This window comes from Callionymus lyra, chromosome 15 (assembly GCF_982586985.1).
Source record: "Callionymus lyra chromosome 15, fCalLyr1.hap1.1, whole genome shotgun sequence".
Taxonomy (NCBI): domain Eukaryota; kingdom Metazoa; phylum Chordata; class Actinopteri; order Syngnathiformes; family Callionymidae; genus Callionymus; species Callionymus lyra.
In genome coordinates, this window is record NC_141832.1 from 4,923,187 (window position 1) to 4,990,042 (window position 66,856).

The 66,856-nt window shown below is 44.3% G+C and overlaps 10 protein-coding genes across 17 annotated transcripts; 6 read left to right on the top strand and 4 right to left on the bottom strand.

The window, feature by feature from the left end:
- Positions 1–17,961: 17,961 nt before the first annotated feature.
- cdipt (CDP-diacylglycerol--inositol 3-phosphatidyltransferase (phosphatidylinositol synthase)) lies at positions 17,962–20,795 on the top strand. Its single transcript, XM_087808440.1, has 6 exons — positions 17,962–18,199; positions 18,434–18,568; positions 18,644–18,797; positions 18,857–18,938; positions 19,933–20,014; positions 20,075–20,795. The coding sequence occupies exons 1-6, from the start codon at positions 18,160–18,162 to the stop codon at positions 20,215–20,217; spliced, it is 636 nt and encodes a 211-aa protein (XP_087664566.1). The 5' UTR covers positions 17,962–18,159; the 3' UTR covers positions 20,218–20,795.
- Positions 20,796–21,241: 446 nt separating this feature from the next.
- Positions 21,242–25,480, top strand: maza (MYC-associated zinc finger protein a (purine-binding transcription factor)). Of its 4 annotated transcripts, none has more exons than XM_087808446.1 (8): positions 21,243–22,063; positions 22,399–22,546; positions 22,782–23,131; positions 23,198–23,454; positions 23,515–23,578; positions 24,339–24,510; positions 24,582–24,955; positions 25,026–25,480. In XM_087808446.1, the coding sequence occupies exons 1-7, from the start codon at positions 22,031–22,033 to the stop codon at positions 24,893–24,895; spliced, it is 1,338 nt and encodes a 445-aa protein (XP_087664572.1). In that variant the 5' UTR covers positions 21,243–22,030; the 3' UTR covers positions 24,896–24,955; positions 25,026–25,480. The 4 variants fall into 4 exon arrangements, with proteins under 4 accessions (XP_087664569.1, XP_087664570.1, XP_087664572.1 ...); XM_087808445.1 differs by having other exon boundaries at positions 21,244–22,063; positions 23,189–23,454; XM_087808443.1 differs by having other exon boundaries at positions 21,242–22,063; positions 22,782–23,454.
- A 1,555-nt stretch (positions 25,481–27,035) lies between these two features.
- nlk1 (nemo-like kinase, type 1) lies at positions 27,036–33,653 on the top strand. The gene is made up of 12 exons (XM_087808441.1): positions 27,036–27,287; positions 28,416–28,871; positions 28,950–29,079; positions 29,141–29,196; positions 29,285–29,391; positions 29,471–29,556; positions 30,618–30,827; positions 30,896–30,997; positions 31,059–31,145; positions 31,210–31,408; positions 31,478–31,571; positions 32,447–33,653. Exons 2-12 carry the CDS (start codon positions 28,564–28,566, stop codon positions 32,493–32,495), a joined length of 1,428 nt encoding a protein of 475 aa, XP_087664567.1. The 5' UTR covers positions 27,036–27,287; positions 28,416–28,563; the 3' UTR covers positions 32,496–33,653.
- A 213-nt stretch (positions 33,654–33,866) lies between these two features.
- Positions 33,867–35,896, top strand: LOC148064567 (ceramide synthase-like). Of its 2 annotated transcripts, XM_087809238.1 has the most exons (6): positions 33,867–33,996; positions 34,188–34,271; positions 34,899–35,109; positions 35,271–35,366; positions 35,438–35,547; positions 35,661–35,896. In XM_087809238.1, the coding sequence occupies exons 1-6, from the start codon at positions 33,881–33,883 to the stop codon at positions 35,863–35,865; spliced, it is 822 nt and encodes a 273-aa protein (XP_087665364.1). In that variant the 5' UTR covers positions 33,867–33,880; the 3' UTR covers positions 35,866–35,896. The 2 variants fall into 2 exon arrangements, with proteins under 2 accessions (XP_087665364.1, XP_087665365.1); XM_087809239.1 differs by lacking the exon at positions 35,661–35,896 and having other exon boundaries at positions 35,438–35,551.
- On the bottom strand, positions 35,890–42,403 carry amdhd2 (amidohydrolase domain containing 2). 3 transcript variants are annotated; one of them, XM_087809237.1, is made up of 11 exons: positions 42,323–42,403; positions 40,101–40,203; positions 39,896–40,032; positions 39,701–39,840; positions 39,596–39,650; positions 39,330–39,542; positions 39,186–39,274; positions 38,987–39,131; positions 37,623–37,808; positions 37,459–37,557; positions 35,890–36,212 (listed from the first exon to the last, which is right to left on the bottom strand). In XM_087809237.1, exons 2-11 carry the CDS (start codon positions 40,175–40,177, stop codon positions 36,139–36,141), a joined length of 1,215 nt encoding a protein of 404 aa, XP_087665363.1. In that variant the 5' UTR covers positions 40,178–40,203; positions 42,323–42,403; the 3' UTR covers positions 35,890–36,138. The 3 variants fall into 3 exon arrangements, with proteins under 3 accessions (XP_087665363.1, XP_087665362.1, XP_087665361.1); XM_087809236.1 differs by lacking the exon at positions 42,323–42,403 and adding an exon at positions 41,980–42,007; XM_087809235.1 differs by lacking the exon at positions 42,323–42,403 and adding an exon at positions 41,921–41,987.
- Positions 42,404–42,487: 84 nt separating this feature from the next.
- Positions 42,488–44,964, top strand: foxj1a (forkhead box J1a). Its single transcript, XM_087809234.1, has 3 exons — positions 42,488–42,549; positions 42,656–43,310; positions 43,871–44,964. The coding sequence occupies exons 2-3, from the start codon at positions 42,762–42,764 to the stop codon at positions 44,690–44,692; spliced, it is 1,371 nt and encodes a 456-aa protein (XP_087665360.1). The 5' UTR covers positions 42,488–42,549; positions 42,656–42,761; the 3' UTR covers positions 44,693–44,964.
- Positions 44,965–52,488: 7,524 nt separating this feature from the next.
- On the top strand, positions 52,489–54,077 carry ubald2 (UBA-like domain containing 2). 2 transcript variants are annotated; one of them, XM_087809882.1, is made up of 3 exons: positions 52,489–52,705; positions 53,366–53,419; positions 53,495–54,077. In XM_087809882.1, exons 1-3 carry the CDS (start codon positions 52,586–52,588, stop codon positions 53,816–53,818), a joined length of 498 nt encoding a protein of 165 aa, XP_087666008.1. In that variant the 5' UTR covers positions 52,489–52,585; the 3' UTR covers positions 53,819–54,077. The 2 variants fall into 2 exon arrangements, with proteins under 2 accessions (XP_087666008.1, XP_087666009.1); XM_087809883.1 differs by having other exon boundaries at positions 52,490–52,705; positions 53,498–54,077.
- LOC148064571 (uncharacterized) lies at positions 54,015–60,831 on the bottom strand. Its single transcript, XM_087809880.1, is given in 14 exon segments — positions 54,015–54,393; positions 54,396–54,460; positions 54,775–54,874; positions 54,932–55,058; positions 55,204–55,305; positions 55,372–55,437; positions 56,184–56,302; positions 56,351–56,515; positions 56,577–56,645; positions 56,705–56,784; positions 56,856–57,092; positions 57,095–57,161; positions 57,233–57,598; positions 60,371–60,831. Coding segments are annotated over 14 exon segments (1,968 nt in total). The 5' UTR covers positions 60,617–60,831; the 3' UTR covers positions 54,015–54,234.
- A 901-nt stretch (positions 60,832–61,732) lies between these two features.
- LOC148064572 (uncharacterized) lies at positions 61,733–62,677 on the bottom strand. The gene is made up of 4 exons (XM_087809498.1): positions 62,360–62,677; positions 62,189–62,299; positions 62,000–62,131; positions 61,733–61,928 (listed from the first exon to the last, which is right to left on the bottom strand). The coding sequence occupies exons 1-4, from the start codon at positions 62,381–62,383 to the stop codon at positions 61,842–61,844; spliced, it is 354 nt and encodes a 117-aa protein (XP_087665624.1). The 5' UTR covers positions 62,384–62,677; the 3' UTR covers positions 61,733–61,841.
- Positions 62,678–63,872: 1,195 nt separating this feature from the next.
- On the bottom strand, positions 63,873–65,516 carry eif1 (eukaryotic translation initiation factor 1). The gene is made up of 4 exons (XM_087808519.1): positions 65,340–65,516; positions 64,561–64,724; positions 64,386–64,487; positions 63,873–64,312 (listed from the first exon to the last, which is right to left on the bottom strand). Exons 1-4 carry the CDS (start codon positions 65,368–65,370, stop codon positions 64,268–64,270), a joined length of 342 nt encoding a protein of 113 aa, XP_087664645.1. The 5' UTR covers positions 65,371–65,516; the 3' UTR covers positions 63,873–64,267.
- Positions 65,517–66,856: the final 1,340 nt, after the last annotated feature.

Consider the following 66,856-nt stretch of genomic DNA (forward strand, 5'->3'; position numbering starts at 1 on the left):
GTGTCGGTGTCGGTGTGTACTTTGTCCTGTCGAAATCTTCGACAGGACGAAGCACAAATAGGACCCTCAGGTATCACAGTGCATATTCGTCTTACCTTGTACGTCCATGAAGCGCGAAGGTCGGTCTCGTTCCAAGCTCTTTCCTCGCCGACCTCGCTGGAGCTGGCGCTGGCTACTCTTTCCAAGTATCCTCCGCTCCTATTAACCTCTATGTGGTTGCGCTCATGACATCGAAAATACCACTTTTTTTCTGAGCAGTCACACTTGGAAATCAATCCGTTTAGTTTCTCAAAGCAACCAGAGTTCACAGTGCATATTCGCTCCGCCTGCTCTCAAACAGGCCCGCGGATCCCGGTTGTATTTTAGGTCACTTTTGTAACAACAATGCAGGCCCCCCCCAAGCCCGCCGCCTGCTCTCAAAGAGGCCCGCGGGTCTTGGTGCTAGTTTAGATGACTTTTGTGAGTTTTCTAACAACAAACCAAGCCCTCCAAGCCCGCCGCCTGCCCTCAAATAGGTCCGCGGGTCCCGGTTCTATTGTTATTTCACTTTTGTGAGTTTTCTAACAACAATACAGGCCCCCCCCCACAAGCCTGCCGCCTGGAAAGGCACACTTTAAAAAACTACATTATTAAAAGATCCTTCTTTTTTACCTCTTCAAAACTCAGACGTTAAAATATTATTATTTTTTACCTCTTCAAAACTCCAACATTAAAAGACAGGTGAAGACAATAACAATCAGCAGGACAACACAAGACAGGTGAAGACAATAACAATCAGCAGGAGAACACAAGACAGGTGAAGACAAAAACAATCAGCAGGAGAACACAAGACAGGTGAACACAATAACAATCAGCAGGAGAACACAAGACAGGTGAAGACAATAACAATCAGCAGGAGAACACAAGACAGGTGAAGACAATAACTAATCAGCAGGAGAACACAAGACAGGTGAAGACAATAACTAATCAGCAGGAGAACACAAGACAGGTGAAGACAATAACTAATCAGAAGGAGAACACACGACAGGTGAAGACAATAACAATAAGCAGGAGAACACAAGACAGGTGAAGACAATAACAATCAGCAGGAGAACACAAGACAGGTGAAGACAATAACAATCAGCAGGAGAACACAAGACAGGTGAAGACAATAACAATCAGCAGGAGAACACAAGACAGGTGAAGACAATAACAATCAGCAGGAGAACACAAGACAGGTGAAGACAATAACTAATCAGCAGGAGAACACAAGACAGGTGAAGACAATAACTAATCAGCAGGAGAACACAAGACAGGTGAAGACAATAACAATAAGCAGGAGAACACAAGACAGGTGAAGACAATAACAATCAGCAGGAGAACACAAGACAGGTGAAGATAATAACAATCAGCAGGAGAACACAAGACAGGTGAAGACAATAACTAATCAGCAGGGAACACAAGACAGGTGAAGACAATAACTAATCAGAAGGAGAACACACAACAGGTGAAGACAATAACAATAAGCAGGAGAACACAAGACAGGTGAAGACAATAACAATCAGCAGGAGAACACAAGACAGGTGAAGACAATAACTAATCAGCAGGAGAACACAGGACAGGTGAAGACAATAACAATAAGCAGGAGAACACAAGACAGGTGAAGACAATAGCAATCAGCAGGAGAACACAAGACAGGTGAAGACAATAACTAATCAGCAGGAGAACACACGACAGGTGAAGACAATAAAAATAAGCAGGAGATCACAAGACAGGTGAAGACAATAACAATCAGCAGGAGAACACAAGACAGGTGAAGACAATAACTAATCAGCAGGAGAACACAAGACAGGTGAAGACAATAAAAATCAGCAGGAGAACACAAGACAGGTGAAGACAATAACTAATCAGCAGGAGAACACAAGACAGGTGAAGACAATAGCAATCAGCAGGAGAACACAAGACAAGTGAAGACAATAACTAATCAGCAGGAGAACACACGACAGGTGAAGACAATAAAAATAAGCAGGAGATCACAAGACAGGTGAAGACAATAACAATCAGCAGGAGAACACAAGACAGATGAAGACAATAACTAATCAGCAGGAGAACACAAGACAGGTGAAGACAATAAAAATCAGCAGGAGAACACAAGACAGGTGAAGACAATAACTAATCAGCAGGAGAACACACGACAGGTGAAGACAATAACTAATCAGCAGGAGAACACAAGACAGGTGAAGACAATAACAATGAGCAGGAGAACACAAGACAGGTGAAGACAATAACAATCAGCAGGAGAACACAAGACAGGTAAAGACAATAACAATCAGCAGGAGAACACAAGACAGGTGAAGACAATAACAATCAGCAGGAGAACACAAGACCAGGTGAAGACAATAACTAATCAGCAGGAGAACACAAGACAGGTGAAGACAATAACTAATCAGCAGGAGAACACAAGACAGGTGAAGACAATAACAATCAGCAGGAGAACACAAGACAGGTAAAGACAATAACAATCAGCAGGAGAACACAAGACAGGTGAAGACAATAACAATCAGCAGGAGAACACAAGACCAGGTGAAGACAATAACTAATCAGCAGGAGAACACAAGACAGGTGAAGACAATAACAATCAGCAGGAGAACACAAGACAGGTGAAGACAATAACAATCAGCAGGAGAACACAAGACAGGTGAAGACAATAAAAATAAGCAGGAGATCACAAGACAGGTGAAGACAATAACAATCAGCAGGAGAACACAAGACAGGTGAAGACAATAACTAATCAGCAGGAGAACACAAGACAGGTGAAGACAATAACAATCAGCAGGAGAACACAAGACAGGTGAAGACAATAACTAATCAGCAGGAGAACACACGACAGGTGAAGACAATAACTAATCAGCAGTAGAACACAAGACAGGTGAAGACAATAACAATGAGCAGGAGAACACAAGACAGGTGAAGACAATAACTTATCAGCAGGAGAACACAAGACAGGTGAAGACAATAACAATCAGCAGGAGAACACAAGACAGGTAAAGACAATAAAAATCAGCAGGAGAACACAAGACAGGTGAAGACAATAACAATCAGCAGGAGAACACAAGACCAGGTGAAGACAATAACTAATCAGCAGGAGAACACAAGACAGGTGAAGACAATAACAATCAGCAGGAGAACACAAGACAGGTGAAGACAATAACAATCAGCAGGAGAACACAAGACAGGTGAAGACAATAACTAATCAGCAGGAGAACACAAGACAGGTGAAGACAATAACAATCAGCAGGAGAACACAAGACAGGTGAAGACAATAACAATCAGCAGGAGAACACAAGACAGGTGAAGACAAAAACAATCAGCAGGAGAACACAAGACAGGTGAACACAATAACAATCAGCAGGAGAACACAAGACAGGTGAAGACAATAACAATCAGCAGGAGAACACAAGACAGGTGAAGACAATAACTAATCAGCAGGAGAACACAAGACAGGTGAAGACAATAACTAATCAGCAGGAGAACACAAGACAGGTGAAGACAATAACTAATCAGAAGGAGAACACACGACAGGTGAAGACAATAACAATAAGCAGGAGAACACAAGACAGGTGAAGACAATAACAATCAGCAGGAGAACACAAGACAGGTGAAGACAATAACAATCAGCAGGAGAACACAAGACAGGTGAAGATAATAACAATCAGCAGGAGAACACAAGACAGGTGAAGACAATAACTAATCAGCAGGGAACACAAGACAGGTGAAGACAATAACTAATCAGAAGGAGAACACACGACAGGTGAAGACAATAACAATAAGCAGGAGAACACAAGACAGGTGAAGACAATAACAATCAGCAGGAGAACACAAGACAGGTGAAGACAATAACTAATCAGCAGGAGAACACAGGACAGGTGAAGACAATAACAATAAGCAGGAGAACACAAGACAGGTGAAGACAATAGCAATCAGCAGGAGAACACAAGACAGGTGAAGACAATAACTAATCAGCAGGAGAACACACGACAGGTGAAGACAATAAAAATAAGCAGGAGATCACAAGACAGGTGAAGACAATAACAATCAGCAGGAGAACACAAGACAGGTGAAGACAATAACTAATCAGCAGGAGAACACAAGACAGGTGAAGACAATAAAAATCAGCAGGAGAACACAAGACAGGTGAAGACAATAACTAATCAGCAGGAGAACACACGACAGGTGAAGACAATAACTAATCAGCAGGAGAACACAAGACAGGTGAAGACAATAACAATGAGCAGGAGAACACAAGACAGGTGAAGACAATAACTAATAAGCAGGAGAACACAAGACAGGTGAAGACAATAACAATCAGCAGGAGAACACAAGACAGGTAAAGACAATAAAAATCAGCAGGAGAACACAAGACAGGTGAAGACAATAACAATCAGCAGGAGAACACAAGACAGGTGAAGACAATAACAATCAGCAGGAGAACACAAGACAGGTAAAGACAATAACAATCAGCAGGAGAACACAAGACAGGTGAAGACAATAACAATCAGCAGGAGAACACAAGACCAGGTGAAGACAATGACTAATCAGCAGGAGAACACAAGACAGGTGAAGACAATAACAATCAGCAGGAGAACACAAGACAGGTGAAGACAATAACAATCAGCAGGAGAACACAAGACAGGTGAAGACAATAAAAATAAGCAGGAGATCACAAGACAGGTGAAGACAATAACTAATCAGCAGGAGAACACGGGACAGGTGAAGACAATAACAATAAGCAGGAGAACACAAGACAGGTGAAGACAATAGCAATCAGCAGGAGAACACAAGACAAGTGAAGACAATAACTAATCAGCAGGAGAACACACGACAGGTGAAGACAATAAAAATAAGCAGGAGATCACAAGACAGGTGAAGACAATAACAATCAGCAGGAGAACACAAGACAGGTGAAGACAATAACTAATCAGCAGGAGAACACAAGACAGGTGAAGACAATAAAAATCAGCAGGAGAACACAAGACAGGTGAAGACAATAACTAATCAGCAGGAGAACACACGACAGGTGAAGACAATAACTAATCAGCAGGAGAACACAAGACAGGTGAAGACAATAACAATGAGCAGGAGAACACAAGACAGGTGAAGACAATAACAATCAGCAGGAGAACACAAGACAGGTAAAGACAATAACAATCAGCAGGAGAACACAAGACAGGTGAAGACAATAACAATCAGCAGGAGAACACAAGACCAGGTGAAGACAATAACTAATCAGCAGGAGAACACAAGACAGGTGAAGACAATAACTAATCAGCAGGAGAACACAAGACAGGTGAAGACAATAACAATCAGCAGGAGAACACAAGACAGGTAAAGACAATAACAATCAGCAGGAGAACACAAGACAGGTGAAGACAATAACAATCAGCAGGAGAACACAAGACCAGGTGAAGACAATAACTAATCAGCAGGAGAACACAAGACAGGTGAAGACAATAACAATCAGCAGGAGAACACAAGACAGGTGAAGACAATAACAATCAGCAGGAGAACACAAGACAGGTGAAGACAATAAAAATAAGCAGGAGATCACAAGACAGGTGAAGACAATAACAATCAGCAGGAGAACACAAGACAGGTGAAGACAATAACTAATCAGCAGGAGAACACAAGACAGGTGAAGACAATAACAATCAGCAGGAGAACACAAGACAGGTGAAGACAATAACTAATCAGCAGGAGAACACACGACAGGTGAAGACAATAACTAATCAGCAGGAGAACACAAGACAGGTGAAGACAATAACAATGAGCAGGAGAACACAAGACAGGTGAAGACAATAACTAATCAGCAGGAGAACACAAGACAGGTGAAGACAATAACAATCAGCAGGAGAACACAAGACAGGTAAAGACAATAAAAATCAGCAGGAGAACACAAGACAGGTGAAGACAATAACAATCAGCAGGAGAACACAAGACCAGGTGAAGACAATAACTAATCAGCAGGAGAACACAAGACAGGTGAAGACAATAACAATCAGCAGGAGAACACAAGACAGGTGAAGACAATAACAATCAGCAGGAGAACACAAGACAGGTGAAGACAATAACTAATCAGCAGGAGAACACAAGACAGGTGGAGGCAATAACAATCAGCAGGAGAACACAAGACAGGTGAAGACAATAACTAATCAGCAGGAGAACACAAGACAGGTGAAGACAATAACAATGAGCAGGGGAACACCAGACAGGTGAAGACAATAACTAATCAGCAGGAGAACACAAGACAGGTGAAGACAATAACAATCAGCAGGAGAACACAAGACAGGTGAAGACAATAACTAATCAGCAGGAGAACACAAGACAGGTGAAGACAATAACTAATCAGCAGGAGAACACAAGACCAGGTGAAGACAATAACTAATCAGCAGGAGAACACAAGACAGGTGAAGACAATAACTAATCAGCAGGAGAACACAAGACAGGTGAAGACAATAACTAATCAGTAGGAGAATACAAGACAGGTGAAGACAATAACAATCAGCAGGAGAACACAAGACAGGGGAAGACAATAACTAATCAGCAGGAGAACACAAGACAGGTGAAGACAATAACTAATCAGCAGGAGAACACAAGACAGGTGAAGACAATAACAATCAGCAGGAGAAAACAAGACAGGTGAAGACAATAACTAATCAGCAGGAGAACACAAGACAGGTGAAGACAATAACTAATCAGCAGGAGAAAACAAGACAGGTGAAGACAATAACAATCAGCAGGAAAACACAAGACAGGTGAAGACAATAACTAATCAGCAGGAGAACACAAGACAGGTGAAGACAATAACTAATCAGCAGGAGAATACAAGACAGGTGAAGACAATAACAATCAGCAGGAGAACACAAGACAGGTGAAGACAATAACAATCAGCAGGAGAACACAAGACAGGTGAAGACAATAACTAATCAGCAGGAGAACACAAGACAGGTGAAGACAATAACTAATCAGCAGGAGAACACAAGACAGGTGAAGACAATAACTAATCAGCAGGAGAATACAAGACAGGTGAAGACAATAACAATCAGCAGGAGAACACAAGACAGGTGAAGACAATAACAATCAGCAGGAGAACACAAGACAGGTGAAGACAATAACTAATCAGCAGGAGAACACAAGACAGGTGAAGACAATAACAATGAGCAGGAGAACACAAGACAGGTGAAGACAATAACTAATCAGCAGGAGAACACAAGACAGGTGAAGACAATAACAATCAGCAGGAGAACACAAGACAGGTAAAGACAATAACAATCAGCAGGAGAACACAAGACAGGTGAAGACAATAACAATCAGCAGGAGAACACAAGACCAGGTGAAGACAATAACTAATCAGCAGGAGAACACAAGACAGGTGAAGACAATAACAATCAGCAGGAGAACACAAGACAGGTGAAGACAATAACAATCAGCAGGAGAACACAAGACAGGTGAAGACAATAAAAATAAGCAGGAGATCACAAGACAGGTGAAGACAATAACAATCAGCAGGAGAACACAAGACAGGTGAAGACAATAACTAATCAGCAGGAGAACACACGACAGGTGAAGACAATAACTAATCAGCAGGAGAACACAAGACAGGTGAAGACAATAACAATGAGCAGGAGAACACAAGACAGGTGAAGACAATAACTAATCAGCAGGAGAACACAAGACAGGTGAAGACAATAACAATCAGCAGGAGAACACAAGACAGGTAAAGACAATAACAATCAGCAGGAGAACACAAGACAGGTGAAGACAATAACAATCAGCAGGAGAACACAAGACCAGGTGAAGACAATAACTAATCAGCAGGAGAACACAAGACAGGTGAAGACAATAACAATCAGCAGGAGAACACAAGACAGGTGAAGACAATAACAATCAGCAGGAGAACACAAGACAGGTGAAGACAATAACTAATCAGCAGGAGAACACAAGACAGGTGAAGACAATAACTAATCAGCAGGAGAACACAAGACAGGTGAAGACAATAACTAATCAGCAGGAGAACACAAGACAGGTGGAGGCAAAAACAATCAGCAGGAGAACACAAGACAGGTGAAGACAATAACTAATCAGCAGGAGAACACAAGACAGGTGAAGACAATAACAATGAGCAGGGGAACACCAGACAGGTGAAGACAATAACTAATCAGCAGGAGAACACAAGACAGGTGAAGACAATAACAATCAGCAGGAGAACACAAGACAGGTGAAGACAATAACTAATCAGCAGGAGAACACAAGACAGGTGAAGACAATAACTAATCAGCAGGAGAACACAAGACCAGGTGAAGACAATAACTAATCAGCAGGAGAACACAAGACAGGTGAAGACAATAACTAATCAGCAGGAGAACACAAGACAGGTGAAGACAATAACTAATCAGTAGGAGAATACAAGACAGGTGAAGACAATAACAATCAGCAGGAGAACACAAGACAGGGGAAGACAATAACTAATCAGCAGGAGAACACAAGACAGGTGAAGACAATAACTAATCAGCAGGAGAACACAAGACAGGTGAAGACAATAACAATCAGCAGGAGAATACAAGACAGGTGAAGACAATAACAATCAGCAGGAGAACACAAGACAGGGGAAGACAATAACTAATCAGAAGGAGAACACAGGACAGGTGAAGACAATAACAATCAGCAGGAGAACACAAGACAGGTGAAGACAATAACAATCAGCACGAGAACACAAGACAGGTGAAGACAATAACTCATCAGCAGGAGAACACACGACAGGTGAAGACAGAAACTAATCAGCAAGAGAACACGAGACCAGGTGAAGACAATAACTAATCAGCAGGAGAACACAAGACAGGTGAACACAATAACAATCAGCAGGAGAACACAAGACAGGTGAAGACAATAACAATCAGCAGGAGAACACAAGACAGGTGAAGACAATAACTAATCAGCAGGAGAACACAAGACAGGTGGAGGCAATAACAATCAGCAGGAGAACACAAGACAGGTGAAGACAATAACTAATCAGCAGGAGAACACAAGACAGGTGAAGACAATAACAATGAGCAGGGGAACACCAGACAGGTGAAGACAATAACTAATCAGCAGGAGAACACAAGACAGGTGAAGACAATAACAATCAGCAGGAGAACACAAGACAGGTGAAGACAATAACTAATCAGCAGGAGAACATAAGACAGGGGAAGACAATAACTAATCAGCAGGAGAACACAAGACAGGTGAAGACAATAACTAATCAGCAGGAGAACACAAGACAGGTGAAGACAATAACAATCAGCAGGAGAAAACAAGACAGGTGAAGACAATAACTAATCAGCAGGAGAACACAAGACAGGTGAAGACAATAACAATCAGCAGGAAAACACAAGACAGGTGAAGACAATAACTAATCAGCAGGAGAACACAAGACAGGTGAAGACAATAACTAATCAGCAGGAGAATACAAGACCGGTGAAGACAATAACAATCAGCAGGAGAACACAAGACAGGTGAAGACAATAACAATCAGCAGCAGAACACAAGACAGGTGAAGACAATAACAATCAGCAGGAGAAAACAAGACAGGTGAAGACAATAACTAATCAGCAGGAGAACACAAGACAGGTGAAGACAATAACTAATCAGCAGGAGAATACAAGACAGGTGAAGACAATAACAATCAGCAGGAAAACACAAGACAGGTGAAGACAATAACTAATCAGCAGGAGAACACAAGGCAGGTGAAGACAATAACTAATCAGCAGGAGAACACAAGACAGGTGAAGACAATAACAATCAGCAGGAGAAAACAAGACAGGTGAAGACAATAACTAATCAGCAGGAGAACACAAGACAGGTGAAGACAATAACAATCAGCAGGAGAAAACAAGACAGGTGAAGACAATAACTAATCAGCAGGAGAACACAAGACAGGTGAAGACAATAACTAATCAGCAGGAGAATACAAGACAGGTGAAGACAATAACAATCAGCAGGAAAACACAAGACAGGTGAAGACAATAACTAATCAGCAGGAGAACACAAGACAGGTGAAGACAATAACTAATCAGCAGGAGAATACAAGACAGGTGAAGACAATAACAATCAGCAGGAGAACACAAGACAGGTGAAGACAATAACAATCAGCAGGAGAACACAAGACAGGTGAAGACAATAACAATCAGCAGGAAAACACAAGACAGGTGAAGACAATAACTAATCAGCAGGAGAACACAAGACAGGTGAAAACAATAACTAATCAGCAGGAGAATACAAGACAGGTGAAGACAATAACAATCAGCAGGAGAACACAAGACAGGTGAAGACAATAACAATCAGCAGGAGAACACAAGACAGGTGAAGACAATAACTAATCAGCAGGAGAACACAAGACAGGTGAAGCCAATAACTAATCAGCAGGAGAACACAAGACAGGTGAAGACAATTACTAATCAGCAGGAGAATACAAGACAGGTGAAGACAATAACAATCAGCAGGAGAACACAAGACAGGTGAAGACAATAACAATCAGCAGGAGAACACAAGACAGGTGAAGACAATAACTAATCAGCAGGAGAACACAAGACAGGTGAAGACAATAACTAATCAGCAGGAGAACACAAGACAGGTGAAGACAATAACTAATCAGCAGGGGAACACAAGACAGGTGAAGACAATAACTAATCAGAAGGAGAACACAGGACAGGTGAAGACAATAACAATCAGCAGGAGAACACAAGACAGGTGAAGACAATAACAATCAGCACGAGAACACAAGACAGGTGAAGACAATAACTAATCAGCAGGAGAACACACGACAGGTGAAGACAGTAACTAATCAGCAGGAGAACACAAGACCAGGTGAAGACAATAACTAATCAGCAGGAGAACACAAGACAGGTGAAGACAATAACAATCAGCAGTAGAACACAAGACAGGTGAAGACAATAACAATCAGCATGAGAACACAAGACAGGTGAAGACAATAACTAATCAGCATGAGAACACAAGACAGGTGGAGGCAATAACAATCAGCAGGAGAACACAAGACAGGTGAAGACAATAACTAATCAGCAGGAGAACACAAGACAGGTGAAGACAATAACAATGAGCAGGGGAACACCAGACAGGTGAAGACAATAACTAATCAGCAGGAGAACACAAGACAGGTGAAGACAATAACAATCAGCAGGAGAACACAAGACAGGTGAAGACAATAACTAATCAGCAGGAGAACATAAGACAGGGGAAGACAATAACTAATCAGCAGGAGAACACAAGACAGGTGAAGACAATAACTAATCAGCAGGAAAACACAAGACAGGTGAAGACAATAACAATCAGCAGGAGAAAACAAGACAGGTGAAGACAATAACTAATCAGCAGGAGAACACATGACAGGTGAAGACAATAACTAATCAGCAGGAAAACACAAGACAGGTGAAGACAATAACTAATCAGCAGGAGAACACAAGACAGGTGAAGACAATAACTAATCAGCAGGAGAATACAAGACAGGTGAAGACAATAACAATCAGCAGGAGAACACAAGACAGGTGAAGACAATAACAATCAGCAGGAGAACACAAGACAGGTGAAGACAATAACTAATCAGCAGGAGAACACAAGACAAGTGAAGACAATAACTAATCAGCAGGAGAACACAAGACAGGTGAAGACAATAACAATCAGCAGGAGAACACAAGACAGGTGAAGACAATAACTAATCAGCAGGAGAACACAAGACAGGTGAAGACAATAACTAATCAGCAGGAGAATACAAGACAGGTGAAGTCAATAACAATCAGCAGGAGAACACAAGACAGGTGAAGACAATAACTAATCAGCAGGAGAACACAAGACAGGTGAAGACAATAACTAATCAGCAGGAGAACACAAGACAGGTGAAGACAATAACTAATCAGCAGGGGAACACAAGACAGGTGAAGACAATAACTAATCAGAAGGAGAACACAGGACAGGTGAAGACAATAACAATCAGCAGGAGAACACAAGACAGGTGAAGACAATAACAATCAGCAGGAGAACACAAGACAGGTGAAGACAATAACTAATCAGCAGGAGAACACACGACAGGTGAAGAGAATAACTAATCAGCAGGAGAACACAAGACAGGTGAAGACAATAACAATGAGCAGGAGAACACAAGACAGGTGAAGACAATAACTAATCAGCAGGAGAACACAAGACAGGTGAACACAATAACAATCAGCAAGAGAACACAAGACAGATAAAGACAATAACAATCAGCAGGAGAACACAAGACAGGTGAAGACAATAACAATCAGCAGGAGAACACAAGACAGGTGAAGACAATAACAATCAGCAGGAGAACACAAGACAGGTGAAGACAATAACTAATCAGCAGGAGAACACAAGACAGGTGAAGACAATAACTAATCAGCAGGAGAACACAAGACAGCTGAAGACAATAACAATCAGCAGGAGAACAAAAGACAGGTGAAGACAATAACTAATCAGCAGGAGAACACAAGACAGGTGAAGACAATAACTAATCAGCAGGAGAACACAAGACAGCTGAAGACAATAACAATCAGCAGGAGAACAAAAGACAGGTGAAGACAATAACTAATCAGCAGGAGAACACAAGACAGGTGAAGACAATAACTAATCAGCAGGAGAATACAAGACAGGTGAAGACAATAACAATCAGCAGGAGAACACAAGACAGGTGAAGACAATAACAATCAGCAGGAGAACACAAGACAGGTGAAGACAATAACTAATCAGCAGGAGAACACAAGACAGGTGAAGACAATAACTAATCAGCAGGAGAACACAAGACAGGTGAAGACAATAACTAATCAGCAGGGGAACACAAGACAGGTGAAGACAATAACTAATCAGCAGGAGAACACACGACAGGTGAAGACAATAACAATCAGCAGGAGAACACAAGACAGGTGAAGACAATAACAATCAGCAGGAGAACACAAGACAGGTGAAGACAATAACTAATCAGCAGGAGAACACAAGACAGGTGAAGACAATAACAATGAGCAGGAGAACACAAGACAGGTGAAGACAATAACAATGAGCAGGAGAACACAAGACAGGTGAAGACAATAACTAATCAGCAGGAGAACACAAGACAGGTGAAGACAATAACAATCAGCAGGAGAACACAAGACAGGTAAAGACAATAACAATCAGCAGGAGAACACAAGACAGGTGAAGACAATAACTAATCAGCAGGAGAACACAAGACAGGTGAAGACAATAACTAATCAGCAGGAGAACACAAGACAGGTGAAGACAATAACAATCAGCAGGAGAACACAAGACAGGTGAAGACAATAACAATCAGCAGGAGAACACAAGACAGGTGAAGACAATAACAATCAGCAGGAGAACACAAGACCAGGTGAAGACAATAACTAATCAGCAGAAGAACACAAGACAGGTGAAGACAATAACAATCAGCAGGAGAACACAAGACAGGTGAAGACAATAACAATCAGCAGGAGAACACAAGACCAGGTGAAGACAATAACTAATCAGCAGAAGAACACAAGACAGGTGAAGACAATAACTAATCAGCAGGAGAACACAAGACAAGTGAAGACAATAACAATCAGCAGGAGAACACAAGACAGGTGAAGACAATAACTAATCAGCAGGAGAACACAAGACAGGTGAAGACAATAACTAATCAGCAGGAGAATACAAGACAGGTGAAGACAATAACTATCAGCAGGAGAACACAAGACAGGTGAAGACAATAACAATCAGCAGGAGAACACAAGACAGGTGTAGACAATAACTAATCGGCAGGAGAACACAAGACAGGTGAAGACAATTACTAATCAGCAGGAGAACACAAGACAGGTGAAGACAATAACAATCAGCAGGAGAACACAAGACAGATGAAGACAATAACTAATCAGCAGGAGAACACAAGACAGGTGAAGACAATAACTAATCAGCAGGAGAATACAAGACAGGTGAAGACAATAACAATCAGCAGGAGAACACAAGACAGGTGAAGACAATAACAATCAGCAGGAGAACACAAGACAGGTGAAGACAATAACAATCAGCAGGAGAACACAAGACCAGGTGAAGACAATAACTAATCAGCAGGAGAACACAAGACAGGTGAATACAATAACAATCAGCAGGAGAACACAAGACAGGTGAAGACAATAACAATCAGCAGGAGAACAAAAGACAGGTGGAGGCAATAACAATCAGCAGGAGAACACAAGACAGGTAAAGGCAATAACAATCAGCAGGAGAACACAAGACAGGTAAAGACAATAACTAATCAGCAGGAGAACACAAGACAAGTGAAGACAATAACAATCAGCAGGAGAACACAAGACAGGTGAAGACAATAACTAATCAGCAAGAGAACACAAGACAGGTGAAGACAATAACTAATCAGCAGGAGAACACAAGACCAGGTGAAGACAATAACTAATCAGCAGGAGAACACAAGACAAGTGAAGACAATAACAATCAGCAGGTTAAGGGACTGGAAAGGACTCACAGATACAGAACATAGCAGGTTTCAAAATAAAAACAGGAAACACCAAGAAAGAAACATGAGACATAACAATTGTTTGTAAAGCAATTGAGGCTCAAGCAATATATATATATACCTACAGTATATATATATATAAACCATTATATATACACACACCAAATAAGCATAGACAACGTTACTAATTATTATTATAACTTCACTGTGTGTGACCCTGGAAAAGCTCTCTACAAATACTAATTACTTACTTACTTACAGTTGTATGTTTGTTTTTTTCCTCATTTGAAACATTGTGTGTGTTTACTATTTTTAAATCCCTTCAGTTACACATCTCAATACAGATGAAGAACAGCCAATAAAGAAATGCAACAAGTGTTGCTCCTTCTATCACTGACTTTTTCGTGAGGTCACCAAATTCCAACCAGCACGATGGACAAAACCGAACATACAAAGCCACTTCAGAAAGACAATCATCATGGAGGTGTGTACAGTATATCTTTAGTTAGTTCCTCATATGTTTCATCATGAAAGTCTAACCATTTTTATGTTTGACGACTACAAGATCCACAGATGTGGGCTGAAGACCAGAACCTCACGTCCATTGTACGTATTGTGGTGATACAGCTGTCATGGTTGCATGGATGTGTGTGTCTTTAAAACATGTTGAATAACAGAAAAATGTACTCAGTATTAATACTCTTTGGTTTGTGTTCAGTACTAAAAATCCAATGGGCCTTTTTCATACAATGCTAACAAACTCATCTGTTATCTTCACAGTAAGATCACATCCAAAGTACGTCCTGGCAGCTGATGCGAAACAAGGTTTGACAAAAAAAAGTGTGGTAAAGCTCACATTATCATTTACCTTTCTTTTTTTTTTATATATATATTTTTTAATATATTTATATACACAACAGATTGGTGGGTTGACTGTGACGTCTTCATGCTGATGGTGAGATATGGTTGTAACTATTTCAAATTCAGGTTCCACTTAACACTTTTATCATTTAACTTGTTTCCAATTTATCTTTTTTATTGTTTTTTTTTTTTTCAGTACGACTCGCCGCACCGTACAACTTCACAGCAGTACGTGTAAATGAAAATATTAACCTCTGTGTTGTTGTTTTTTAAACAAACTTTGAGTTCTTCCAGTACATGTTTGTCTTCCAGTCGGACCTTCCAAGAATAAGGAAATTGTGGACCTGGTTCTGAGGGAGAACTTTGGGGACTTCCATGAAAGACAAGGCCTACAACATTACTGTGTGAAGAACCCACGTCTAACCAGATCATGGCAGGACAGAAAACCATGACGACAGAGAGATTCGTTTTTTATTTTGGCTAAGTTGGTTTGTTTGTTCCTTTTTCTTGTTCTAATGTTGTATGTAAATAAAGTTTTATGAACAGTGTGTCTTTCAATAATGTCATTAATATATATGTGTTGTTAACATCTAAAAGAATCTTCACAGCGATGCAACAATGAACACATCAGATGAGAACTACTGTTGAAAGTTTCTCATATTTAAGTATTATATTGGTTTTATTCAGAAGAATGACACTGACAAGATATTGTGTACATTGTTCCAGTGTCTGGTAAACTGTTCAGGAATTTATACCAATAAACACTCATTTATGTTTGATTTTGAGACAATAGGCCAAAACTTTTATCTTAAAACATTGAGATATTCTCTATAATGGTAGAAAAAATAAACAAGTGAGTGAATAGTTCATAGCAATACAATAAGTACTTGTTTATGTTAACCCTTGGCTTTGCTGCAGGATATAAACAACGAAAAAAACAAATAATATTTAGGCACTGAAAGACAGAATGATATTTTCTGATGATCTGTTATAATTTCCCGTTTATTCTTTTGTTTTCTTGCAAAATAATTCATTTACGGTTGTTGAGTAAGTACTGATTAATGACGTTCTTCTGGCTTAAAAAGCTGTTTTTTCACAATGTATTTTTTATATTTTAAGATAAAAAATAAACCGTAATAGTTGACAAAGATCTGACTTTATTTTCATGTTCAGCAGGTTTTGAAGTATTATTAAACAAAGTTACATGTATTTTTATTGTATAAAATTTAATTTATTGTCATTTTAGCACAGTATATTAATATAGATTTAATTTAATTTAATTGACAATAAATCAATATTTCCACAGTACAAATACATGAAACTTATATGATTTCAACAACCGTAAATTAATTATTTTGCAAGAAACAAAAGAATAAAATTATAACAGATCAGCAGAAAATAAATATTTCATATCTCCACCGCTTTTCTTCCAACAGTCACTTAAGTGTCGCTTCAAATCTAGAACAGAAGTGTCTCTGGAATCTATTGAGAGAAAATAAACTTTAATGTCACCATATCAGAGTATTTTTTGAGAATCAATCAGTGATAGTGTCGTAGATCCTTCCGCGTGTGACTTCTCTCTCCCTACCGTAAGACCTTCACAAAAGCGCAAGTTTTTTTAAAGTAGCGTCTCACTTGACCGCAGTGTTTTCATGAGCTCATAACAATCTCATTCTTCTGGAAATAATAAAGACAAATATCCTCCCGTTTGTCACTACTTGACATTAAACGGGTTGTCACGTGTATACATGCCTGTCATGCGCGGTATAGTTTTAAAAACATTTTTTTTATTTACGTTACATTACGTAACAGGCATCATTAGATCATCTATTATTAAGAAGCGCTGTTTAATAAGTAAATGAGTTGTTTCTAATTATAAATAAACTTTTTTAAACGTTTTAAACGTTCAACTAACTCCCCGTTGAATTACATTTACTCACGCTTTGTAGTTCGATATGAAAATCTTGTTTATCATTTCAATGTGTTACAGATTAGTTAAAAAAATCAGGCTCTGTTTAAAAATCACTCTGAAACAACGTCTGAAATGATCGACTGCAGATGTTCAGGTTCAGAGCGACATAATAATAATAATTTTCCGTCTTTTTGTGATCATGATGCCATTGGTGTGTTTTTGGACGTCAGATGTCTTCGATTAGATTTTTTTTTTAAATGACAAACTGCTTCAGCTGACAAAATGCAAATAATTATTCGGTGGACTCTTAAATACATCGAGTCATTCTCCATCTTTGTTATACCAAAAAACACATATTCATTACGCAGTTATACATTATTTAAACAACACAAAACAATACTTATTAATCAGAAACAACATGATTTAATCAAACCATTTTTAACACTTCTGATGGAATTTATCTAGTAACCGTAGCATATATTTAAAGATTAAAAGGCACAAGTTTGGTAAAAGTGACCGAATCTGTTGATCAATGACATCAAAGAACATCTACTTTTGTCCAAAGACTCGTGTAACCCTTGAAATAACAGACAGTCGCTCGTGTGTCACATTTGTTTGTGAGTCTTTACTGAGATAGTTACAATTGCAAAAAACACTTCCGGGAAGGTTGGCTTTTATTCTGAAGGATTTGAGCGGAAACACTTGCTGCGGCGCAGGTCTGAGCTGGAAAAGGCGACACAGAGCGACTTGAGAGTTGAGGACCTGGAGGGTCTGCGTACATCCGAGGAGATACGATCCAAGAAGACCTTCGTGTGACGCACCAGGACATCTTACGTCAAACATGGCGGAGAACATCTTCATGTTCGTGCCGAACCTGATCGGTGAGTTGAGTGTTAGCTTGACTGTTAGCCTCCGAGACTAGTGAGCGCACTTCCGTTCGTGACCAACGATCGACGCGAACATGTTTAACATGACGTCATTTTATGTTAATGTGGCGTCTGGTTTAAACGGTGATGACGTCAGTGGAAGAAGAACACGTTCAAAACAGACGTCTGCTGATGACGTCATGGCCGAAGAGCCACGGTGGTGCTGATGCTAAACATCTGGTCTCCTAGGTTACGCCCGGATCTTCCTGGCCCTGCTGTCCTTCTACCTCATGTCCTTCAGCCCCTGGAACGCCATCTTCTGCTACCTGCTGAGCGCCCTGCTGGACGCCTTCGACGGGCACGCCGCCCGCGCCCTCAACCAGTGTGAGTGTCCGTCACCTCGCGTCACATGACCTGGTGTCACATGACCGCGCGTCTGAACACGTCGCTCCGTCACAGCCACCAAGTTCGGCGCCATGTTGGACATGCTGACGGACCGCTGCGCCACCATGTGTCTGCTGGTCAACCTGTCGCTGCTGTACCCGTCCTACGCCTTCCTGTTCCAGGTCAGCATGTGTCTGGACATCGCCAGCCACTGGCTGCACCTGCACAGGTGCGTCGCTCCCGAACCGGCCTGTGGTGCCATCTTTGACTGTTGATTTTGATTGACAGCTCCACGGTGAAGGGCTTCAGTAGCCACAAGGCCATCGACCTCTCGGGAAACCCGGTCCTGAGACTCTACTACACGTCCAGGGTAGGACCTGCAGGAGTCTGTACATGTAGTGGATCATTTTACATACATTCACACATATATGTATTTTTGCTTAGTAATACTACTAAAACCACAGAGCCTCACAGAGTAATATCATAAAGCCTCGCCGAGTAATGCTACAAAAACTCGCCAAGTAATACTAAAAAAAACTTACCGAGTGATACTACAAAACCTTGCAGAGTAATAATATTACTACAATACCTCACATTGTAATACTACAAAACGTTGCAGAGTAATACCACAAAAACCTGCTGAGTAATACTACAAAAACTCGCTGAATAATAGTATAAAAGCTCGCAGAGTAGTACTACAATACCTCGCATTGTAATTCTACAAAAATATTGCAGAGTAATACTAAAAAAACTCGCTGAGTAATAGTATAAACCTTATATGAGTAATACTAAAAAAACTCACTGAGTAATACAACAAAAACTCATTGCGTAATACTATAAAACCTAGCTGAGTAATACTACTAAAACTTGCCTATTAATACTACAAAACCATGCCTAGTAATACTACAAAACCATGCAGAGTAATACTACAAAACTCTTCAGAGTAATACTTCAAACCCTGGCAAAATAATACCACTGAGCCTCGAGGAGTAATACCAGAAAAACTCATGGGGTAATACTTGGGAGTCTTGCAGAGTAATACTATGAAGCCTTAATGGAGTAATATACCAGATAGACTCGTGAAGTTATACTAAAAAAACCGAGTGATACGTGCAGACTCGTACTCTCCAGCTTCGCGCAGTAATAAAATATAAGTATTTGTAGTTTACCACAGTGGTACTAAAACATGTTGTCAGCTGCATTCATCACAAAGAACAGGTTTGAGGTCAGTGAGTAAAGAACTCATAACAACTGTGCCTTTGAGAAAATATAAGGAGTTTAAAGTGCACCTCGTAGTCCCGTAAATACGGTAAAGTCAAAGCTCTAATAGTTGCACTACAATATGAAAGTGTGACTCTGTGCAGCCGGTGCTGTTCGTCATGTGCATGGGGAACGAGCTCTTCTTCTGCCTGCTCTACCTGGCGCACCACCTGGAGGAACCAGCAGGTGAGACTCTCTGCAGCTCAGCGACGCTGTCTGACCTTTGAACCCCGTGTTTGCGTGCAGCCTGGCTGTTCTACCTGCAGCTGCTGTGCGGCGTCATCTGCCTGCTCAAGTCCCTCATCAGCCTGGTGCACCTCATCACCGCCTCGCAGAACATGGCCGCCATGGACGCCGCGGAGCGAGAGAGCGCCGACAAGTCCCACTGAGCGAGCGACGGAGCGACGTCCGCCTTCGTGTTTGCTGTGTCCACAAACATCTAAAGTCTTTTTTTTTTTTAGCTTTAAATTCCTGTCACCATGACGACCGGACGACACGGTCAGACAATATAGAGCAAACTCAAGGTCATTGTTTACGTGGCTAAAAATCAAAGTAGATAAATGTTGCTATGGTGATCCCCGAAGATGTCAGTGTTCAAGATAAGAAGCAGATCATGGAGTTAAATGTTGTTTGTTTGTCGCCAATAATTGTTTTGACTTTGGGAACAAATCAGAGAATCTAAGGGTTTCACCACTGAATACTGTCGTATATATTTATATACTAGTATATTTATTACTTGTATATTTATCACGTAAGAGTGTTGCGTGTTTAGCTACAGAGTTGGCGCTCAAGTGTTTTTTCATTCCAGATGTTTTCACGCAGTTTAACGACGGTATTTTGGGGATTTTTTGTCCGACTGTACGACGTCTCGGGCCGGACTCGGAAGAACGGTTGATGTTGCGACGTAATCTTGGGGTTTATTGTTCAAATTCCGAGGTTCCAGAAAATAAAATAAAGATTTATGCGAGTCTTGAGTTTATTTCATGATGAATCTTTGAACGAAAACTACATTTTTAAGGATTTCTTTTTAAGCTACAGCTGCTGGTAAAGTTTGCATTTCAGGGAAATTAATTATTAAAATGAATTAAAATCTAGTTTTATTAAAATGTTGGGACTTTCTGGGCCTGACGAATAAAAGTTATTTTATTGTATTTCAGAATGATGTTATTTTAACTCACGTTTTCCTTGATTAAATGTTAAATTCTTCAGTCGAACCTGGAAAACTCAAGAGACACAAACTAGACCTTCAGGCTCCTGAGCTCCATCAACGTGACCAGATCTGGTGACAGATCGTCGGGGTGTGAGGTCCACGGGTCACCTGGCTCTCCCGCGTCCACGCCGAATTGTTGTCACTCGGGACACGTGACGCCCGGACAGAGTTCGGACCCGCGGTCCGGCGACGGCGTCTCTCGACGGGCGAGCGGAGCTAAAAGTTGACGCTTCGCGGACGGAGTTCGGTTGCGGTCCTGCCCTGGCGGCGCGTCATGTGTCGGCTGATCCAGCGGTTGCGCGCATCGGTACCTTTAAGTCGAGCGGCGATGAAGCGATTTTAGCGAAACTCGACACCATTTTCAGCGAACGCGTCGACCGTCGGAACCGCTCGGACGGCGGACTGGATCCGGCGACGCACGGAGGTTTGTTCCCCGGACGGATCTCGCGGCTCCAGGTTCGATTGTTTGTCGGGGGACGGGCGGGGGTCGGCGAGGAGGGTGCGAACACTAAATACGTTCCCTTTAAATCAGAGGGACAGTGGGGGCCAGGAGATAAAAAAAAAGAGGAGAAGAAAGAAAAGAGGGGGAGGGAAACTCTGAAAAAAAGAGAAAGATGGCATCCCCCCTCCGAGGCGGAGCCACGATCTGCGGCCGAAACGGAGCGCGCTAGAGCGGCGTCGGGATCTACGAGACACCGAGGCTTGGCAGCGACGTCGCGGCCTCCGTGGACCTGCCGAGCTGCTGATGGTGATCAGCGCCGCAGATTTCCTCTCTCCGGCACCATTAGTTTGCATGCATAAGATACCACTGTAGACATAAGCAACATTGTTCCAAGTTCACATTAAAGGCTAGAAGTAGAACCCGCGCCCGCAACAAGACCGGAACCGACGATGTTTTGGATTCATCCGTGATTTCACGGAACCAGCGAGGAGCACAAAAGTCTTTCCACAACTGTCCGGAACCGACGCCTGGGAACCTGCCAAAGTCCAACATGGACACGTCTTGGAGCAACTTCCTCTTCCAGGTGAGTCCTGTCATGAAGGGTCAAAGGTCAGGGACCAGGAAAGTTCAACCGGTCATGGCTCGATGACGACTTTCTTGTCTCTTGATGAACTGATTGATCGTGATGACATCATCGATACGTCTGACTGTAAATAAGAGTTTGATGACAGTTCGATTCCTCGACTTGTCTTCGCCCTGGACTGGACGGACCTAGACCTGAGTGTGCTAGCCTGTGAAATGAGAAACACTTGTCACCTCAGGCTGGTTGTCATGGCAACAGAAGGTGCATGCTAACAGCTAGAATGAGCGACGGCATCGGCGAGAGATTCGGACGTTAACTCTGTGTCGATGTTTCAGACGACGACCTCGGGCCAGCAGGAGGCGCCGCTTCAGGCCGATCTGCTGCCGGAACTGGGCGACGCGTCGCAGAACACGGAGGCGGAGCAGCTGGTGACGCCGCCCTCGACCGTGGACACCGCCGCTCTGAGCGAGGAGCCACTTCCTGGTGAGCATCTCCCCTGTCACATGACCTGGGGGGGGGGGGTGGCGACAGGTCGATTCTTAGGGCGGTCTTTCAGCAGTTCTTAGAGAACCTTCAAATTTAATTCATATTTTCCTGCGAGTTGTTTGTCTGAATGTCTTAATTTAATGTAAGAATCTGTTAAAGTGAAGGCCTGGACCTTTAAGAGGTTTCAGGACTCGGGTCTTGGCCATAACTTTCCCTCTATACCGCCCTCTAGACAAGCCCAAGCCCGGGCGTCCGTCTCACATATGTGCCACCTGCAACAAGGAGTTCAAAAACAGCTACAACCTGCGGCGGCACCAGTCGGTCCACACGGGCATCAGGATGAAGGACCGGGTCGCCCGCGAGAAGGACGATGGGATCAAGGTGGAGAAGCAGCTGGTGCCGCTGTCCCTCCTCCAGCTCACCCTCCCGCCACAGGCCGCGCCTCCTCCCAACGGACAGGAGGGTCAGCTGACGGGCCACGACCAGGTCATCTCGGTGTCCATCACCCCGGCGACCGTCACCATGGCTGCTCCGACCCAGCCGCTGCAGGCGGCGGTGGTGGTGGTGGGCTCGCTGGAGCAGGTAGGTCCACGTCGCCACGGGCCGTCGAGCAAGACCGTGAACGGGTTTCTGACTCAGCCGCCGCAGACCCCGGCCCCGGCCGCCAACCCCGCCGCCCCCCCGGTGAGGAAGAACCACGCGTGCGAGGCGTGCGGGAAAGCCTTCCGGGACGTGTACCACCTGAACCGCCACCGGCTGTCGCACTCGGACGAGAAGCCGTACTCGTGTCCCGTCTGCCAGCAGCGCTTCAAGAGGAAAGACCGCATGAGTTACCACGTGCGCTCGCACCAGGGCGGCGTGGAGAAGCCGTACGTGTGCCCGCACTGTGCCAAAGCCTTCTCCAGGTAACACACTCGCAAGCGTCCACGTAGGCCTGCGCTCACAGATGTTGTCCTGGGTTTCAGACCGGATCATCTCAACAGCCATGTCCGGCAGGTCCACTCCACAGAGCGACCCTTCAAATGCACGGTAAATCCGCGGTGACTGTCGTGTGCTGATGAATCCGTTTTGACTCCCTGAGTGACGTCCGTGCACCACAGACGTGACTTTTTTGACAATAAAACAAACAAATATATGTGATTTTTCACCTCATTGGCTCATTGACGCCGCACTTTTACTCAAACAGGAAGTAGCAGAATGAGCCCGAACAGGAAGTAGGTAGAGTGTGTCTCAACAGGAAGCGGCAAATGACACCAAAGAGGAGTCAGCCGAGTTACACAGGAAGTAGCTAGATGACTTCCTGGACAGGAAGTAGGTGAAGGCAGAAGAGGGAGACCTAAGAGGAGGAAGCCCAACGAATCATATTCAGTGATGTATTTGTTTGTTGTCAATAAAAACATCTGTGGTGTAAACAGTCGTCTGTCGCCATGTTGCCGTGGGTTTTTTTTTGCACACGGTACTTTGTATTTAAACATAGTGTCTTTGTTCACTCTGTTACTAACATGTTACTTATTTGAACTTAGTGGGAATCACTAATTACAACAAAACTGCACTCCCATGATGCATCTCCTCACACTCACATTTAGTGACAGCTGATTGGTTGTTTCAATTCTGTATTTAAATGTCTATGTTGCTATGTCAAAAGTGATCGTCCGCTGTCATGGGTTGGCTGGGCGGCAAAGCATTATGGGACGTAGAGCGTCATTGAGGGACGATGTTTCATACGCAGTAGAAACTGACTTCTATGCGTTTACTTTCATAATCAAATAGTCTTTCTACTTCCTGTCAGACATGCACGTCAGCATTCGCCACGCGGGACCGACTCCGCGCCCACCTGATCCGCCACGAGGAGAAGGTCCCGTGTCACATCTGTGGGAAGCTGCTGTCGGCCGCTTACATCACTGATCACATGAGAGTCCACAACCAATCACAACACCACTCCTGCCACCTGTGCAACCGCAGTAAGCCTCACACACACACACACACACACGCCCTCAGGTGATGGTTGTAAGTGGATCTGCGTCTGTTGCAGGCTTCACCACGCTCACGTACCTGCGGGTCCACGCTCAGAAGCATCACGGCCAGGAGTGGAAGGAGAGCGGGGGTGCACGGGGAGCTTTCGGGGGGGCAGGCGGCGTGCTTCTCTGCCAGTTGTGCGGCGTGCAGTGTAAAACCGCCACTCAGCTTCAGGGTCACATGGGCACGCACACCAATCAGGGGGAGGCCGACACCAGCGTCGCCAGCGTGGTGGCGCGCCCCGGCGAGGTGGTCAGCGTGTCCAGCGCCACCGCCGTCGAACTACTGGTCACGGACTGCTCCAGCATCGCCGCGACCCCGCACAGCTAGCGCCGCTCACGGGCCGCACGGTGACCAGTGACTCTAGGAGGCCGACCGCAGACACACAAGGTGTGTGATTTCGACACAATCTTTTTGTGTTTTCGTTGACGAGCGATGCTGTTGTCGGTGTGTGTTGCAGACTTTAACACAAAAGACCTGAAGATAAAGATGGAACTGTGAGACTGCAGCACACGACCCGGGTTCTAAGACTCTTGAAGGTTGAAATATCTACGAAGAGAAGGATGTTGTCCACTGGTCATGTGGAGCACTTTTTATGGTATTGCCATTTCAATTCATCACACACACACACTCACACACACAAAGAAAATTCCCTGAGAGTGTCATCTCATAGGGATCAATAAAGTGCAGTCTAAGTCTAAGTCTACACACACACGTGCACGGCAGCACTAGGTGGACTGGCTGATTCAGGTCTAGGACTTCTACGAGTATTCTGATGAACTCTCCCGCTGAAGACTGAATGTGAAGGACTCTTCAGTCGCTTTTACTTCTGGGTCAATTCTTCAATTTCATATCATTTGTAGTTTCCATGGTGACGCGCGTCTGTGGCTGTAGATGTTGAATAAACAGTCGAAGAAAAGATCTTCTACATATTTGTTCCAGATTGGACTCGACCACTCTCTAGTCTTTTTGTGAGGCAGCCTGTCCCTGGACTCGGGAGGTCGACCCAAATCCATTTTAGATCTGGCTCTGAAAGTGACCTGGTGTACTGGGAAATAACCAAACGTCACATCGAACAGGAAGTAGACGAATGTCACCCCCAAGTGGAAGTAGCCAAATGATGCCTTACAATGTCCGAACAGGAAGTAGCAAAACTCTGTCTAAGGAAGTAGTAGCTGAGTGACGCAGGCTTAATGGCGTCTGAACAGGAAGTGGCCGAATATGGATTGAACAGGAAGTATCAAAATGCTATCTAAGGAACCAGTAGCCGAGTGACGCAGGAAGTGGCTGAATGTGGATCGAACAGGAAGTACCAAAATTATGCTAGTTCCCCAGTGGTATGCCACCCAAACAGGAAGTAGCCAAATGATACCCCTAACGGGAAATAGCTAACTTTCACCCCCAAAATTGCAAGTAGCCAAATGTCACTTCCAACAGGAAGTAGCTAAATTATGCCGGAACAGGAGTTATCTAAACGATGCCCGAACAGGAAATAGACAACTGTCACTTCAAAACTAGAAAGTAAACAAATGTCATCCCCAACTGGAAGTAGCTAAATGATGACGTATGAAGCAAATCACTGCATGATGTACGAACGGGAAGTATCAAAATGCTATATAAGGAAGTAGTAGCCGACTGACCCAAGATTAATGACATCTGAACAGGAAGTGGCTGAATGTGGATCGCTTACTTTCACTCCAAAAATAGGAAGTAGCCAAATGTCACTTCCAACAGGAAGTAGTTGAACGTCAACTCCAACCGGAAGTAGACAAAATTGCCGGAACAGGAAATAGACAAACCTGAACCACAAAAATTGGAAGTAACCAAATGTAACCCTGAACCGGAAGTAGACACATTATGCTTTACACAGGTAATATGTTAATGATATCAAAATAATAAGCTTCAATAAGTATCAGCTATTTATTTATTTTATTTCTATTAAGGAAGTAGTAGCCGAGTGATGCAAGCTTAATGTCGTACAGGTGACTAAGAACAGGAAGCAGCTGATTATGGATTGAACAGGAAGAACCAAAATGAATGAAGTGGAAGAAGCGGTATGCCACCGGAAACAGGAAGTAGCCAATCCTTTCCCAAACATTAAATGGTCAAACCTTTCCTATATGAAGGGATAAAAAAGTCTGAATTTGACCCAGCAGGGACAAAGTGAGGCCTGGGGCCGCAAGCAGAAGTTTCTCCGTGTTTAAGTGGCCCTCAGAGTGAAATATGATTGATTGACATTATTTGATTTGTTGTTGTTGTGATGAAAGTTGTTTTGTAAATTATTTGTGAGATTTTCTTATTTTTGGGGCATGACATGTCCCTTCAAATATATAATTGATGTTTCTTTAATATTTATATATATTTAAGTATGGTCTTACGTCGGTAAAGATATAAAAAGTTGATTTAAAAAACGTCAGAAGCTAATTGACATTAGCATGTTTACCACCCGCCCCTCCCCCAACACTTCCTCCTCCCCCGGCAGCTACTCGGCTTAGCCCGTCAACAGCCTCCATCGCCGAAGTGGACGACAACACTTCGACTCCTATGATCGCCACAACGACACAATCTTACTCGCGGGGGGGATCATATTCATCCGAGGCGAATCCAGACGCCGTCGAGGCCGCCGGGCGGAAGCGCCACAGCCGCCGATGGGGAGTCGAGAGCTGGCGGATGCTAACATGCTAACGTGCTAATCCTCTGACTTGCTCGACGAGCTTTTAACGTGAGTTTTTTTTTTTTTTTAATTTTCCATCGATTTGTTGCGATTGTGCGTCAAACGTCTTTAGTTCAGCTTCGCCTCTCTGTCGCGCGGTGGCGTCTGACACGAGATGTGCGAGATGTTACAGTATATAGGTCACGGATGCTTCTGCGGCTCCTCTGTAGCACATTAGCAGCATCAACAGCTGGCTAGCACGGATGCTAGCGCGGATGCTAGCGTGGATGCTAGCGCGGATGCTAGCTGCTCCTCCACAGAGGATTAAACTGAGCTGAAAACCAGCGACGGGGACGAGGGACCGTTCTAGAGAGGCTCGGTTCGGGTCAGATCCGAGTGTAGAGGTTGAATGTTCAGGCTCTGGCTCTGAGATCTTCTTCTGTTTTGGGGGTCCAGGTGCAGGTTCTGCTAACAGCTGAGCTACAAACAAAGATCCATCAACTGATAAAAGTCACGAAAACGAGCCAAAGGGCTTCATTTCACGCACGTTCTGCTCCTGTCGACTCAAGGGAGGCAGAATGATCAGAGTATTCCGTGTGTTTTTGAAGTTACATTGGATTTTCGTGCAGGAAAGTATTTCCATATAGTGGCAGAGAACCAAACACCTTTCTTTGTCCCAGAATACACACTTAAAACCAAATGCCTCCTGCTCACCTGTGATGTCCCTCCTGCGGTGAATCCTCGACAAAATACATTCTTCAACAAGTTTATATCTCAAGCTTGTAAGTCTCTGACAGACATTACTAGTGTTGGTGCTACAAACCAGCTAAAAATACCCTTTTATATTTTAATAAACCCGACTGGTGCAGAGGCTTCATGTTTTTAAGTGTCTTATTGGACGAAGGAAGGTTCGCTCCGGTCACGAGGAAATGCCTCGTCTCGTCTGGAAACACAATTTCCTCCGGAGGGATCAATAAAGTTTTATCTATCCATCTATCTTCCGATCATCCGGGTTCGGATCGGGGGCAACAGCTTCTGCAGGGGGGCTCGGAAAGCTACATCATCTAACTCCCTCCGGGGGACCCCAAGGTGCTCCAGACTAGCTGAGAGACGTAGCCATGCCCAAGAAAAAGATTATTCTGACAGTTGTTGAACTCTCCCCTTTGTTTTGTGGTAAAACCAGCATTTATCTTCCAGAGTTGCCATCTGCACGGGACTGGGTCGTCCTCTTGGTTCCGAGCAGCGTCAGCGGGTCATGTTGAGACGACAGCCGTCGTTCCTGCGCTCTTAGCCGCCATCAAGCCCTCGCACGCCCGCTCCACCTCTCCACCTCCGGGACGCCAGGATGGCGTTCCACGGCACAGGAAGACCTGCCGTCTGCGGCGACTTGTTTCCCGGCGCCGAGCTGGGTCACAAATACTTCTGCGTCAACAACTCCTGTGGAGCTCCCTCGACCGGCCTCAGCGCGACACCCTGCCTCACGGGACCGCCCGCCCCGGCCGGGACCCCGAGGCACCCCACCGCGCTGGGCGGCAGCGCCGGCGGAGGAGCGGCGGTGCCTCAACCCTACAGCAACCCGGCCAGCGAGGTGCCGAGCCCCGCGGAGATGGAACCGGACCGGCCCATCGGTTACGGAGCCTTCGGTGTCGTGTGGTGAGTCTTGGTCTTGAATGCGGTCTGAAACTCAGCCGAGGAGTCGAGAAAGTAAGGACGCGTGTCATGTGATCACAGGTCCGTCACTGACCCGCGCGACGGCCGTAAAGTGGCTCTGAAGAAAATGCCGAACGTCTTCCAGAACCTGGTGTCCTGCAAGAGAGTGTTCCGAGAGCTGAGGATGCTCTGCTTCTTCAAGCACGACAACGTGAGACACACTCTTGAGCTGCACCTCCAGCAGGTTCTGATGCTTCTGTTCCCTCCGAAAGGTTCTGTCAGCGCTGGACATCCTGCAGCCTCCACAGATCGACTGTTTTGAGGAAATGTATCCTTCAATTATCAGCTGAGACCGGGTCTTGTCGTGAACTGGGTTTTGTCGTGGTCTCTCTTTTCCTTGACGGCGCCCCCTGCAGATACGTGATAACGGAGCTGATGCAGAGTGACCTCCACAAGGTCATCGTGTCTCCTCAGCCGCTGACCACGGACCACATCAAGGTCTTCCTGTACCAGATCCTGAGAGGTGCCGACCCGCCCGACTCTGACCTGAAACCATGGCTCTGGTCCAGATGTGTGAACGTTTTGGTTACTTTTCACTTCAGGGCTGAAGTATCTTCACTCGGCTGGAATCCTGCACCGAGACATCAAACCAGGGAACCTGCTGGTCAACAGCAACTGCTTACTGAAGGTAGAACTCCACTTCCTCTTCCTGTTCTTCCTTGTCCTCTTCCTGTTCTTCCTTGTCCACTTCCTCTTCCTCTTCTTCCTTGTCCTCTTCCTGTCCTTCCTTGTCCACTTCCTCTTCCTCTTCTTCCTTGTCCTCTTCCTGTTCTTCCTTGTACAATTCTTCATCTTCCTGTTCTTCCTTGTCCTCTTCCTGTTCTTCCTTGTACACTTCCTCCTCTTCTTGTTCTTCCTTGTGCACTTCCTCCACTTCCTGTTCTTCCTTGTACACTTCCTCCTCTTCCTGTTCTTCCTTGTGCACTTCCTCCACTTCCTGTTCTTCCTTGTGCACTTCCTCCACTTCCTGTTCTTCCTTGTCCACTTCCTCCTATTCCTCGTACACTTCCTCTACTTCCTTGTACACTTCCTCCTCTTCATGTTCTTCCTTGTAAATGTCCTCCTCTTCTTCTTTGTACACTTCCTCCTCTTCTTCCTCATCTTTTCCTTAATTTCTGTTAATTTTTTCCTGTTCTTCGACTCTTACCCTTTTGCTCTTCCTCCCGTTCTTCCTGGTATACTTCTCCCTTGTCTTCAATTTCCTCATTTTATTCCCCTCTTTATAATTTTCTCCCTTTTCCTTCTATTCTTCCTTCTCATCTCCTTCTCATCTAGTCATTCTTTTTTTCCTTCTCATGATCATCTCCATCTATACCTCCTTTTCCGCATCTCATCCTCTTCCTCATCTTGTTCTCTTTTCTTCTTCCTTCTCTTTCTCCACTTCATTTCATCTTCTCTTCCTTCTTCTGTTTTTCATATTCCTCCCATTTCCCTTTCTTCTCACTACTATTGCTCTCTTTGTATTTTTCTCCTCTTTTTCCTACTATTCTTTCTTTTTCACTTTTTTGTACTCTTTATCTTCCTCATCTCTCTCCTCATCTAGTCCTCTTTTCTTCCTTCTTATGATCATCCTCTTCCTTCTCTTTCTCCTCTTCTTTATCTTGTCCTCTTCTCTTTCTCTACCTCCTCATCCTCCTCCTCCTCACCTGGCTGTAGTTCCTTGAAGTTCATCTCCATGTCTCTGTTCAGATCTGTGACTTTGGTCTGGCCCGGGTGGAGGAGCCGGACCCGTCGCGTCACATGACACAGGAGGTGGTGACCCAGTATTACCGAGCTCCAGAGGTTCTGATGGGCTGTCGTCACTACGGCTCGGCCATCGACGTCTGGTCCGTGGGCTGCATCTTTGCCGAGCTGCTGGGACGTAGAATCCTGTTCCAGGCGCAGAGTCCCATCCAGCAGGTGAGTCCTGCGGGTCCGTGAGGTTCTGGTCCCATAAAAGAACCAAACATGGCGTCTCTCTGTCGCAGTTGGACCTGATCACGGACCTGCTCGGGACACCACCCCTGTCGGCGCTGTCACTGGCCTGTGAGGGCGCCAGAGCTCACATCCTGAGAGGACCACACAAGCCGGTGCGTAGACCAGAACATGTGCTCGTAAGTCATGTGACTTAAAAATGTGTCCGACCCGCAGCCGTCGCTGTCGGTGCTGTACATGCTCTCGGACGGCGCCACTCACGAGGCGATCCACCTGCTGTGTCGCATGCTGGTCTTTGACCCGGTGAGTGGGAACGTGGCGAGGCGTGCTTGCCGGTCCAGAGCGCTGACACTTGCTCCCCCTGCAGGCCAAGAGGATCTCGGGCAGCGACGCGCTCTCGCACCCCTACCTGGACGAGGGCCGGCTGCGGTACCACACCTGCATGTGCCAGTGCTGCTACTCCGTCCCCAGCGGGCGCGTCTACACGCGCGACTTCGAGCCGGTGGCCGAGCGACCCTTCAGCCACAGCTACGAGAACAGCCTGCTGTCGGTGTGGCAGGGCAAAGGTCAGGCGTCCTCTCTCTCTCCCCTAGACTAACTATCGTTCTGACACCACATGGACTCTCTCCCTGCAGAGCTGATCCACCGCTTCATCACCGAGCACCAGCAGGGGAAGCGAGTCCCGCTCTGCATCAACCCTCAGAGCGCCGCCTTCAAGACCTTCATCAGGTAAGACCAGCAGGTCACATGACGTGTAGTCGAGCCGGTGTCTATGGAAGTATGTTAAGAAAATCAAATGGTTTAAATTTAACGTCAACAATGTTGAATAAAAAATATATATATAAGCATTAAATTGTTAATTTTTTTTAAATGAACTCAATATTTCTATATGGAAAAGTTTATATTAAATTTCTTCGGGCGAGAGGCAGGGGACACCCTGGACAGGACACCAGTCTGTCTCAGGACACACAAAGACACAACCATGAACACACACACTCATACCTACGGACAATTTCACCAAATTCTCAATCGACCTCTGTATGCTTTTGGACTGTGGGAGGAAACCGGAGTGTCCGGAGAAAACCCACTAACACGGGGAGAACATACTAACTCCAAAATAAATCTTACAAATTAAACATTTTCCACGAGACGATACTAAATGAATTCAGAGCTACTTCATCATGCACTTCTACATCAGTCATGTGATCATCTGTGTGTCGTTTGATTGGCTGAAAGTTTGATCCAGTAGCTCTGTGCTCTGTTGGTTTAGTCTGGAGACTCTATTATATCAACATTTATATAAATAAATATTTAAAAATATTGACCTGTATTTTTTAAATGATTGGCATTATATAATTAAACTCAGTGTAATGAAAATAAATGAATGTTAAAAATATTAAATTATTTGAATTAAATGAAAAAAGTTAAGTAATAAAAAACATTGAATTAAAATCAACTATTCAAATGTGAAACTAGTTCAATATTCTGATGGCCCTGCTTTACTTCCATAGTCATGTCTTCTCTGCTTCACTGTCATGAGGTCAAAGATCGATGACTCTTTTGACTTTAACCCTGACCTGGTGTTTGACCTCTGGTCCTCTCAGGTCGACGGCGTGGCACTCGTCCAAAGTGTCCAGGAAGGAGGAGAGATGAGGCGGCGTCAGCGGCGGAACGTAGAGTCCGGGTCCGGCGAGGTCCGTCGTCGTGGACCCGGCCCATCTGGTTCCGAAACACAGAAACTGTTTTACCTCAATGTGAGTTTCCCCCCGCTGGAGTACCCGGTGCTGACACGAGGCTGCTGCTACGGAGGAGAACGAGTAGAAGCCGTTTGTTCCGATCATTCCAGTCCAGTGCAATAGTCAGTTTCCTTCTCAAGCCCGGTTCTGACCGACCCCCGCCACGCAGCACATGTAGCAGCCAGCCGGGGTCACGCCTCGCCACTCGCTGCTCTACTCCGGATACTCCAAACTGAAAGTTGTGCAATGTCGCCCCGACATGCGAACGGACCGGCGGCCATGTTCCCCCTGAGACACGCTTTTACCTCGTGATGCTCCGAGTCCAGTGAAGGTTTGAGCGGGTCTGACCCGGGACTGACCTCCCACGGACATACTTCAGTCCACTTCCTGCTCCGGCTTCTTCTTCAGTTCCCACGCTCCCTCATGTCCGGCGCCACAAAACATCCACCGTTTTTATTTTGAAGAAAAAAAGGTTTAAATGTTTTTTGCTCACGAACATTTCAACGTCCCTCGATCTTCTCCGAGGCCCTGAAGGTTACACGGGCGGATTTGGCTCTGGATCAGAACCTGAGAAGGAGCTCTCTAGGGCACCAGGTCTTGTAGGAGGGGGGGGGGGGGGGGGGGGGTCCTGGTCCGTCATGTGGGTCGGTACTGGGTTTGGTCGTAAACGTGACTGATTTTGTTTTTAAAAAAAAAAAGTTCTGATCTCACTTCCTTTTTCTAAGTTGTGAAGTTGTTTTAGTTGTAGTTCACCCGAAGCTCCAGCATGTGGCGCCACTCTGGTGTCCCCGGCCCCGGAACCAGGACTTGTAAATGTGTGTGTTTAACTTTGGATCAGAAGTTTTGATTTCTTTAGAAACGTTTGTGTGTGTGTGCGCGAGTCTCGGGAGGGAAACGAAGTCCAACTGGTTCTGAAGGAACGACGTCGAGGATCCTGCTGCGTTTTAGAACTTTAACTTTGGAACAATGTCTCCTTTTAGCTTGTTTTTATTTTCCCACCAAATACTTGAATTTCTTAACCATGTTTAGAGACAAAGTAGTGAACCACGAGTAAATAAACAAACACTGGACGACATCCTTCACTCGCGTCCGTTTTCCTGCTGGCGCCCCCTAGAGGTGAACCCCAGGCTCACGCTCACCGAGCTGCTCCCTGATTGGCCGAGAGCCGTCTGAAGGTCCAGCAGGATCATCCTCGCCACCACAGGTGGCTGCAGGAGCCTCCGCCCACATGATCCTCTGAAAGCCGCTCACACACACACACACACACTCTCACACACTCACACACACACACACACTTGAGGAATGGCGCTCCTGCTCGCCGGCTCCATCTTCTTCCCAGGACTCTACCTGCTGTTCAAAGTGACTCTGAGACACCTGAGGGGCTGGAGCGAGGGAGATGCTGCCACTGTGTCCACCCGGTGAGAACACACGCACACACACACACTAACACACACTCTTAACACACACATGTCACATCAAATCACTGTCATCACGTCCCCACACCATCGGGCAGACCTGCGTCCACACACACCCGCACCTGAACATTTGCATGTCACGTGACGTGTGTGTCTCAGGTGTGTTCAACATTTGAATACGTGTGCGTTTTCAGTTTGGTGTCATCACTTCAGGCTGTCATGGCAACGTGTGTCGGCGGCATCATCATCACATCCTGCTCTGACATCATCAATGACAGGTGTGTGTACTTGTGTGTATATACTGTATGTGCGTATGTGCATGTGTATAAACTTATACTGTGTATATACAGTATGTGTGTCCTTTAGTCCGTATATGTGTGTTATGTATATATGTGTTGTATATGTGTGTCCTTTAGTGTGTATGTGTGTGTTGTGTATATGTGTGAGTGTGTGTGTTGTTTATATATATGTGTGAGTGTGTGTGTTGTTTATATGGGTGTGTTGTGTATATATGTGAGTGTGTGTGTGTGTGTTGTTTATATACGTGAGTGTGTGTGTTGTTTATATGGGTGTGTTGTGTATATATGTGTGTGTGTGTTGTTTATATACGTGTGAGTGTGTGTGTTGTTTATATGGGTGTGTGTGTATATATGTGAGTGAGTGTGTGTGTGTGTGTTGTTTATATACGTGTGAGTGTGTGTTGTATATGTGCCTCCTTTAGTGTGTATGTGTGTGTTGTGTATATGTGTGAGTGTGAGTGTGTGTGTTGTTTATATACGTGTGTGTGTGTTGTTTATATACGTGTGTGTGTGTGTTGTTTATATACGTGTGTGTGTGTGTTGTTTATATACGTGTGTGTGTGTGTTGTTTATATACGTGTGTGTGCATGGTGTGTGTCTCTCCAGACACTGGCTGACCGACGACTACATCCTCTTCGCGACGCCATATTTCGTGTACGACGTCTTCGCCATGTTTGTGTGCGACCGGCACAAGCACCAGGTCAAAGGTCACCAGCAGGAAGGTCGGTGGGCGGAGCTGAGACGGTTCCTGCTGAGGGACCTCCTGATGATCCTGCACCACGTCTTCATGGTGGCCTTCTGCTGCCCCGTCTCCCTGGTAACACTCGCTGTCACTCATCATCATCATCATCATCATCATCCTTTGTGACAGCTGTCAATCATCATCATCCTTTGTGACAGCTGTCAATCATCATCATCATCCTTTGTGACAGCTGTCAATCATCATCATCATCCTTTGTGACAGCTGTCAATCATCAGGTGTGGCGCGACGGGAAGGGCGACTTCTTCCAGGGCGTCTTGTTTCTGGCTGAACTCAGCACGCCGTTCGTGAGTCTGGGTAAAGTCCTGATCCAGGTGTGTGTGTAAGTGTGTTTGTGTGTGTGTGTGTGTGTGTGTGTTAGTGTGTGTGACACTTCTTCTTCTAGTTCAAGCAGCAACACACACTCCTGCACAAGGTCAACGGCGTGATGATGATGGTGACCTTCTTCTTCTGCCGCGTCCTCCTCTTCCCGCTCCTCTACGTGGCCTACAGCAGGTGAGCCGGCTCTGACCCGGGTACCCTCATGGGTCACCATACGTTCATGTCACAACGTTGACCATCTTCAACCGTTAGCCACATGCTAACCGCTAGCGTGTTTCTCTCTGCAGGTTCGCCAACGTCCCAGTCGTCCAGGTGCCGTGGGAGGCTCCCTGGCAGCTGAACCTGGGCGCGGCTCTGCTGTGGCCCCTGCAGCTCTACTGGTTCGCGCTCATCTGCAGGGGTGCCGCCCGCCTGCTGACCCGCCCCCCCTCACCTGGACAGACCTCACTTCCTGTCCTGACCTCACTTCCTGTCCCGACCACTGACTCTTGACGATGAATAAACATTTGAATCGACTGCAAATCAAACATTTTATTTCTAATCGGAGACAAAATCAATTCAGTCAGGAATCTCACTCGCAACCCTCGGCTCCGGACCGGACGCCTCAGGCGAGTCCAGCAGAGTCACATGACCAGGCGGCGTGAGGGCGCCCCCTGTAGGTCCACCAGTGTAAACAATGATTTAAATGTAGATTTGACATCGTTTGACAGTGTAAACAATGCACATGATTGAGTTGAGAACTGGACCAGGGTCCGGACGTGGTCCTCACTCGCTCCAGACCTGCTGCCCTGAGATGAAGGTGGACTTGACGTTGAGCTGCTGGTCCAGAAGAACCAGGTCTGAGGAGGAAGCACGAGTCGTCAACTCTTCAACCAGATCTTCGTACACTTGAACATCAGTGTTTTTAAATCAACATATTCACAACTTTTGTTCATTTTTGTGTTGCTATTAAACGTCCGGCCACTAGATGTCAGCAGGCGTTACGTCCTCTGCTGCTATATAAACAATAAAATGAGATCCCAGTGATGACTGAGGACGAGAGGATTCATTGGAAATATTTTGGTTTCTTAACAAACAACCATATTATATTGTAGTCTATTTATGTTTTTTATTTCTTTATCAATCAAATATTTTAAACTTTAAACTTTTTAAAATAGTAACTGTTGTCTTTGACTTTTTTGTAATTGAAATGATTCTTTTTTTGATCAAAACAACTTAAAATTGAATTTTAAAATACAAAAATCTACCTTCATAAACCTATGAATTAATAAGATTAAAAAAAACTACAATTAACTTGCAAATATTCACAACATTTTATATGTTTGTGTTACAATTGAACTTCGGCCTCTAGATGGCAGCTGTTTTTACGTCCTCCGCAGCTATAGGATACAGTGATGACTGAGGACGAGAGGATGACTGAGGACGAGACTGACTGAGGACGAGAGGATACAGTGATGACTGAGGATGAGAGGATACAGTGATGACTGAGGACGAGAGGATACAGTGATGAATGAGGACGAGAGGATGACTGAGGACGAGACTGACTGAGGACGAGAGGATACAGTGATGACTGAGGACGAGAGAATACAGTGATGACTGAGGACAAGAGGATACAGTGATGACTGAGGACGAGAGGATACAGTGATGACTGAGGACGAGAGGATACAGTGATGACTGAGGATGAGAGGATACAGTGATGACTGAGGACGAGAGGATACAGTGATGAATGAGGACGAGAGGATGACTGAGGACGAGACTGACTGAGGACGAGAGGATACAGTGATGACTGAGGACGAGACGATACAGTGATGACTGAGGACGAGAGGATACAGTGATGACTGAGGACGAGAGGATACAGTGATGACTGAGGACGAGAGGATACAGTGAGGACGAGAGGGTGAGAGGATGACTGAGGACGAGAGGATACAGTGAGGACGAGAGGGTGAGAGGGTGAGAGGATGACTGAGGACGAGAGGATACAGTGACTCCAGCAGCTTTTAAAGCTGAGGTTTGGACATAGATACGTCTTGGTCAAGAGTCCCTCAGGACTCAACACCAGGATCACTGACGGTGTTCGACTCTGACCTGCATCGGCTCCAAAGTCCAGAGTTCCTTTGTGCGGCAGTTTCAGGAGCTGAGCGGGGTGAAGGGTCGCGGCTTCTAGCGCTTCCACGACTTTGCACCCTGAGACAGGAGAAGAGCGTCAGACCGGACCTGGACCTGGACCCGGACCTGCAGGGGGCGCTGACCTGTGGCCTGCTTGAAGTGCTGCACGCACGTGTCCATGGAGGCGATGCTGCCGGACAGAGTCTTCTTGCCGGACGCCGACACCACGTAGGCGCTGCTCCCCTTGATCTCCACCTCCTGCTCCCCGAGCCGGTGTCGCCCCTCAGGGAGACCCATCGCCGAGATGGCGTCCGTCACCAGCACCAGACCTGCAGGAGCGCGACGGCCATTTTGTTTAGAGGTGAATCAGTGCCATCAACGTTGAAACATTTCAAATCTCATTTAATCTTTTGTTAAATAATTAAAATGAATCATTTCTATAATTATTTTTTACAAAGTTTGTTATTTTTGATTCCAATAATTCCAGTTTTTAATTCAATTAAAAAAACAGTTTAATCAGACGATCACACAAGAACCTTTCAGCCAAGAATGTGTGTTTGGCAGGATTTACAAAACTTTCGTCAACAAGTAGATGAGAGAATTTAACTGTGTAATAAAACAACTTAATTTATGTTTTACATTTAATTTAATTCAATTTTATTTTACTTTAATTCATTTTATCTAATATATTCTTACTTAATTTATTTTATTAACTTAACTTTATTTCATTTTTTTTTTTTTTTTTTTTTTTCATTTTTCATTTTCATTTTTTCAGAACAAAATGGTACATTCAAGTATAAAGTACCGATTTGAAAAGAAAGAAATTATTTTTATTTGCTTTAATTAATTGTATCTAAACTTTTATTTATTTATTTAATTTTATTTTAATATTATTTACTTTTTATTCCACCTTGTTTTATTTAACTTAATTTTATTAATTTGATCTAATATATTCTTACTTAATTTAATTTATTTCTTTTTAATTTAATTTAATTTAATATTATTTTTACTTTACTTTAATTAATTCTATCTAAACTTGTTTTTATTTATTTTATTTTAATTTAATATTATTTACTTTTTATTCCACCTTGTTTTATTTAACTTAATTTAATTAATTTTATCTAATATATTCTTACTTAATTTAATTTAATTTATTTCTTTTTAATTTAATTGAATTTAATATTATTTGTACTATACTTTAATTAATTTTATCTAATATATTCTTACTTAATTTATTTTATTCTTAATTTAATTTAATTTAATTTAATTTAATTTAATTTAATTTAATTTAATTTAATTTAATTTAATTTAATTTTAATTTATTGTATTTTAATTTTATTTTTATTTAATTTTATTTTATTTTTTATTTTATAAATATATTTAATTTATTTGAATTGAATTAATTCGAGTTTAATTTATTCAAATTTAATTTAATTGTAATAATAATTTCTACATTTCTGTGTAGATGTAATAAATAATAGATTGATGACCACCGGGTCAAACTGACCCCGAGGGTGAGTGCGGTGCGCGATCCTCAGGGCGGCCGGGTGAGTGTGGATCCCGTCAGCGATCATGCCGTAGTAGATGATGCGTCCGTCCGGGATCTGGTCGCTGGTCAGCAGACCCACGATGCACGGGTCTCTGTGATGGAACTGACGGGACGAGCGGCGTCAGCAGTAGGATGGAGCGCGTCTGCGGACACTCACCGAGGACATGGCGTTGAAGAGGTGCGTGATGGAGGCGGCGCCGCCTCGGACCGCCTCCTCCGCCTGAAGCAGCTCGGCCTTGGAGTGACCTGCGGGAGAACCCATCAGAACCTACGACTCGTTGCTGACCCGGCGCTCACCGACCCAGAGACACGGTCACGCCCCTCTGGCTCAGCTCTTTCACCACCGCCTGCCCGTGCTCCAGCTCCGGCGCCAGCGTCACCATCGCCACGTTGTCCAGGCAACCGTAGACCTGCAGCAGGTCCTCCAGGCCTCCGGTCGGGAAGGTCCGGATATGTTGTTCCAGGTGAGCCCCCTTCATCTCCTTGCTGATGAAGGGACCCTCCAGATGGACCCCTGCAGGGACGGGAGTTAGGGGGGTCTTCGCCGTGACCGTGGTTTGGTCTCACCCAGGACTCCGGCTCCGTGCGCGCCTCCGGGCCGGACTCTGATCTGAGGAAGAACCTGAGACCTGGAGGTCAGAGGGGTCGTGAGGGGGCGCGGTCCGGGCTCACCTGGTGGTAGACGTCGGCCGTAGACGTGACCAGGGTCGGGCAGAAGGAGGTGACTCCGTGGCGCAGGATCTCCTTGGACACCAGAGAGACTCCGGCCCAGACGTCCCCCGAGGCCTGGGAGAAGTCCTTCCCGTACCCCCCTGCAGGAGGAGACCCGGTCAGGAGGTCCGAGAGTCGCGCGCGGTCGGTACTGACCGTTGATCTGGACGTCGATGAACCCGGGAGCCAAGATCTGGTCCTGACAGTCCACGCGGTGGTCGGCGACCCCGTGCTCGTCGAAGAAGAGTTTCTGAGGATCCAGGATCTTCCCGTCCCGCACCCACAAGTCCTCCCTACACACACACACACACACACACACACTTGAGCTGCAGCGTCTGGACCTGCCGACCGGTCCTGGTACCTCTGAAGCTCGTGGTCTCGCAGGATCTGGCAGTTAACGAACTGAGTGATGGGAGCGTTGGAGACCTTGGACGGCATCTTGGTCTGAAACTCTGACGGTGGATCTGAACCAGAACACGAGACACGTTTCTTAACTTGGTTTTTCAAAATAAAAGCCTTTTTTTTTTTTTTTAATCATAATTGACACACCAACTTGTGACGCTGATCTTTTACAAAGACACTGTTTCTTTAGTAACGGAAAAGCCAACAGGTCTTGTTACTCAAACGGTTTGAAGGTTTGAGTCAAACCCTTGCAGGAGCCGAGGTCTCATGCAATGAGACCAGTTGTTAATTCACACGTATCACAAATCAGATGTAAGGTGTTTTTTAATGACGTCGTAAAATCTCTTATCTTGTTCTTATCTATAGAAGGTGAAAATGATTCCATTAATTTTAGTTTTAGTTTCAGAATCACCTGAAACTTTATCGTCGGCTGAAAAAAAAGTAATTTAATAAACGTTTCATTGGAATTATTAAGTAGAATTAAGTTTGTTTCTTTTTACTTATTTTCATCTTTCAAAATAAAAGTCTAATTTCTTGTATTAATGAAGTTTTACGTGGCAACGTGTTTTTTAGTGACGTCGTAAAATCTCTTATCTATAACATGTGTTATAACTCACGCCTCCTTGCAGGAGCCAAGGTCTCAAACTAGTCAGACTTTTTTTTCAGTTTCCCAAAAGGATCTATATCAACTCGTGAGAAAGTTTAAACCGAGTTACAAACATTACATAAAAAGTTTTGCAGACGTGTTTTTTAATGTAAACTTACTTATAGTTGCTAGCTTAGCTCGTGGCTAACCGTGCTAGCTTCAGTGTGTTGACATTTTAGCATTTTATTTTTGTATATTTTGAATTATTAGAGTGTAATTGGTGTAATTCTACGATAGAATAAAGTATATATAAGTAAAAGAGTGTCTTGTTACGAGTAGGTTCACAACATATTTATGTGTGAGTTAAGAAAATATAAGGAACGCATTCATGTCTAGTGTTGTAAATACAATACAGGACTTTTTTTATAACAAATAAAATAAGACGAATCAAATGAAATATTTTCAGGAGTTCATCACATGACTTGTCGTAAAACCTCTTATATTTTTCTTTATCTATGTGAAGTGAAAATGTTTTTTTTTCCATTATCTTTAGTTTTCAGTTTCATAATGACCTGATGATGATGACGTCACTTCATGGTCATATGAAGTGACACTTTTCAGTATCCATCGATTTAAAAAGAATAAAAGATTAGTGTCAGATAACAAATAGTTTTTTCTTTTCGTTTTTAAACATGAAAGAGTTCAAAGTACCTTTCAAAATAAAAGTTACATTTATTTTATAAAAATGTATTTATGTAGCACCTGTAAAGTGTGGAAGTTATTTTACAAAGAGACTGTTTTTTTTTACGTCTAATGTATATTTACGTATATTTTATAGCTAAACCAGAGGCTATAACGCGAATTGTATGAATCTAAAATGAAAGAAGGGGTGAAGTAAATATTTAATGTCATATTTATTATCTATGGACAGAGAAAATGTTTTTTATTCCTTAAATAAGTTTCGATCTTTAGTTTTTTAACTCGTAGTTTCATGTCCTTCGTCGATCATGTTCACCTCAGACGTCACTTCCTCGTCAGCTCCTAAATTAATCGATAAAATAGAATTATTGACAAAAAAACAGAGAAAAGTTTCTCTGTTTTGAAAAATAATCGCTCAAAACAAACGAGTTTTTTTTCTATGTCGATCGTTTCCAGACACGACGGTGAATAAAAGTGAATAAAGTGACTAATACCTGTAAGTTTGTCGCACATCGTTGCTTCACGCGCGCGTCACACAAACACAAACACTCACCTGAGAATCTTCTCTGCGACTGTGTCTGTTGTGCAGCTGCGGTCACGTGACCGGATACAGTCAGCTGACCGGCGAAAACACTCTCAACCCAAACTCGTCATTATTGAAGCAGTAGATTTAGATCGTTTTTATTAAATCTATCAAGTGACGAAACATAAACGAAAAATCAAAAATAATTAAATATGAAAAAAAAAAAAAGTTTATGAAGCGATCTGTCTTCTCTGAGTTCAACGCTAGAGGGCGTCAACATCCGTTAAACGTCCATCTGCGCTTCATTCTTTAAAAAAACTTTTTTTCCCTCATTGATCAAGAAGCGAGTTGTTTCTCGCGTGACGTCACCGACCTTCTTTTTTTAACGACGTGTAAGTTCGGCTCCGGAACGCCGCAAAAGTTCGTCACCGTGGAAACCAGCGGGCCAATGACAGGCGCGAGGACTGTGTACGGGGCAGGTCCGTCTCCCGGGTGACCGGGCGAACCTCCTGCTGCAGGTATTAAAGTGCCCCCCCCGCCCGCGCGCCCCTCACATCCACCCGAACCTCCGCGCTGCTGCAGAACCCGGTCCAGCTGCAGGTGAGTCCAGAGCACTCAACAAGTGTGTGGCTATGCCTCCGTGACGTCAGAAGCGAAGGATAAAAGTTCAGTTTCACGTCATGATGTTGTTCGTTCTTTCATGCAGACGTCGATTCAAAGGAGCGCCTGGAAAGTTCCAAGTTTCGCTCCGCAGTCGCAGGTGAGAGACGCGACACCTGACATTTGAATAGAGTCGTCCCGACACCCGAGCCATGCTGACCTTGAGCGGTTCCGACCCCTGGCCCGAGGGTTCGGTGGGCCTGGAGGAGGAGGTCGTGACCGCCGCGGCGCAGGTGGAGGAGCGGGACAGCGCCTCGGTCCACTGCGGGTCCGTGACCCTGGACGACAGTCTGACCAGCCTGCAGTGGCTGCAGGAGTTCTCCATCCTGGGCGGGGACGTCCCGCCGCGGACCCACCAGCACCAGCCCGGCGTCCTGCGGCGCCACCAGCGCTGCTCCGAGGCCCCCGCGTCCCCCCTGGCCGCGGACCCCGCCTGCGTCGGCTCTCCGTTGACGCCCGGGAAGCCCACGGCCGCCGCCTACACCCGCCTGCCGCCCCTGGCCGCCATCGTGGCCCGCGGACACTGTCCGGACGAGGTGGACTACAAGAGTGACCCGCTCGTCAAGCCCCCGTTCTCCTACGCGACCCTCATCTGCATGGCCATGCAGGCCAGCGACCGGAGCAAGATCACGCTGTCCCGGATCTACCAGTGGATCAAGGACCACTTCTGCTACTACAGGCACGCGGACCCCACCTGGCAGGTGAGTCTGGGCTTTAGCTTTCTTAGCATTGTGTCGCACACGCTGGTCACGTGACCCGTTCCGTGAAAATGTTTGAACAGAGACACGAGCTTCTTTTAATTTGAATGAACTTGAAAATATTTAACAAAAGGTCAGAGGTCAGACAGGAGGGGGGGAGGTGGGGGCTCTCGATTTAATAAGTTAAACTCGGATCTTGGATTCTGACCTCGGCTCTGCATGACTGACTGTTAAGTCATGTGATCACAACGAAACAAACACAAGCTCAAATTGATTTAATTAAAGATAACTTTTAAATAAACACCAATTAGTTGAACAGTTAAATCACACACACACCTCATTGAGGTGCCAACACTGTTTGTCAATTCTATGTTATGACAGCTGGGCGGCAAAGCTTTAGTCACTCTTTTGTGGATTTCCTTCAAAATAAACGAGAGACCACAACAATATTTTGAGACTTTATTTTTCCAACACAAAGTTGCACTTTGCTGCGTTAGCTTTGTTAGCATTGTGTCGCACAAGCTAGCTCTGGCGCTAAGAGTCTCTCACGGTTTCCGTTGCAGAATTCCATCCGACACAACCTGTCACTCAACAAGTGCTTCATCAAGGTCCCGCGGCAGAAGGACGAGCCCGGGAAAGGCGGCTTCTGGAGGATCGACCCGGTCTACGCCGAGCGCTTGCTGACCGGCGCCTACAAGAAGAGGCGGATGCCGCCGGTCCAGATCAACCCGGCGCTCCAGAGCAGACTCGGCATCAAGCTGCCGGCCGGACCTCGCAGCCCGGCGGGCGGTCCGAGCGGTCTCTGCATCAATCCCGAATCTCAGCGTCTCCTCCAGGAGTTCGAGCAGGCGACCGGCGCCGACCAGAACTATGACCCACATCTGGGCGAGGGCACCATGCTGGGCTCCTGGCCGGCGGCTAGATGGGGACACAAGAGGAAACTGGGCTCCAGAAACGGGACCGCCAAAGCCCCCCGCCGCTCCAGCTCGCCCCTGCTCTCGGTGGAGGATCAGAAGGAACTCGGACCCCTGAAGGGGGACTTTGACTGGGACGCTCTCCTGGACTCGGCCCTCAGCGGGGAGCTCAGTCTGGAGGGCGAAGACGCTCTGAGCCCCATGATGGGGGACCAGGACCTGAGCATTCGGGGGACCCATATTTCCCCCGACGAGGAGACCAGCGATGACCTCCGGACCGGAGAGACCGGCAACGTCTCGGAGGAGGAGACGTTTCTGGCCACGGCGTTCCTGGACCACCAGTGGCCCGAGGAGGAGGACCAGGGTCGCAGCGACTTCCTGTGCTCCTCCAATGTCAACCTGGAGCAGCTGTTTGACCTCGGGGACCCACTGGGTGGAGTCCCCGGGCCCCGGGCGGACCCGTTGCTCTGACGGACAGTCAGGACCGTGAACTGTGAGAGAACCAGAACCAGAACTGCCTCGTTTGCCAAAACTCTGAATCAGTCGAGACTCTGAGAGGATCCGAACGTCCAGTTCCGACCCGATGTTCGGGTCAATCAACAGCCGACCTTCTAAGTGCCAAGAACTGGACGCGGTCTTTGTTCTGAACCTGTACCGGGACTGTAAGACTTTTGTTGCGTCGTGTCGTCGCTCCTCCTCTGCTGTTTTCTCTGTCTCGGACAATAAAGTTGAGTTTAACTGCATCTGCTTGTTTTGCGTCGCCCCTCTCTCACCCCCCACACCCCCCACCCCCCCACACCCCCCACACCCCTCACCCTGTCGGGGCAGAAACCACCCAGTCGGTCCAAGATTTATGTTTGTGTTCCTCTGCTGGTCTCTGTCGTCGTCACAGGTCTTTCTTTCAGGGCTTTGTCTTGACTCCCCAGGAGTCGGGTCCTCGTCTTCACCGGGTCTCTCAGCGGTCTCTGTGGGGTCTCTGTGGGGTCTGCGTGTCTCACGGACCGTATATCACCCCCCCCCGCCCCCCAGACACCAGTGTGGGTCTCGATGACCCTGAGGCGGATTAGCTCGGCGGCTCACGTTAGCGCTGAAAGACTCCTGGCACTCACATGCTAATATGGGGAATTTAAAACGGGCCGTGCCCCCCCGGCCTGTCAGGGAAGATGACTGCGGCGTCACCCCCATGACGGACATTTGGGAAGCTGCTTTCCTGGAAATGACACCCCCCGCCAAACACACACACACACACACACACACACCAGATCCCGGACAAGCTGCTCATGACTGTCGTGGCTCACATGAGAGCCGACAGGAACTTGATCCAGGTGATCTGGACTCAAGTAAGAAGATCCAGCAGGTGAAACATAAACCTGCCCCCCCCCCACAAACACACACACACACACACACACACACACACACACACGACGCCACGACACACTTCGGACATAAACACTTTTAGAGCTCCAGAGCTGAACAAATGTGACGACATCTTATTTTGGAGACTTTTGTTGATAGGGTGGTCGCCACGGCAACCCATGACCAGGTGTGTCGGGGTGGGCTTCAACTGAGGCTCAGGTGCTCCTAGGTGTTTCATCAAATATAGAATGAACTTAAAATTTCAAATGTTTTTTTTAATATTTGAATTTAATACTCTTTATATTAAAAAGTTTGATTTATTAGACACACAATTGAAATACCAATATTTCAATATTTTTTATTCGCAATCTTTTAAATTCAATATATAAATGTTGGTATAATAGAGTATCCAGACTGGATCAAACTTTCAGCCAATCGTGCGACGTTTAGACGATCATGTGACGACGTAGAAGCTCATGATCCTATTATACCAACATTAATATTGAATTTAAAAGAAATGTGTTTTTTTATCATTTGAATAATTATATTAAACTCTGTGTCAAATTGTTTTTGTTTCAATTGGAATTTTTAGAATTTGTTCAATCAAATTTTCAATTAGAAATACGCAAGCTTTCAAAATATAAATTGTTGAATTATTTAATTGTTTAAAAAAACTATTATTATAAAAACAACATTTTAATAAAAACTAAACTTAACTAACGTAATTCGATATTCTAATGACACTGATAAACTTCCGTACAAGGGTCATTCAAGAGGTCACATGTCGTCTCAGGTGAATCACGGCGGGTCCTCGGTTCAACTCTCCGTCTGGACCGTCCAGACGAGAAGCTAAAGTTCTCCGGAACCTTCTTGTGTCGGTCGCCGCGGCGCCGGAACAAAGCTCATTGTTTGCACGAGCGCGTGTGTGTTTTGTCAGGACGACAAAGAAGATAATCTGACATCCATCACGGTCGCCGACAAACTTCGCCACAGCAACAAGCGTCGCATTCTCCCGGCCCCACTGTTGCCCGGCGGTTGCTAGGCGACGCACGCAGGTAGGTTTTATGTTCAGAGTGGACTGACACGCTCGGACACAACAACAACTTTCTTGACGGCCTCCAGCGCCAGAGTCGCCAGAGTGGACCGGGGTCACGGCGGCTGTCAATCATTCGGAGGAGTCGACCTCTGTTCAACACCACTTCACCTGTCGAGCGCTCAGGTGTGCGTCCTCCTGCGTTGATGAAAAACTAAAGATTCGTCGAGTGGCGAGAGATTATAAAAGCACCAAGCTAACAATCTAATAAGATAACAATCTAATAAGCTAATAAGCTAACAATCTAACAAGCTAACAATCTAACAAAATAATAAGCAAACAAACTTACAATCTAACAATCTAATAAGCTAACAATCTAATAAGCTAATAAGCTAACAATCTAACAAGCTAACAATCTAACAAAATAATAAGCAAACAAACTTACAATCTAACAATCTAATAAGCTAACAATCGAATAAGCCAACAAGCTAACAATCTAACAATCTAATAAGATAATAAGCTAATAAGCTAACAATCTAATACGCCTAAAAATATATATGTATTTTCTTCTTTTTTTCTTTTTTTTTTTTATAAAAGAAATTGCTGTATGTATTGGCTATTGGAAAAAAAAACAATTTCCCGAAGGAGACCTCTTGAGGGATCAATAAAGTTTTACCTTACCTTACCTTAAGCCAATGAGCTAACAATCTAACAATCTAACAATTTAACAATCTAATAAGCTAATAAGCTAACAATCTAACATTCTAACAATCTAACAATCTAACAATCTAACAAGCTAATAAGATAACAATCTAACAATCTAACAAGCTAATAAGCTAACAATCTAACAATCTAACAATCTAACAATCTAACAATCTAATAGGCTAATAAGATAACAATCTAACAATCTAACAATCTAACAATCTAATACGCTAATAAGCTAACAATCTAACAATCTAACAATCTAACAATCTAATAGGCTAATAAGATAACAATCTAACAATCTAACAATCTAACAATCTAACAAGCTAACAATCTAACAATCTAATACGCTAATAAGCTAACAATCTAACAATCTAACAATCTAATAGGCTAATAAGATAACAATCTAACAATCTAACAATCTAACAAGCTAATAAGCTAACAATCTAACAATCTAAGGGTTTGTTTGAATACATTTCTAAATAGTAAAAAAAACAAAAAACTATAAGTTTAGTGTGAAGAGCATCGTTTCAATAATAGAATAACTTAAAATCTGGTAGAAATCTTGTCTACAAATATTAATTACTTACTTACTTGACTCTGGTGTTGTGATAGTGTAGTAACAAGTATATATGTGTAGTATTGTCCAGTACTTGACTCTGGTGTTGTGATAGTGTAGTAACAAGTATATATGTGTAGTATTGTCCAGTACTTGACTCTGGTGTTGTGATAGTGTAGTAACAAGTATATATGTGTAGTATTGTCCAGTACTTGACTCTGGTGCTGTGATAGTGTAGTAACAAGTATATATGTGTAGTATTGTCCAGTACTTGACTCTGGTGTTGTGATAGTGTAGTAACAAGTATATATGTGTAGTATTGTCCAGTACTTGACTCTGGTGCTGTGATAGTGTAGTAACAAGTATATATGTGTAGTATTGTCCAGTACTTGACTCTGGTGCTGTGATAGTGTAGTAACAAGTATATATGTGTAGTATTGTCCAGTACTTGACTCTGGTGTTGTGATACTGTAGTAACAAGTATATATGTGTAGTATTGTCCAGTACTTGACTCTGGTGTTGTGATACTGTAGTAACAAGTATATATGTGTAGTATTGTCCAGTACTTGACTCTGGTGTTGTGATAGTGTAGTTACAAGTATATATGTGTAGTATTGTCCAGTACTTGACTCTGGTGCTGTGATAGTGTAGTAACAAGTATATATGTGTAGTATTGTCCAGTACTTGACTCTGGTGTTGTGATAGTGTAGTAACAAGTATATATGTGTAGTATTGTCAAGTACTTGACTCGGGTGTTGTGATAGTGTAGTAACAAGTATATATGTGTAGTATTGTCCAGTACTTGACTCTGGTGTTGTGATAGTGTAGTAACAAGTATATATGTGTAGTATTGTCCAGTACTTGACTCTGGTGCTGTGATAGTGTAGTAACAAGTATATATGTGTAGTATTGTCCAGTACTTGACTCTGGTGTTGTGATAGTGTAGTAACAAGTATATATGTGTAGTATTGTCCAGTACTTGACTCTGGTGCTGTGATAGTGTAGTAACAAGTATATATGTGTAGTATTGTCCAGTACTTGACTCTGGTGCTGTGATAGTGTAGTAACAAGTATATATGTGTAGTATTGTCCAGTACTTGACTCTGGTGTTGTGATACTGTAGTAACAAGTATATATGTGTAGTATTGTCCAGTACTTGACTCTGGTGTTGTGATACTGTAGTAACAAGTATATATGTGTAGTATTGTCCAGTACTTGACTCTGGTGTTGTGATAGTGTAGTTACAAGTATATATGTGTAGTATTGTCCAGTACTTGACTCTGGTGCTGTGATAGTGTAGTAACAAGTATATATGTGTAGTATTGTCCAGTACTTGACTCTGGTGTTGTGATAGTGTAGTAACAAGTATATATGTGTAGTATTGTCAAGTACTTGACTCGGGTGTTGTGATAGTGTAGTAACAAGTATATATGTGTAGTATTGTCCAGTACTTGACTCTGGTGTTGTGATAGTGTAGTAACAAGTATATATGTGTAGTATTGTCCAGTACTTGACTCTGGTGTTGTGATAGTGTAGTAACGAGTATATATGTGTAGTATTGTCCAGTACTTGACTCTGGTGTTGTGATAGTGTAGTAACAAGTATATATGTGTAGTATTGTCCAGTACTTGACTCTGGTGTTGTGATAGTGTAGTAACAAGTATATATGTGTAGTATTGTCCAGTACTTGACTCTGGTGTTGTGATAGTGTAGTAACAAGTATATATGTGTAGTATTGTCCAGTACTTGACTCTGGTGTTGTGATACTGTAGTAACAAGTATATATGTGTAGTATTGTCCAGTACTTGACTCTGGTGTTGTGATAGTGTAGTAACAAGTATATATGTGTAGTATTGTCCAGTACTTGACTCTGGTGTTGTGATAGTGTAGTAACAAGTATATATGTGTAGTATTGTCCAGTACTTGACTCTGGTGTTGTGATAGTGTAGTAACCAGTATATATGTGTAGTATTGTCCAGTACTTGACTCTGGTGTTGTGATAGTGTAGTAACAAGTATATATGTGTAGTATTGTCCAGTACTTGACTCTGGTGTTGTGATAGTGTAGTAACAAGTATATATGTGTAGTATTGTCCAGTACTTGACTCTGGTGTTGTGATAGTGTAGTAACGAGTATATATGTGTAGTATTGTCCAGTACTTGACTCTGGTGTTGTGATAGTGTAGTAACAAGTATATATGTGTAGTATTGTCCAGTACTTGACTCTGGTGTTGTGATACTGTAGTAACAAGTATATATGTGTAGTATTGTCCAGTACTTGACTCTGGTGTTGTGATACTGTAGTAACAAGTATATATGTGTAGTATTGTCCAGTACTTGACTCTGGTGTTGTGATAGTGTAGTAACAAGTATATATGTGTAGTATTGTCCAGTACTTGACTCTGGTGTTGTGATAGTGTAGTAACCAGTATATATGTGGAGTATTGTGGAGTACTTGACTCTTGACGAAGTCGTAACTGCTTTCATTTGTTTTCCAACCAAAATATGTCCAAACAGCAGCTTTAAAAACTACTGAACTCACTGTATCCTCTCGTCCTCAGTCACCGTCAGGATCTCGCGCTGTCACACACAATGAAGAAGACACTACATTTCTGCAATGTTAATTGTACTTCACAATATTCACAATATTGTGATATTCATCAATATTCTTCATATCCTTCTCAACTGTGAATTTCAAACGAAGCGACTTCGTAGAACGACTGAAAACCTAAGAGATGTTTTTGTGTCATTGTCCGGGTCGTCGTCTTCACGCCCGGACGAGCGTCCGTTCACCCCCCGCCACGAATCCAATACTTATTAACTGTGAGGAATGTAAAGTGTGCTGCGCGGAGGGCAGCGGTCCAGAACTTTACAGAACCGTCGGCCCGGGTGCGATTAATGGCCACCAGGTTATAGAGGCGAGTCGGAGCGAGGGGCGTCTGAACAAAAGGGGGGGCTGTTGAACTCTGAAGACTCACTGGCTACATTTACGTCAGCCGGGGGGGCTGGGAGATCTGGGTTTGTTAGTCGTCGCCGCGGCGACCGGCAGAGCTCACCGAGGTATCCGGCTTACTGGAAGTTTGCTTTATTGTCCCCTTGCAGGAAGGGGGGGGGGGGGCAAACATGGCGGCTCATCAAACACATGATCGCATGTCAATCACTGATCCGTCATCGATCTCAAATCAACCTTTTTCATTGGTTTGTCTTCGTGTTCACCTGGAGTTTGTCGACACCGAGGTCAGAGGTCAGCAGGAGATCGACGGAGCGAGGGGGGGGGGGGGTGTTGGACTTGACTGACAGACTGTCGGATCAGAACATGCAACAACACAAAGAGACTCACACAGGAGGATTGTGGGTCAGTGGGTGTCCAGACACATAAAGGTCACTGCGATGATCCTGGAGGACGAGTGACCATAAGATCACAGCTTAAGTCAAGAGTCGCTTCACTTTGACGCACACTTGCTACACACTCGGTGTGACGTCATCAAAGCTCTCTATTCTCTCAGTTGAAAACACAACACAGGGTTTTTGTTGTGTTATCAGTGAAGAACAAAATAATAATAGATCATACAAATAATAATACAATACATTAAACAATGGATACATTACCATTAACATACATGTGACATGTAAATAATGATTAATTATTCAAGTAAAAAACAGATTAAAGTTAATAAATGATATTCAAGATCATCACACGGATAGAAATACTTGTTCTGTAAATGTTACTTTAGCAAATAAATACATAAACAAAACTATTAGGCATCATTTAGATAATAATTTAAAGTAAACAACCAAAGATGTTTCCTACCCGCTGTCAGATTATTATTTTTTAAACATGTTTTAACTAGTGTTTATAATAACTAACCAACCCCCACTTGTGTGTGTGTGTTTGTGTGTGTGTGGGGGTGTGTGTGTGGGTGTGTGTGTGTGTGTGTGCTATTGTGTTGTCAACTGTCAACACCTCGTGCGTGTTTCGTGGATATATTTATCATTAGTTTATTTACGATTGCGTTTGGTTTTATTGACTTTATTATAATTATTTTTATCATTATAGTTTTTATAGGTCATATTTCTTGTTTTATTTATCGTATTATTGTTTTTATTTGTTATTATTTCTTTGTTTTGGTATCGTTTTAATGTAAGTTTAAAATATAACGTGAATGTACGTTTAAACTTCTATTAGTGAACTACTTAAAAAACTACACAATGTGGGAAGAATAAAAGTTGTATCATGGCGCTATATAAATAGAGATTATTATTATTATTATTATTATTATCATCCACGCTCAGTAAACCTGTCGATTGAAGAAGAAACAAAGAGGAGTTTTGATCTGAATATTTTAGACGCTTTTAACAAAACAACTTTCTCAACAAACAAGTCGAGGAATCTTAAATGGACACGGTCTTGTGGTTCGATATCTCACCGCTCCGTCTAGGCGGGCGGACCGTCCATAACGTTCAGCGTGACTCCGTCAACCCGTGCGGTTATGAGTTTGCTATCAAACGCACACTCGGTTCAAACCTCATCCCCGACTGGCCAATCAGGACACAGCTGGCACAACGTTCCACGAGCCCGTCCAATCAGGCGCGGCCTGCAGTTGTTGTTGCTGACGTCATCCAGACTTTGTTGTTGCTGCAGACGGACGCGGGTGTGGAGCTCCAGACTGTCAACACCTCGACGCTTTCTCTCCCGGTTCTCGCGACTCCCTGACATGTCGGTGAACATGGACGAGCTCCGGCACCAGGTCATGATCAACCAGTTCGTCCTGACGGCCGGATGTGCCGCGGACCAGGCGAAGCAGCTGCTCCAGGCGGCCCACTGGCAGTTCGAGGTGAGGGAGCTCGAAGGTCCACGAGCGTGTGGTTCCGTGTCCGCCGGCCCGTCTCCGTGGACGCGGCGGGGGATCTGTTGTCGTGGATGAGTTGACGCTCCGATGCTAAGGAGCTAAGCTAACACCCAGCGGGGGTTTGTTTACATCGTGTCAATGCTAAAGCTAGTTGTTGTTAGCGTAGCTTAGCTCATGTTCGACTAAAACTGAAAAAAAAATACTTTCAAAAGTCAACAGTTCGAACCACAGTCGACGTCATTTGTGTATTTTTATGTTTTAAATAAACTCCTGTGATTTCCTTGGATGTTATTTCACCAGCAAACACCCACTCGGGAAAAGTGGGTGAAAGATCACGACACATATGATCTGCTTCCGTCATAAACAAACTTCTCCTCATCGATTTTTTAAACTTTAAAGCGGTTTTTTATCTGAACCCCTCCCCCCTAAAAGAACAACCTAATCTCCATTTTTTCATACAACAAAGCCATTCCTTCATGAAACAGTTGTGAGTACAGGAAGCTCGAGTGTTGTGGGAAACATTTGTGGAGAACTTGAGTCATCAGGACGTGTGTGAACTTGTTGCCTTTGTTTGGATTGTTCTCAACACGCTCAGGAGACTTCCTGTGTGGACTGACCGCTGACGTGTTGTGTGTTTGTGTGCAGACGGCGCTGAGTTCCTTCTTCCAGGAGACCAACATACCGGGTCACCACCAGATGGTAAGAGCCGTGACTCACTAATGTAATCTTTTCATGGTTTTATTCACACCAGACTGATCTTTCTCGTGTGTTCAGCAGATGTGCACGCCCAGGAACACCCCGGCCACGCCGCCCAATTTCCCGGACGCCATCACGATGTTCTCGAAGCTGCGGGCGTCGGAGTGCGGCTCCGGCCCCTCCAACATGGCGTGCTCGCCGCCGGCCCCTTCTTCGGGTTACGGGTCGTTCTGGGCGTCGTCGCCGCCCAGCCACCAGCCCGCCTGGCTACCGCCCTCCTCGCCCACCTCACACCGCACCCATCACTTCCACATGCAGAGCGCCCCCATGTGGCCCCCCGCCGCCCCGCCCAGCAACTCCCAGCAGCCCACTGTTGTCTCGGCCTTCCACGGACAGAGATGAGACTCTCGTGGGGTCACACTGGGGGGGGACAGGAAAGACAAAAACTTTGTGAAACCAGCCGCCACAATGCACTGACCATGAGTTGTGGGACAGGAAGTGACCAGCAGACACATTCTCCTGGACAGGAACAGAAACATCTGTCGGAGAGAAGTCACGACTGGCTGCTGGATATTTACGTTTTTTTAAGATGTTCAAATCTGGTTTATAAAAGATTTATTTAGTTTCTAGTTTGGACAAATAAAGTTGCAACTTTTTGTTGCTGCAATTTCGTGTGTTTTGAGTCACAAGGTATGTCTCTGCCATGTCGTGTCATCCTCGACCTCTAGAGGGCGCCAGAGTGGCCTCGGCGTCACGTTGCTTGTTTCGTCATTGTTTAGGATTGATTGATTGTTGACCACCTGAAGGCCTCCAGTGGTCTACATCTGGAATGGCGTCGGGTCCAGGAGGTCGGCCGTGTGCGTCTCCAGGATGGATCCCTGGGACGGGCAGCCAAGCACAGAGCGAGGCCGACCAGAACCACACGAGCCTGAGAAACACACATGAGTATCTGTGTGTGTGTGTGTGTGTGTGTGTGTGAGAACTCACCCCTGCTCTCACTTCTGTGAGTCGAGCTTCTGCTCCTGTCTTCAGTCTTACATGAACCTGCAGGAAACATGTTATTATGACAGAGTAAGGTAAGGTAAGGTAAAACTTTATTGATTAAATTATTTTTTTCCAATAGCCACAGAAAATACAGCAATTTTTCATGAAAAAGAAATCAAAATAAAATAAAATAAAATAAGAACATAAAGGGAAAGAACAAGATGACACAATCTAAGTCTAAAGATAAAGAACATAGGTCAAAGAAAAAGGATACAAAGACTAACATAGAACAGAACATCCAGATACTTTCACTCCACTCCTGCCCCCAAACTCAGAATTGTACAATTTAACGACGACATCATCAGAACATTTACCATCTTTTCCTGAGATGTTCGGAAGTTTGGTTTCCAGCGATGCGTTCAGGCGCCCTCGGTAAACGTGTCCGTCGAGCCCCACGATGTCCACCTCTTCTGACTGACACGCATGTGAGTGAGAACCTCTCAGGTGTCGTTCGGGTCACCCGTTTCCTACCTGAAGCTCCGCCTCCGTCTGATGTTTGGACTGCTTCGTGCGCCGCTGACCGCCCGACGCGGCTGTGTGGCTCCGCCCACTTTTGCGTGACATGACCTGGTCGGCCGCTGCAGAAACACCGTTGCTGCTTTAGGGAATAAAAACAGACAATAAGATCCGATAGTGGAGTTGTGTTTGTTCAACAAGACATCGATACACAATTTCTTTCTATTTCCTTAGCTTTCCAATCATATTTTGGCGATGACTGAGGACGAGAGGATACAGTATGTCACCTCCTGTAGTGATGCCGGAACTGCTCCAGAGCGTAGACGGTGAACGGTCGCATGGATTTGTGCGACGGGAGACCAGGAGACGACGGGAGAGTCACTAACCTCCTGCAGACACACACGGTTCACGTTGAGCGCGAGAAGACGTGTCACCACTAGGGGCAGAAGACTCACGTTCCGGGGGAGAGTTTGGCGATGGGTCGGTCACATGACAGGCAGTGGAATCTGTCGATAAGTTGTCTGGGAAGGAAGTCAAGTTTTAAACATTTGTTTCAACATTTTCTGGCGCATCCACTGACATTACTTTTTTACTTTTTGTGTTTTCCTGAAAACAAATGTGCTGTAGTATCCCTCAAGAATGTACTGCCTGCCTCAGTTACTTCCTGTTTAACTTACTTCCTTCCTTAGTTACCTCCTGCTTCACCTACTTCCTGTTTCAATGACTTACTTCTTCAGTTACTTCCTTCTTCAGTTAGCTCGTGTTTCACCTACTTACTGTTTCACCTACTTCTGTTTTCACCTACTTCCTGTTTCACTTACTTCCTGTTTCACCTACTTCCTGTTTCACCTACCTCCTGTTTCAATTACCTCCTGCTTCAGTTACTTCCTTCTTCAGTTACGTCCTGTTTCACCTACTTCCTGTTTCTTACTTCCTGCTTCAGTTACCTCATTTTTCAATTACTTCCTGCTTCAGTTACTTCCTTCTTCAGTTATCTCCTGTTTCACCTACTTCCTGTTTCACCTACTTTCTGTTTCACCTACTTCCTGTTTCACCTACTTCCTGTTGCACTTACTTCCTGCTTCAATTACTTCCTGATTCACTTACTTCCTGTTTCACCTACTTCCTTTTTCAGTTACCTCCTGTTTTACCTACTGCCTGTTTCCCTTACTTCCTGCTTCAGTTACATCAGGATTCAGCTACTTCCTGTTTCACCTACTTCCTGCTTCAGTTACATCAGGTTTCAGCTACTTCCTGTTTCACCTACTTCCTGAGTCCTGCCGCGTCCTGGTTCTCCGGCTCCTCCTGGGTCTGAAGCTTGGACTGGATCTTCTTCCATCGGTCCTCCAGCTGCTTCTTGACAGAGTCCAGCTCCAGCCGGTTCAGCTGCGAACACTGTCAGAACCCGTTCCTCGTGCAGAACCTGGGACTCACCTTGTAGTCCATCTCACTGGACAGTCGCTCCATCAGCTGCTGCCAGTTCTGCTCCTGACCCAAGACTCGGTTCAGCAGCTCGTGGAACATGGAGTTCAACTGTTCGGTCACTGAGTCGAAGTCCCTCTGACTCACTTTGCTGTCCAGAACCATCTGATCCACTTTCTGGAACCAGTCACATGATCACACAAAGAAGACCAGGACCTCTGGTCACGTGATCACTCACCAGCTCCGTCTCCAGCGCAGGCCTGGTGCTCGTCTTCTGCTCCAGATCCTGAAGAGACCGGGTCAGATCCTGAAGACACACGGGAAGACATGATGACATCATCGGTCATGAGATGTCGGAGGTCTCACCGTCTGCTGCTTCATCAGGCTGTCAATCAAACTTCTCTGCTGCTCCAGGTCTTTGCTCAGCCGGTCGGTGACCAGAGAACCTGCGGACACAGGAAGTGCATGGTCTGATCCTCACAGGAAGTTGGATGGATCTAACAGGAAGTGACATCACCTCTGTCCACCAGCTGGTTTTGATCCGACCTCCGTTCCTCCAGCAGCTTCACCCTCTGGTCCAGTCTCTGGTCCAGGAGTCTGCCCAGGTCTCGCAGGACCTCCAGGGTCTGCAGGCTGGACCCGGGCAGTCCTGACTCCTGAGTCCCCCAGAGACCTACAGGGACGTCTCTGGACTCTCTGGTGTCCAGAGGTTCAACCTGTTGGGACCAGATCGGTCTGAGTGACACACCTGACACGGACATGAGGGTTTTACCTGCTGGCCCAGGACCAGGCCGGCGTGGAGGACCTCCCAGGTGACACACGTCTGCCACAGAGAAACTCAGGTGAAGCCAAACAGGAAGTGATGTCATAGTGAGTTTTCAATGTGCCTTCAACCTCCTTCATCTGCTCCTGGATGTCGGTCACTTCCTGTGCCCTTTCCTGGAGCTCCTTCATCTGCTCCTGGAGGACCTCCACCAGCTTGGACGGCTCCTGGAGCTCCCTCACCTCCTTCATCTCTTCCTGGAACTCCTTCACTTCCTTCATCTGCTCCTGGAGGAGCATCACAATTTTCATTGGCTCCTCGAGCTCCTCCATCTCCTTCCTCTGCTCCTGGAACTCCTGCATCTGCTCCCGGAGCTCCTTCACTTCCACCACCTGCTCCTGGAGGAGCATCATCTCCTTCATCTGTTCCTGGAGCTCCTTCACCTCCTCGGCCTCCCTCGTCTGCTCCTGGTTTTTCATCTCGAGGAGAACCTTCACCTGCAGGAGATCAGAGGGAAGACCTGCTCATGTCGAATCACGATACAATGATATTATATATAGTGATAGTGTAATAACAAGTATATATGTGTAGTATTGTCCAGTACTTGACTCTGGTGTTGTGATAGTGTAGTAACAAGTATATATGTGTAGTATTGTCCAGTACTTGACTCTGGTGTTGTGATAGTGTAGTAACAAGTATATATGTGTAGTATTGTCCAGTACTTGACTCTGGTGTTGTGATAGTGTAGTAACAAGTATATATGTGTAGTATTGTCCAGTACTTGACTCTGGTGTTGTGATAGTGTAGTAACAAGTATATATGTGTAGTATTGTCCAGTACTTGACTCTGGTGTTGTGATAGTGTAGTAACAAGTATATATGTGTAGTATTGTCCAGTACTTGACTCTGGTGTTGTGATAGTGTAGTAACAAGTATATATGTGTAGTATTGTCCAGTACTTGACTCTGGTGTTGTGATACTGTAGTAACAAGTATATATGTGTAGTATTGTCCAGTACTTGACTCTGGTGTTGTGATAGTGTAGTAACAAGTATATATGTGTAGTATTGACCAGTACTTGACTCTGGTGTTGTGATAGTGTAGTAACAAGTATATATGTGTAGTATTGACCAGTACTTGACGATGGTGTTGTGATAGTGTAGTAACAAGTATATATGTGTAGTATTGACCAGTACTTGACTCTGGTGTTGTGATAGTGTAGTAACAAGTATATATGTGTAGTATTGTGCAGTACTTGACTCTGGTGTTGTGATAGTGTAGTAACAAGTATATATGTGTAGTATTGACCAGTACTTGACTCTGGTGTTGTGATAGTGTAGTAACAAGGATATATGTGTAGTATTGTCCAGTACTTGACTCTGGTGTTGTGATACTGTAGTAACAAGGATATATGTGTAGTATTGTGCAGTACTTGACTCTGGTGTTGTGATAGTGTAGTAACAAGTATATATGTGTAGTATTGTCCAGTACTTCACTCTGGTGTTGTGATAGTGTAGTAACAAGTATATGTGTGTAGTATTGTCCAGTACTTGACTCTGGTGTTGTGATAGTGTAGTAACAAGTATATGTGTGTAGTATTGTCCAGTACTTGACTCTGGTGTTGTAGTATTTACAGACCACATGACTTGTAACTGCTTTCATTTGTTTTCAAACCAAAATATGTCCAAACATCAGCTTTAAAAGCCGCTGGACTCATTGTATCCTCTCGTCCTCAGTCATCATTCTTTCTTTAGCTGCGGAGGACGTAATGACTGCTGCCATCTAGAGGCCAGAAGTTTTATTGCAACACAAAAATGAACAAACGCTGTGAATATTTGCGTATTTCACTTTAATTACTTTGATAAATACATTGAATATATAAATATTCGATACATTTCTGTTGACTATTGATGAAATATTGTGTGTATTACTGCGACACTTAAGTGTGTCGATATCTTCTCACACCGACCGTGACTCGTCAACAACACTTCACCAGATGACTTTTCATTTCCTGACAAACAGTGCGTTACATTCCTGAGCGTGTGTGTCTGTGTGTGTGTGACATTCCTGAAGTGTGCGCGCGTTGGTGTGTGACCAGTGTCACACGAACTGCTCACCCCCCCCCACAGCTCGTTAATTAACCAGCCCGGGCATGAAATATGTACGAGTGTGTGTTTGTGTGTTTGCCAAGAGTCAATAATTCATCAAATTATGTGTTACTGAGGAAAAGCGGGTGCGTCGTCATGGCGACGGGTTTGTCTCCGAGGCTCCTGATTGGTCGGTGGGCGTGTCGTGGGAGAAGACGGGCGAGCGAGAGCGCCCCCTGCTGTGACCCCGGCCGCGAGGGGTCAGTATGAATGATTTAGATTTTCGAGTGGCTCTCAGGTGAGGTGGCGCCCGGACGACACGCCGGGGTCATCCGAGATGCCCCCCCCCGTCCCCCGTCCCCCTCCAACGCCTTTGTCTCAGCTGTCATCATCATCCTCGGGTCACTGGCGCCGCTCCAGGTCCTGGACCTTCTCCCACACTGAAGCGCTGACAGTGACCAGGGCCCGACCCCGGGCACGACCAGGGCGAGGACCCGGGGTCGGTCTGGCCGGAGTTTGACCGACAGTCACGTGATGATGATGTCATGCGTTTGCTTCGTGTCTTTGTTAGCAGCAGAAATGTTACATTCTTAACTGATTTTATTTTATTCATCTGCTCTTCTGGTCGTTAGATTAGTAGTTAAACAAGTTACTCTGTGACACATGATAGTTGAAAAAGTTAAACTGAAGGCAAAACTTGTTAGCTTAGCTAGAGGCTAACGCTAATGCTAGCAGATGGGTTTCATATATATATATATATATATATAAATTGTGTTCAGTGTAGATAAAACAAAATATCTTTTTTAATATCAAGTGGGGGAGACATTTTAAAATGTGTTAAATATATATTTATTTGGTTAATTCTTATTGTTTGTGGTGTAGATACATTATAGAATGAATTAAGTAGATACAATAAATTTAATAAAATAAAACAAGCGACTTGATTACATTTTAATTTAATTTTTTTAAAGAATAAATACAAATAAATAATTAAAAGAAAGATTAAAATAATGAATCTTATGAATCTTATGACTCGTACATTGAAGTTGTTGAACACAAATGTAATAATTAAACACAAAGACATCATGAATAAAATGGTATAATCAAAAATCAAAGTAAAATGTTGACAAAAATAAATATAATATTCATAGATTTGTGGGCAAATGTTTAGATATTTCTCTCACCCGGGTCAGTTCGTCTTCACACTTCTGGACTCGCCCTCGGAGACTCTCCTCCTCCAGCTCCGCCACCGGTTCTGGGTCCGTCCCGGGTTGATCCATCGGAAGTCCGGAGCGGAGGATCAGATCCCGGATCCCGAGGTGGGTCAGCAGCGCGTGAAGAAGACGGTACAGAGAAGAGAAGTCCACCGCCGCTCGGTTCGAGTCCCGGATCGACGAGTCCAACAGGTCCAAGAAGCTGACGGACGACATGATGGGGGATGATTGACACTTGGACACGGAACCTGGAGTCCGTGTTCCCAACTGGTCCAGAACACGCCGGTCAGACCTCCGGGATACTGCGGTGGTTCCGGCTGGTGTTTCCAAGTCCAATGTTCCCAAACATGACCTGCGGGGAAAAGATGTGTCAAGTTCACGAGCTCACCGGAAACCACCAGTTAAGTCCGTGAAATAAGACGCGGTGCAGCGACAACAACACGCAGGTATGTGACGTATCTTCAAACAGACACGTGACTCATGTGTCAGCGGTTCTGTTGGGTTCGTTAGGATTTACTATACTGGACACTTGAGCCCTGTAGAGGGACCGTAAGGCCGGGACAAACCGGATGTAGCGCTTGTAACAACCTCTTACTTTATGTTGTTACTTCCGCTGGTCACCACGCTGGACACAAACCGGAGCGTTTTCGGTCGCTAGGCAACAGAACCCCGCGGTGCGTTCAAGGCCTCGCTCGTTAGCAGGCAGAGTAACTGACTGGGTGAGACGACGTTTACTTTCATTTCCTTTTTAAATGTCAAAGCTTTTTTCACTTGTTGTATTATTCTACTTGTGAATATTTTTTTTATGTTTTTATATTGAGGGAAATTGTTGTGATTTTTCTTTTATTGAAGCAACTATTTTTTAAATTATAATTAAAAAACAATTAAAGCAAAAATATGTTTTATTGATTGAAGAAAATGATTTGAGCAATTTAAAAATAACATTTTTGATTGAGAATATTTTTTTTATGGAAGGAACTCTTTATTAAACTTTTTATTGTATTTTCTTTTAGTTAAAAGGCGTTTTTATCATTAAATTGATAACTTTTCATGATTGAACTGAAATTTTATATATATTTATATTGAAGTAACTATTTTAAAAAAATTAAAAAAAACCTTTATTGAATAAACGTTATTTTATTTTTCTTGAAAACGTTTGTTTTTATTTAATCAACTTTTTCATTGGATTTTATTTATTTAATGGACTTTTTTGTTTAAAATGTATTTCTTTGTTAAAGTGATTATTAACAAATAACTATTATTTTACATAAAATAAATGTTTTGAATTTTTTTTTTATGAATGATGAAGAAACAAATCCCGCCTCATGTAGATCAGCTTAAAAAACTTTATTTAAAAAAAACCTCTAGCAAAGACACTGTCGTGCTCAGATCAAACTGAAGGGGGCGCTGGTCCTCAACACCTGGTCCTCTCCAGGTACTCCTACTTGATCCGGATCTCGAAGCAGAGACAGTTGCACGACTCGCACTCCGGTGGCTGACACGTGCACGCGCAGTCCCAGCGTCCCAACTGAAACGACAAAAAACGTCCGTCACACCTGAGCGCGTCATCACAGAGGGACGGAGGGGGGGGGAGCTCACGGTGGGGGTCGGACAGGTGCACGGCAGGCACGCGCGCAGGCTGGGCGCGCGGAAGTCACACATCTGCGCCAGGTGGAAACACTGGTCACACACGGAGAAGTCCGGGCAGCAGTCGTGGCAGGAGCAGCGGTCCTGAGGACAGAACCACCTGAGGGTCTCTTCTGCGAACACGACTCTGGTCCAACTCACCTTCAGACAGAACCGGACCCACAGTCCGACGCCGACCAGAACCACGTACAGGGCCACGGTGATCATGAGCACTGCAGGCAGGGGGACGGCCAGCTCCCACACGGGCACCACCTGGAGACCACATGAGATCCAGTCCTGGAGACTTCACAGTCGAGGGTTCGAATCCCTTACCATGTTATCGTCCGCCGCTCTCATGTGACCACATCTCCGCGGAAAAGTGGAAGCAACTCAAACCCAAACTCTCCATCCTTGTCTTCCTCTTCTTCAGAAGACCCTCTTGCTCAAAGGCACTTCCGCTGCAGCCAAACTCCCGAAAAAAAGAAGAGGATCCGCGACGACACACCAGTTTTTTTCTTATTGTTTCTATTTACAAAGCTGCAGGTGTGAGGTTCACCTGTACAGGTTTCTACACAAGTGGCGAATAAAACATGTTTACGTCTGAAAAACAAACAAAGCTCCGTCTTTTCCCGCCGCTCCCGAAAAAGTTAGCTTAGCTTCAGGGACAGCTGCGTTCCCATGGAGACAGACGGAGCCTTGTAAGGGACACACCGCGCCAGGGAGACAAAGCGAACGAAAAAACATTAAAAAAAAACGAGTAAACTTTCCCAGGTGACTACAGGATGAGTTACGTTGACAAAGGGTTAATTCGATATACATTTGTTATTAATATTATTATAGATATGAGCTATGAATAGAGGCTGAGGGTCTTATTAAAATGACTTTTCACGTGTTAAGATGGTACTTGATTCAAGATTGATTGATATTCTTCTCACATTGAGGACTGAAGTTGTTTCAGAAGTACATGCACATATTAGAACATATAATACACATTATAAAGACAATGCAAACAATAAACAAGATTCAAGAGCAGCTTTATTCGCCAGTACATATTGAAGTACAAATGGCATGGTGGGAATTAACTGTTCAACAATAATTAAAAAACAAAGTATAACAGTTTTAGTAAAAAAAAATTAAACAGTCCTTTATATTGTAAAAAAAAAAGACATTTTTAATGTAGCAACTAGAGCTCAATGGCCTTGGTCTTCATCTTGATCTGAGGATGTATCTTGGACATGAATTGTTCCCCCCAAAAATTATGAGTATGATATATTTGTATGAATTTTAATTCACATACTCTGAAACCAATTCATTCTTTAGCCAACATGAGGGTGAGTAGAAAATAAGTGAAACTTGAATTCTGGGGGAATATCACTTCAATTGAAGCAAAATATTGGTTAGACAAATATTTGAAGCTACACATTTCCTCATACATAAAAGCGTGAGCAATGGAAAGTACAAATATACCAATTGAATTAAAATATCTGAAGGAAAAACTAGTCAGGACACAAGATTGCAACTGCAGAATCCTTTATTGAACCACAGGTTAATAGTTGCATAACAGACTCGTCAGCCCAGTTTCCCACCGGTACTTCACTGCAGATGTTTGTAGACTTATTGCATTTCAGGAAACTAAGAGTCGCTGCAGGGAATCCGCCGCCGCGTGTCAGCACCAGACGACGTCTGGCAGCTCAGCCCTGGCTAACCGTCCTCTGAGGTCACTCTAAACCTGATCAGATTAAGAGCCGAACGGAAAGAAAAACTACTCCTGCGCCGCATCCAGCTGCTTCTAGAAACTGCATGCAAGACCCTACAATCTGGTTGCCATGACGACACTCCCAACAAGTATGGAGACTCATCGTTTTATTGAAACACTTTGAAGTACAAAACAAAAAAGTTACACGAAACGGCTCCTCCTCGCCGCGGCACGAGACCTAAAAAGAAAACTTTAAAAAGGTAATAAACAGAGGGAGCGGTAGTGGGGAGACAGGGGGGGTCACCACTCATCCCTGATGTTGTGTGGAGCGGTGCGAGTGGGCTGGAGCGAGCCTGCCCCCCGGCGGTGGAGGGAGGTGGTGATGTTACAGAGTCCCATGTTTGTTGGAGGTAATTCACGTGTTTGCTATCAGGAGCTGCGGAGGGGGGGCAGGGGGGAGGAAGGGCAACAGCAGCACATGGGAGGGGGAGGGGCGTCTGTTTAAATGGCTGTCCAGGAGAGGTGGGGGAGGCTGGCAGCAGCTTCTAGAAGCCGTGGACTTTCAGCTGCTCCTCCTTGACCATGTCAATCTGGTGGGAGAGGAACACATATGTCAACATCCGGGGAGAAGCCCGACACGACGGACTGGAACTGAAGACTCACCTCCATCAAGAACTGGCAGATATTCTTTCTCTGGTCACCCTGAAGCTGGATCACTTCACCATACTCTGGGTGCTCGATCACTGTACCATTGCAGGCGAACTTCTGTCGAGGACAGGGAGGCGTCAGAAGAACAAACAAACAAACCGCGGGAACACGAGAGAGGTGGGATCGGTACCTTCTTCAAGGCTTTGAGCAGCCTACGTTTATCATAGTCAACGGCAATGCCCTGGACAGTGGTGAGGGTCTTCCTCCCGTTCCGCTGTTGGATTCTTATGTGGATGTAGTCCTCAGTCGCAGCTGGGAGGCGGTCATCACCCTTAGTTGCATCAGCAAAGGGGTCTGTGGGGGGCAGACGACACGTTAGGACGAGAGCAGTGTTTGTAAACAAGACAGTGACTCGGTGACAATTACAGAATAGAACACAAAAAGAACAATCGTTTAATTAAACATACACTATAGTGAGATATAAAATAGACAAACGCCAGAGAAACCTCCTTCCTTTGTCGTGTCGTCATCTGGCACCGGACAGTCGAAGGGTCAAATTACACCATCACCGCGCATGCGCCAGCGAAGCTAACTGCTAAGGGATGCTAACGGCCGCTTTGTTTTTAACGAAAACATCGGATGGACGTCCGTGTCCGTAAGACGATCATAACAAACACTTTTGACATCTACGAGCGATCGCCGAACACTAGTTCTAGTCCGCGGTCTTAAAACCAGGACGAGCGGGGAGACAAGATGGAGGCCCTTAATGGCGACCGGTAAGTCCCAGACAGGACAAAACATCCAACGACAGGGATTAAAACACACCGTAGTTAAAACGGAATGTAAGAAGCAAGTTAATCCGTTTTAAGTTATGATTAATGATTTTAAAAATATGAGGTAAAAAAAAAAAATGGTCTTCTTGTCGCCCGCCCTTCCCCCACTCGGGCCCGCGAGGCAGGAGAAACTCACCAAAAGTGTTGAGGTTCTGGATAGCGGACATACGACACGATTTGCTTTCCTCTCGGATGATAACTTCGTCAGCTGATGGATCGTCGGCGTGTTGTGGGGAAGTGCAAGTGGCTGGCGGGGGTCTCTGGTTCACGGTGACGAAGCTCGACGGCTCTCGGCTGCTCTCTCAAAATGGAGACGGTCGCTCTCCGGAGCAGAAGAAAACAAGCCTTTATAGACACGCCCCGTCATACGTCACTGGCCACCGGCCGCTGACGTCACCGGCCGATGAAGGCGCCGCTTCCTTGTCCAACTTTTCTGGAGGATCAAAGTCTCCTTCAAGTCTGAGCTCGTGGTTGACGGATCGTCCGCTTGTTCGCCACTTAAATGAATATAAAATCATAAATACTTCATTAATCCTCAAGTGACTTTAGAGTGACTTCATTCGAGACGTAATAACATGTTGTTTTTGTGACCCGGCGACGAGATAAACCGCGAAAGGTCATGTGTTTTTGTAGATAAACACGTTCAAGATTTTTTTTATTGTTGTTATGCTAATGTCACATGTCTTCCCGAGACTCTCGCGTTAAAAGTCAAGAGTAAAGCACAGAGTAAAAAACAGAAAACAAGATAAAAACAAGGTTATATGTTGCGGGTGAACATTGCAGACATTCATAAGTCGGAGAGTAAGAGACAATGAAAGGTAGAATCGAGGTAGAAAAGATGTACTTCCTCTTACTCCCTTCTGAGCATGTGGATGATGCAATCTGTTTTTATTCTTTTTCTCGCTTTGTTCTTGATTTGTGAACATATTTGACGTTGTGAACAACCTCCAAACAAATAGAGACAACAATTAAAAGTGAACTAATAAGTAAATAATCTTTATCATCCTTCTTCTCCATTTATTGATTGATTGATTGATTGATTGGTATGCCTTCATTATATCCCCTTTGAAAACGTAAAAAACGGAATATACAAACACATTATATATTAGAAGATTTTATTTTATTTATTTTATTTTTTTTTACGTTATTTATTTATTAATTTCTTTTCGGTGATTGCCTCGCGCCACATTTTTCTATGTGGGATTTCTCTATGGAGATCAATAAAGTATATATTGATGGATTGATTTTGTTTTGTTATTATATTATTATATATTTTTTATATCTTTTGTATTAAACATACCAAAAACAATAATACAGTTGAATAAATAAAAACTACAATCAAGGAATAAAACATTAATAATGATAACTTAATTATAAATAAAAGATAAAAACGTAAATTAAACTTAATAATAAATAAAATAATGATAAATATTTAAAAAAAATAGATATACATTGGTACGAAATAATAAACACTAATACAGAAAATAATTCACACACAGACAGACTATATAAGTAGGAGAGCAGGTTAAAACAATAAAAAATAATAATAATAAATACGTTTTATATTTGTGATGAATAAAGTCAAACGGACATTTTATTGTATTTGTTTTTAATTATGTATATCGAGTATTTTTACATTTAAATATGGCTTTA

What these genes read in the sequence shown, in the direction of transcription:
- nlk1 (XM_087808441.1), top strand. Translation starts at nt 28,564, where the DNA reads ATGGCGTTCCACGGCACAGGAAGACCTGCCGTCTGCGGCGACTTGTTT. An exon ending in CGCAGAGTCCCATCCAGCAG is followed by an intron (nt 30,828 to 30,895) that starts GTGAGTCCTGCG and finishes TCTCTGTCGCAG; the next exon opens with TTGGACCTGATCACGGACCT. An exon ending in GTCGGTGTGGCAGGGCAAAG is followed by an intron (nt 31,409 to 31,477) that starts GTCAGGCGTCCT and finishes CTCTCCCTGCAG; the next exon opens with AGCTGATCCACCGCTTCATC.
- maza (XM_087808444.1), top strand. Translation starts at nt 22,031, where the DNA reads ATGGACACGTCTTGGAGCAACTTCCTCTTCCAG. An exon ending in GGAGCAACTTCCTCTTCCAG is followed by an intron (nt 22,064 to 22,398) that starts GTGAGTCCTGTC and finishes TCGATGTTTCAG; the next exon opens with ACGACGACCTCGGGCCAGCA. An exon ending in TGTGCCAAAGCCTTCTCCAG is followed by an intron (nt 23,455 to 23,514) that starts GTAACACACTCG and finishes CCTGGGTTTCAG; the next exon opens with ACCGGATCATCTCAACAGCC.
- ubald2 (XM_087809882.1), top strand. Translation starts at nt 52,586, where the DNA reads ATGTCGGTGAACATGGACGAGCTCCGGCACCAGGTCATGATCAACCAG. An exon ending in CGGCCCACTGGCAGTTCGAG is followed by an intron (nt 52,706 to 53,365) that starts GTGAGGGAGCTC and finishes GTTTGTGTGCAG; the next exon opens with ACGGCGCTGAGTTCCTTCTT. An exon ending in TACCGGGTCACCACCAGATG is followed by an intron (nt 53,420 to 53,494) that starts GTAAGAGCCGTG and finishes TCGTGTGTTCAG; the next exon opens with CAGATGTGCACGCCCAGGAA.
- LOC148064572 (XM_087809498.1), bottom strand. Translation starts at nt 62,383, where the DNA reads ATGAGAGCGGCGGACGATAACATG. An exon ending in GAGCGGCGGACGATAACATG is followed by an intron (nt 62,300 to 62,359) that starts GTAAGGGATTCG and finishes TGTGGTCTCCAG; the next exon opens with GTGGTGCCCGTGTGGGAGCT. An exon ending in GGGTCCGGTTCTGTCTGAAG is followed by an intron (nt 62,132 to 62,188) that starts GTGAGTTGGACC and finishes TTCTGTCCTCAG; the next exon opens with GACCGCTGCTCCTGCCACGA.
- eif1 (XM_087808519.1), bottom strand. Translation starts at nt 65,370, where the DNA reads ATGTCCGCTATCCAGAACCTCAACACTTTTG. An exon ending in CCAGAACCTCAACACTTTTG is followed by an intron (nt 64,725 to 65,339) that starts GTGAGTTTCTCC and finishes TGCCCCCCACAG; the next exon opens with ACCCCTTTGCTGATGCAACT. An exon ending in TCTGCCAGTTCTTGATGGAG is followed by an intron (nt 64,313 to 64,385) that starts GTGAGTCTTCAG and finishes CTCTCCCACCAG; the next exon opens with ATTGACATGGTCAAGGAGGA.
- foxj1a (XM_087809234.1), top strand. Translation starts at nt 42,762, where the DNA reads ATGCTGACCTTGAGCGGTTCCGACCCCTGGCCCGAGGGTTCGGTGGGC. An exon ending in ACGCGGACCCCACCTGGCAG is followed by an intron (nt 43,311 to 43,870) that starts GTGAGTCTGGGC and finishes TTTCCGTTGCAG; the next exon opens with AATTCCATCCGACACAACCT.
- LOC148064567 (XM_087809238.1), top strand. Translation starts at nt 33,881, where the DNA reads ATGGCGCTCCTGCTCGCCGGCTCCATCTTCTTCCCAGGACTCTACCTG. An exon ending in TGGGTAAAGTCCTGATCCAG is followed by an intron (nt 35,367 to 35,437) that starts GTGTGTGTGTAA and finishes TTCTTCTTCTAG; the next exon opens with TTCAAGCAGCAACACACACT. An exon ending in CTCTACGTGGCCTACAGCAG is followed by an intron (nt 35,548 to 35,660) that starts GTGAGCCGGCTC and finishes TTCTCTCTGCAG; the next exon opens with GTTCGCCAACGTCCCAGTCG.
- amdhd2 (XM_087809235.1), bottom strand. An exon ending in GGGCGTGACCGTGTCTCTGG is followed by an intron (nt 39,275 to 39,329) that starts GTCGGTGAGCGC and finishes GTTCTCCCGCAG; the next exon opens with GTCACTCCAAGGCCGAGCTG. An exon ending in TCTTCAACGCCATGTCCTCG is followed by an intron (nt 39,132 to 39,185) that starts GTGAGTGTCCGC and finishes TCGTCCCGTCAG; the next exon opens with TTCCATCACAGAGACCCGTG.
- cdipt (XM_087808440.1), top strand. Translation starts at nt 18,160, where the DNA reads ATGGCGGAGAACATCTTCATGTTCGTGCCGAACCTGATCG. An exon ending in CGCCCGCGCCCTCAACCAGT is followed by an intron (nt 18,569 to 18,643) that starts GTGAGTGTCCGT and finishes GCTCCGTCACAG; the next exon opens with CCACCAAGTTCGGCGCCATG. An exon ending in GACTCTACTACACGTCCAGG is followed by an intron (nt 18,939 to 19,932) that starts GTAGGACCTGCA and finishes GACTCTGTGCAG; the next exon opens with CCGGTGCTGTTCGTCATGTG.